General features: G+C 42.8%; 2 protein-coding genes and 1 long non-coding RNA gene across 7 annotated transcripts; all 3 read right to left on the bottom strand.

The window, feature by feature from the left end:
* Positions 1-151: 151 nt before the first annotated feature.
* Positions 152-15,443, bottom strand: LOC311300022 (uncharacterized protein). Of its 4 annotated transcripts, XM_084424086.1 has the most exons (11): positions 15,357-15,411; positions 14,572-14,631; positions 12,818-12,882; positions 12,581-12,613; positions 3,904-4,055; positions 3,516-3,792; positions 2,843-2,979; positions 2,728-2,760; positions 1,567-1,846; positions 548-684; positions 152-447 (listed from the first exon to the last, which is right to left on the bottom strand). In XM_084424086.1, exons 5-11 carry the CDS (start codon positions 3,974-3,976, stop codon positions 443-445), a joined length of 942 nt encoding a protein of 313 aa, XP_084280212.1. In that variant the 5' UTR covers positions 3,977-4,055; positions 12,581-12,613; positions 12,818-12,882; positions 14,572-14,631; positions 15,357-15,411; the 3' UTR covers positions 152-442. The 4 variants fall into 4 exon arrangements, with proteins under 4 accessions (XP_084280212.1, XP_084280210.1, XP_084280211.1 ...); XM_084424084.1 differs by lacking the exon at positions 3,904-4,055 and having other exon boundaries at positions 14,572-14,634; positions 15,357-15,443; XM_084424085.1 differs by lacking the exon at positions 3,904-4,055 and having other exon boundaries at positions 15,357-15,438.
* A 13,707-nt stretch (positions 15,444-29,150) lies between these two features.
* On the bottom strand, positions 29,151-30,944 carry LOC311300043. The gene is made up of 3 exons (XR_014629223.1): positions 30,849-30,944; positions 29,426-29,528; positions 29,151-29,268 (listed from the first exon to the last, which is right to left on the bottom strand). It is a non-coding gene; the product is annotated as an uncharacterized lncRNA (long non-coding RNA).
* Positions 30,945-32,064: 1,120 nt separating this feature from the next.
* Positions 32,065-48,086, bottom strand: LOC311300026 (uncharacterized protein). 2 transcript variants are annotated; one of them, XM_084424093.1, is made up of 9 exons: positions 47,992-48,086; positions 45,383-45,445; positions 34,869-34,933; positions 34,316-34,592; positions 34,004-34,140; positions 33,885-33,917; positions 32,729-33,008; positions 32,457-32,593; positions 32,065-32,358 (listed from the first exon to the last, which is right to left on the bottom strand). In XM_084424093.1, exons 2-9 carry the CDS (start codon positions 45,391-45,393, stop codon positions 32,345-32,347), a joined length of 954 nt encoding a protein of 317 aa, XP_084280219.1. In that variant the 5' UTR covers positions 45,394-45,445; positions 47,992-48,086; the 3' UTR covers positions 32,065-32,344. The 2 variants fall into 2 exon arrangements, with proteins under 2 accessions (XP_084280219.1, XP_084280220.1); XM_084424094.1 differs by having other exon boundaries at positions 45,383-45,442; positions 47,992-48,064.
* Between the last annotated feature and the right edge of the window lie 24,003 nt (positions 48,087-72,089).

Here is a 72,089-nt window from a genome sequence, read left to right as displayed (position 1 = left end):
TTCTTTCTCTTTTTTGTAAAATGTAATTCTTTACTTTGTCACCAGCTCCTCAACACTAGATGGGTAGCTATGCAACACTATACCTCCTCCTCATTGTAAATATCCAAATAAGCCTCTTTTTTTTTTTGACCCAGAAACATACAATACAACATGCAATGCTGTAGTATTTTATTGATGTAGAAAGCAGAAAGATAAGGAAAGATGGGTAAATACACAAACCCCTGGATCAAACTGGGGTTAAGAATCAGGTGCATTTTAAAAACCATTTCAAACCTTTACTGAATGTGCACTGAGACTTATCATTTATCTTAAGGATAAAATGTGTATACAGGTAAAATGAAAACAATGAAAAAAGTGCAATATTAGTATTGCTCAGAAAACAGTAGTTTGGTATTTTGCTTGTAGGATCAGTGGACTGTGGCGTAACATCCTCTCATTCCACTTAATCTGGCAATGAAATCATAAAACCATTATTAAGGCAAAATACACATATAGAACGTATAGTACAAATGTCTACACACTATCTCTCTCTCCATGTATTGCTCACCTGCAAACACCTCAACCTCACACAGAGTGAGATATTCATTGCGCCCAGGTATAAAAATGTTGACATATCGCCCCTTAATAGGGTTAAACTGAAATGTTTTTGTGACTCCAGCTGGGATGGACTCAACAGTTGCAGCCCTGTGAAGACACAGAGTAACCGCTGAATATTAAATGTACTTCTGTCAAATTAAAAGGATTTATTCTAAGTAATATTATCTTCAGGGTTCGAATTATGATTTCATCTTTGTGGGGGTCACTAAAAAAAAAAAAAAAAAAAAGAGTAGTCTATGAGCAGGCTTAGCTTAGCTTAATAATGTAATATAAAAATATAAAAATTTGTAAATATAATACAAATTTAATTTTTAAAAAAAGCGTTGGTAACACAATTCAATTTAAATAGTACATTTGGTTTAATTTGTTGTTTAATGGTCCAGTGGTAGAACTTTTGCCAAGCGTGTCAGAGGTTCTGGGTTCGAATCCGTACTCATATAGTTTTTTTTTATTTTTTTTTATCAAATCCGATTATGTTTATCAGTGGTTGTATATCAGGCAGAGACACGTTTGTGTGCATTTTGTTTTGTAATTTCACTGGAACGAATAGAGAGTCTCCACAACGGATTGAAGCGAGTGAAGACTGTGTGCGAGCCACAAACAAACACAGTATCCGCGCTACTGATCGCAGCGGAAACGAGCACTTTGATCACTTGATTTAAGCATAAGGATGTAGTGTGATGACGATCCGAGATCCCGTGAGATCCATGTGTTTGGCATCTTGTCCTATCTTTTAAGTCACGCTACTGTAGTCCGAAGGAAAAAGTGCTTTATTTGTAATTTAAAATAATGGTGCTGATGATTTTTAGAGACCCCCACAGGTGTATAATTTTACTGCTTTCATGGGAGCTCATCCTCTCTCTATGGGAGCTCAGCTCCCACTGGCTCCCACGTAATTCGAACCCTGATTATCTTATTTACTTGTTTTTCAACCACTTGTGTAAGTATTAAGAGAGAGACAATACTTACAGCTCATTATTGTTGCCATTATTTTCCAGGCTGTTGCCGATACGGATCTGAGCTCCATTTATCCTCCATTCACAACAATCTCCACGATTAGTGATGCTAACCCTGGTTACCTTGTAGGCTTTCCCCAAGTCAACTCTCCACCAGGGGTTCCTGTCCGCATTAGTGTGAGTGCATGACCCACCACTCAAAATTGAATTCCTGTTGCCATCGACAGCCCTTTGAGCTTCTTCTTGACCGTATGTGGAAGACTGGACAGCTTTGGCTCCAAGAGCAAGATTCCCTGTATAACATAAAATAAACAATAGCTTTTCTTGTTTTCACTTTAATGTGCTAAAGTATAATCCCAATATAATGGGCAAAATAATTCTAAAATATGTAATCCAAATAATTATTACTCGGCTGTCTGGAATACTTGAATCTGATTGGTCAGTCGCCATATTCCGAGGTCTGATATTCCCAGATAATGACGTCATCAACAGCAACGCTGGATAACACACAGCTCATCCGGGTTTCTGGAGCCGGCCTTTCTTTAATGTTTCTTGTATCACACTGTGGACCCGCTCTCTCTCGTTTCATACAAACACAACTGGTGCCAGTTTGCGTCTCTGTTATAGTTATTGATTGTATTCAAACATTTAGATTATATTGAAGTATAATAGTATTAAGAGTACAGTAGTGTTCGTCTTATTGCTTAAATGATTGTTTTTGTACACCATAATGGATTCTAAGATAATAAACGGCCAAGAATTTAAAACAGTTTAATCTCAAATCAATATGTTCATGTAATTATTAATTTGGTGTACATGACTGTACATTATCCCTTAAATATTTGTCTTGTTTGAACTTGTTCGCTTGTCTTGCTAGGGATATTCTTTCTTCACAGAAGCTTTACATTTATTACAAGTGAGCTAATATAATATTTCAACTCTTTTTCAAATACTTTGTGTCCAAAAAAAAATATTTGTGGTTAGTAGCAGTTTAATAAGACGAGGTCCTGATCAGCCTTTCAGGGTTTACTTTACAATAACAACTGTGTTGATTCACATTATCCCTTATTGGTTATCACATTTTCAGTAAGAATATTATATGTAAGAATGTAGTAACAATATTATGTTTTATTATGTGTTACTGACAACATTCAAAGTAATGAAGAACACTCACTTGGAACACACGTGTGCATTGATGTGTACTTTTCTGTTAATAAAATAATAACAGTTATACACACATTAATAAGAACATAAATTATATCACAGAGTCTTCTCTCACTGTCCCTTACCTTCAAACACCTCAACCTCACACAGAGTGAAAGATTCAATGCGCCCAGGTACAATAATGTTGACATATCGCCCATTAATAGGCTTAAACTCAAATGTTTTTGTCTCTCCACCTGGGATGGCCTCAACAGTCGCAGCCCTGTGAAGACACAGAGTAACAGAGTAGTAGAGAGGGGCGAATCAAAACGGCAAGAAGCATATTAAATATACTTCTGTCAAAGGCAAGTTTGTATATTAAAATGATTTTTTAAAATTAATGTTATTTAATGTAGTAAATGTCTAAGGGTATTACGTAAGGGATAATGTATAGCGAGGCGGTTGTTATAGCGAATAAGCCTGAAGGGGTTGTTATTCGCTATAACAACCGCCTCGCTCTACATTATCCCGCTTATTACATGGCTACCTACAAAATAAAAAAATAATTTGACACAAAACATTGATTTAAAAAGGAGTTTATTGATTTAAAAACGATTGTATTGCTTCCACTAAAGAAAATAGTCCGTTCCGCGTCCATAGCAACGCTCTGTTTTTCATGGCAACGGTGTGTTATACTTCGCAGCAGTCTGATATCAAGAAATAACAGTCCGCATTCAAATAATTAAATAAATTCTGTTATGAAATAACAGACCATTGGAATTCAACCAAGCCATGTATTAAGAGAGAGATAATACTTACAGCTCATTATTGTTGCCATTATTTTCCAGGCTGTTGCCGATACGGATCTGAGCACCATTTACACTCAATGAATTATCTCCACTATTAGTGATGATAACCCTGGCTACCTCGTAGACTTTTCCCAAGTCAACTCTCCACCAGGGGTCTTTGTTCGTATCAGTCAAAGTGCATGACCCACGAGGGAAATATGGATTCCTGTTGCCATCGACAGCATTTTGAGCTACGTTTTCTCTGTATGTGGAAGACTGGACAGCTGTGGCTCCAAGAGCAAGATTCCCTGTTTAACACAAAATAATAAATAACTTTTCTTTTTTACTTTAATGTGTTTTTCCCAATAAAATGGGCATAATAATGCTAAACTATGTAATCCAAATGATTATTACGCAACTCTCTGGAATACTTGAATCTGATTGGTCAATCGCGACATTCCCAGGTCTGATATTCCCAGATAATGACGTCATCAACGCTGGATAACACACAGCTCATCCGGGTTTCTGGAGCCGGCCTTTCCTTAATAGGCTTGTTTGAGATGAGCAAAATCTGCACAGAATCGATCACCAGTGATCAGCGCAAGAAGCATGCCGGTTAGAAATGTGTCCGAGTGCGGTCCGCCTTGCTCTGATATCATGCCCACGTATGTCAAAAAACGTACTCGTTACTAAACGTAACCTCTGTTCTCTCTAGAGAGGGAACGAGTATTGCGTAAGTAGCTTACGCTGCGGGAAAGTCTCCTTTCTCGAGATACTGAAGCCAAAAAATTATCCTTAATTTTTAATAATCTTGTCAACGCAGTGCGGCAGCCTGCAGACCTAGGGCAGGCTACTAGCGTGCCCATTGGCTGCCCTGCGGCAACTGCAGCAGCCTATCGCTGAGCCCTTGGCGTGACGTCACGACCAATGAGCGCGCTTGGCACGCTTAATGCGTCACAGCCCGTCATTAGGGGTGTGGCCTAGCGTATATAAGCAGGGCTCAGAGGCTGCTTCACTGGTTTCTGTCGCATGAAGCGAAATGAGCTCGTGGCGCGAGCACGGCGGGTTACGCAATACTCGTTCCCTCTCTAGAGAGAACAGAGGTTACGTTTAGTAACCGAGTACGTTCTCTTACGAGAGGTTCTCTCGTATTGCGTAAGTAGCTTACGCTGCGGGAACTCCCTTGTCAACGCCGTGTGCGTGCCCAGCATCCACTGAATGAGTCCCAGGGAAAGCCCGGGGAACGTGATAGCGGAGCCGGGCGGCCAACAGAAGGCCTGCGCAGTACACAAGCACATACTATGGGGGCACGGAGCGGCACAGCCGGTCCGAACTAACACTTCCCTACGTAGTGCAGCTCAACCAGTAGAGCTAAATCACACAATGTAGCCCGCGCACAGACAGTGGGCTGGCTACGCGAGACTTAGACTGATAACACTTTCGCCTGCAAGGCGGGAACTTCCAGGTTGTAAAACCTAACAAATGTGGAGGGGGAGGCCCAGCCTGCCGCTGCACAAATGTCATGAATGGAAATCCCGCTGGACCACGCCCACGATGAGGCCATGCCTCTGGTGGAGTGCGCTCGAATGCCCAGTGGGCACTGCAGGTCTTTAGACGCATAAGCAGCAGCAATAGCGTCCACTATCCATCTGGACAGGGTGTGTTTCGAGGCGGCGAGACCTTTGGTGCGCCCACCAAATGAAACAAACAGCTGCTCTGAGCGCCTGAAGGCGGCAGAGCGCGAAATATAGTTTCTCAACGCCCTGACTGGGCAAAGGAGATTACTGTCTGCCTCGCTGCCAGAAATCGGCAGGGCTGAGAGAGAAATGACCTGCGCTCTGAAGGGAGTGCCCAAAATTTTGGGAACATACCCATGCCTTGGTCGGAGAATAACTTTAGAGTCATTGGGTCCGAACTCGAGGCACGCGGCGTTAGTAGATAACGCGTGAAGGTCTCCCACTCGTTTGACTGAAGACAGCGCTATCAGAAAAACGGTTTTGAGCGTGAGGTATTTCATATCCACAGTTTCCACGGGTTCAAAGGGATGTGCTTTCAGGGCTTCCAAGACCAGTGAAAGATCCCACATAGGAACTGAGGGGGGTCGCGGGGGGTTCATCCTCCTAGCTCCTCTAAGGAAGCGGATGACGAACTCGTTCCTTCCTAATGCGCGGCCCAGCTCTGAGACAGAGAACGCTGAAATGGCCGCGACATAAACTTTGAGCGTGGAGGGGGACCTGCCCGCGTCCAGTAGCTCTTGAAGGAAGCACAATACTTGCGATACCCCACATGTCTGTGGATTGAGCCCCTTGGCAGTGCACCATCTGTTAAACACCGACCATTTAGACGTGTAGAGCCGCCTCGTAGAGGGAGCTCTGGATTGTATGATCGTGTTCATGAGCCCTTCTGGCAGATCAGCATGTAATCGTTGAGGCTCCATGCATGCAGAGACCAGCGCTCTGGATGGGGATGCCAGATCGAGCCGCGGGCTTGAGAGAGAAGGTCTCTCCGCACCGGAATCGGCCAGGGGGCTGAATCTGCCAATTATATCAGTTCCGGGAACCAAGCTTGGTTCTCCCAGTACGGGGCTATGAGGAGCACTGTGTGGCACGCTTCCCTGACTCTCTTGATGACCTGAGGCAGCAGAGAGATCGGGGGGAAAGCATATAGCGGGCCGCTGGGCCAGGTCTGGGCCAGCGCGTCCTCGTTCTTCGAGAAGAACTCTGGGCAGTGAGCGTTGTCTTTTGACGCAAAAAGTTCGACCTTCGCTTTGCCGAAACTGCGCCATAGTGACTTGACTGTTTGGGGGTGTAGAGACCACTCCCCAGGGGGAACGTTGTCCCTGGACAGTCTGTCGGGGCCCTCGTTCAGGTGGCCGGGCACATGCGCTGCTCTCAGTGAGCGCAGAGAGTGCTGAGCCCACACGAGGAGGCGTTCCGCCAGGGCGCAGAGCGTCTTTGATCTGACACTGCCCTGGCGATTCACATAGGCCACCACCGATGTATTGTCCGTGCGGACTAGAACATGGTGACCATGGAGGAATGGGAGGAAGTGTTTGAGCGCTTTCTCGACCGCGAGCATCTCTAGACAGTTTATGTGTAGGAGATTCTCCTGGTCTGACCAGCGGCCACAGACCGGTCTGCCTTCGAAGAGCGCTCCCCAACCTAGGTTGGAAGCGTCTGTTGAGACAACTTTCCGGTGTGAGATCACCCCCATAATCACTCCTGTGTGATACCATTCGGCTGCTAGCCAGGGCTGCAGGGCTGAAACGCAGCCCTGAGTCACTCTGATCAGCGAGCCGCCGGCCGCCCAGGCTCGATGGGGCACGCGCGCTCTCAGCCAGCGTTGAAGCGGGCGCATGCGCAGTAAGCCCAGCTGAAGCACTGCCGCAGCTGAGGCCATATGCCCCAGGATACGCTGGAAAGCTTTCAGCGGAACCCGGCTGCCGTTTTTGAAGGATGCGGCGAGGAGACGGATGCGGCGCGCGCGCTGCTCCGACAATCTGGCCGTCATAGCCACCGAGTCCAGTTCTATTCCAAGAAAGGAAATTGACTGACGGAGCGAGAGCGAGCTCTTGGTCCAGTTGACCGAGAGCCCCAGACCCTCCAGATGGCTGAGAAGCGCTGTTCTGTGAGACACAAGCTCTGTCTCCGACTGCTCTAGAACAAGCCAATCGTCCAGATAGTTCAGTATTCGCATTCCCTGTCTTCTCAGGGGAGCGAGAGCCGTGCTAAAGACAGGCCAAACGGCAGGACTGTGTATTGATATACTCGACCGTCGAAGGCGAATCTCAAGAATGGCCTGTGACGGGGAGTTATCTGGATCTGGAAATACGCGTCTTTCAGATCGAGAGAGATAAACCAGTCTCCTGGGCGGATCTGCGCAAGGATCTGTCTGGTTGTAATCATCTTGAACGGCCGTCTCATGAGGGCCTTGTTCAGATGTCTCAGATCTAAAATAGGTCTTAACGCTCCGTCCTTCTTGGGAACGAGGAAGTAACGGCTGTAAAAGCCTGACTCGCTCAGGGAAGGATGAGCCTGTTCTATGGCCCCTTTGCGCAGCAGCTTCGCTATTTCTGCTCGAAGCAGGTGCGCTGCTTCTAAACCCACTTTCGTCTCCGTCTGCGCTAGAAAGCGCGGGGGGCGACGAGCGAATTGAAGCGAATAGCCGTGTTTTATAGTGTTCAACACCCATTCTGACGCGGCCTGAATAGCTTCCCATGCTTTTGCACGCATAGCTAGGGGTCGAATGGTCTCTGGGTTCAGATCGCCGCGCTGCGCGGGATGGGGAACCTGTATCAGAGAGGATGGGGCGGCGCGCGCGCCGCCGGTGCTCGAACACGGGGGCTGATAAACAGTATTGGCCGGCTGTACAGCGTTCAGTAGCTCGGTCCTGAAGGATGGAGCGCGTTTTGCTGTCAAACACCCCTGGCGCGAGAGCGGCGTGGGGGTTATAGTGTCTGAAAGTGAGTGCGCGTGCTCGTGAGCGGGCGCAGGGTTTACACTTATAACACGGCCAGTGTTTGGGAGCTTTAGAGGGTCTGTAACCCGGGGTAACCGTATGGCAGAGCGGGCAGCGGGTAGGTGTGAGCACAGAGTTGTGGGCACATTTACTACACTTAATACTCGAGCGGCGTGTTTCCGCTTTATGAGAGAGCGCTCTGAGCGCGTTACCATGGGAACCATGTTTGTGTGAAGCAGTGAACACATGGGAGTGGGCACATTTTCTACACTTAATATCCCCTCGGCCTGAGCCGTTGCAACTCGAGGTAACTGAATGGCAGAGCGAGCAGCTGGTAGGTGTGAGCACAGAGTTGTGGGCACATTTACTACACTTAATACTCGAGCGGCGTGTGTCCGCCTTATGAGAGAGCGCTCTGAGCGCGTTACCATGGGGACCGTGTTTGTGCGAAGCAGTGAGCACATGGGAGTGGGCACATTTTCTACACTTATGACACCTTCGGCCGGAGCCGGAGTGTTTCGGGGCTTTAGAGGGTCTGTAACCCGAGGTAACTGAATGGCAGAGCGAGCAGCGGGTATGTGTGAGCACAGAGTTGTGGGCACATTTACTACACTTAGTACTCGAGCGGCGTGTGTCCGCTTTATGAGAGAGCGCTCTGAGCGCGTTACCATGGGGACCGTGTTTGTGTGAAGCAGTGAGCACATGAGAGTGGGCACATTTTCTACACTTATGACACCTTCGGCTAGAGCCGGAATGTTTGTGAGCTTTAGAGGATCTGCAACCCGAGGTAACTGAATGGCAGAGCGAGCAGCAGGTATGTGTGAGCACAGAGTTGTGGGCACATTTACTACACTTAGTACTCGAGCGGCGTGTGTCCGCTTTATGAGAGAGCGCTCTGAGCGCGTTACCATGGGGACCGTGTTTGTGCGAAGCAGTGAGCACATGGGAGTGGGCACATTTTCTACACTTATGACACCTTCGGCTAGAGCCGGAATGTTTGTGAGCTTTAGAGGATCTGCAACCCGGGGTAACTGAGTGGCAGAGCGAGCAGCGGGTAGGTGTGAGCACAGAGTTGTGGGCACATTTCCCACACTTAGTACTCAAGCGGCGTGTGTCCGCTTTAAGAGAGTGCGCTCTGTGAGCGTTACCGGGGAGACCGTGTTTGTGTGTAGCAGTGAGCACGTGGGAGTGGGCACATTTTCTACACTTATAACACCATCGGCGTTATAGGAAACTGATAGAGCGAGATGCTTTGATGGCTCATATGTTTAGACGCTCATAAATACTCAAGCACCATCCTGAGAGCGGGAGGGCGCAAGATGCGGGTTCGCTTTCTGTATGTAAGAAAGCTGGCCGCGAGCTCGGAGAAGCAAGCAGAAAAAAATATTTATCTGCCGCCAGAGCCGGATTCGAACACAGGTCTCCTGCGCAGAAGCCTAATGTTCTGCCACTGAGCCACAGGAGCACATATAAGCTTTTTGTTAGTGCGAGCATATGACCGAGCGTCGTGTTTCGTTTCGGCGTTTGTTTGCAGGCGCGCGCATGTATTAAAACAGGCTTGTACTGCAGTATTAGTATTTCCAGCCGCTTGAACTTAGAGGGGACTGAGAAATATGCAAGGATTGGAGGTAGTCCGGCCTAGGCGGGACGAAACACTCTTGGTGCCTTCACGTGCTATGGTAATTATGGTAAATACCAAAAGCCGACATGGAAAATGCACATGAACGCCCCCTCATGTGGTATTTTCAACTGGGCAACTCGTAGAATATTTTGATGCACGAGTTGCCGAGATGAGATAACCTTTGACCTTTTCAAAATGGCGGAGAGCAACGCAAGAGTTGTGAATACTGTTAGCGGATAGTTTTTGTAGCCTATACAATGTTGTGTCATTAACGATTGTAATATCACTCAATTTTCAACTTCGCCGCAATTTCCTTGGTTCATATTTAATCATTTTATGTCATGGTTTATTTATTTTTAATTATTAATTACGTTTTAATCATCAGAAAGCACCACACTTAGGTTTTTTTTTTTTTTTTTTTGTAAAGATAAAAAAGATACTCTACTGACACAGACCTTGCGGGTACTACATTACGACAACAAAAGCACTTGAACACAACACACTGGTAAATACCAGTTCACAAGTGGAAAATATCATCTTTTCCATAGCACGTGAAGGCAGCATACCTCTTCCCCTTTTCGCCGGTGCTCGTGACGTCCGCTCTGATATCCCTTGAGAACGGCTCAGTTGCGCGGCTCGAACAAAGGGAGAGAGAGCGGGAAGATGTCATCATGTGCTGTGACATCGTATGTTTGCAGGCGTGCGTGTATTAAACAGGCTCGTTTACTGCAATATTGATATTTCTAGTCGCCTCAGGGGACTGAGAAATATGTGAGAAACGGAGGTGGCCGGTGAGTGACGCGCGCGACCGAGACGCGGGGTAGCTTTCTTATAACGTAAAGGAAGCCAGCCCGTGATCGTCTACTTCTGACATCCCTTGTGAGCGGCGCGTTTGCGCGGCTCGAACAGAGGGGGAGAGCGCAGGAAGGGGCGTGCATCGTCCGGGGGGTAGCTTTCTTGTAACGTAAAGGAAGCTATAGCCCGAGACCGTCCGTTTCTGACATCCCTTGTGAGCGGCGCCGTTTGCGTGGCTTGACAGAGGGGAGTAAGCAGCTGTCTAAGAAAGCAGCACTGTCTGCTTCATCCCCTGAGGCGACGGCAGTGCGGGCGAAGCCGGCCGCTGCACGTCAGGAGGTGGGGGGGAGAAGGATATAGCGAGGCTCGCGGGAGGGGCTCCGGCGAGCGCTCAGCTGTCATCGAAGCCCAGGCAGAGAGCGCAGATCACATGGCGGTCTCCGTCGCTGAGCGTGGCTCTGCACGAGCCACAGGATGAGCGAGGCATTTGAAACAACGCCTCGCGCTCTTTTAGATGCAAAGTGTGTCGCGGGGCGAACACACAAACACACACAACACAGAGCAAGAAAGGATATATTCGCCGGATAGCGAAGCAGGCAGGGAAAGCTGAAGGCGGCGAAGGCGGCCTGCTTCCTCAGTCTGAGATCCTCGGCGTCCTGGTCGCTTGATTCGACGGCGGCTTCCTCAGAGTCCAGCGATGCGGAGAGCTTCGCTGAAGAGACAGAAATCAGTGAAGCAACCTCTGAGCCCTGCTTATATACGCTAGGCCACACCCCAAATGACGGGCTGTGACGCATTAAGCGCGCCAAGCGTGCTCATTGGTCGTGACGTCACGCCAAGGGCTCAGCGATAGGCTGCTGCAGTTGCCGCAGAGCAGCCAATGGGCACGCGAGTCGCCTGCCCTAGGTCTGCGTTGACAAGATTATTAAAAATGAAGGATAATTTTTTGGCTTCAGTATCTCGAGAAAGGAGACTTTCCCGCAGCGTAAGCTACTTACGCAATACGAGAGAACCTCTCGTAAGAGAACTCTCGCGACCGCAAGGCGCACGTGTCGGATTCTGCAGTCGAGCGCAGTTGCTCTCCACCGACTGCGCTGATCAAAAGCACGATGGGAAACGACTTACTGACGACACAGCTTAATGTTCATTTGTTTAAACAACCGTGATGTATTGTTCTCTTTTAAAATGTTTGATTTTAAAACTCTAATATCATGTTTTATGTGTATATGTTATGTGTGAATATTCTCAAACTATCTGACAGTGCGATCTCTTTGGGTTATGCAATTTAATTTTTATAAAAATAAATAAATTAATAAAAACACATATGTCTGTATTAAAAAAAAAAAAAGATCTTTGGAATGGAATTAAATAATAAGTACTTTGGGTCTCTTGTTCATTTTATTTATTTTAAAAGCAACAGAACTTGAATTACATCCAGTTTATTAGCAGCACTGTGCACGAGCGTGAATCCCGCGATATCCATCTTTGATCTCACAGGTGTCAGATCCACTACGAGAAGAGAGAACTGTCCGGCTTGCCTGCACTTTTTTCACTCCTCTTCTCACTGCAGCCGCCTACTTTTCAGGCGAGGCAAGGCGCATCTCAAACAAGCCTAATGTTTCTTTTATCACACTGTGGACCCGCTCTCTCTCGTTGCATACAAACACTACTGGTGCCAGTTGCGTCTCTGTTATAGTTATTGATTGTATTGAAATATTCCGATTGCATTGAAGTATTTTTAGTATTAAGAGTACAGTAGTGTTCGTCTTGTTGCCCGAATGATTGCGTTTTACACCGTAATGGTCGGTGTTTCCTGAAACCATATTTCCAATGAACATTCGCTACAGCATCGCAGAGTTGAGGTTAGAAGCAGTTTCTTGTTTGCATGACATATGGACTCAATAAATACTTTTGAGACAAATAAGTGTAAAAATTGTGTAAATGACTGTTCATTATCCCTTAAATGTTTGCCTTGCTAGGAATATTTTTTCATCAAAGAAGATTTGCATTTTTTACAAGTGAGCTAATATATGTTAAATATAATACTTAAATACTTATAATAATAATAATACTTATAATACTTAATAATTTATTTCTGGCTAGTAGCCATGGGTTATTTTGCGATAACTGTCTTGATGATGGACATTATCCCTTACCAAATATTCAGTAAGAATATTATATATGTGTTACTGACAACATTCAAATTAATGAAGAACACTCACTTGAATCACAAGAGCACGATGGTGTGTCCTTTACTGTTAATACAATAATAACAGTTATAAACACATTACCAAGTACAAAAAAACAATTATACCATAGAGTCTTTATAAATAAATAAATAACACATTTTCAATAACCATTTTTCATCCTATAATTTTAATAAATTAATCTGATTATGATACACAATAATTACAGATTTTCAAATCCAGGCATTTTTACTTGTATTAATCTAAACGTACCTGTGGAATCAGCGACACACATCCCAGTAAAAAGTGTTAGAAACAAAACCACACGCATGTCCATCCTGATATAAGACATAACAACACATCTCATATCAGCATATGAAGAAATCATTTTCAATTTCTCATCCTCATTTAAACAAACAAACATATATTGGTATTGTAATGATAAAATGGTATATGCTCAGAGAGGATGGCATGGCAGCCAAACTGCAAAATATGAATAGCCTATACCTTACACACCATACTAATATTGGTTTGCAATACTTCACATATTCTTTATTGTAAATAATTGTAATTAATATAAGGAAAGTGATATTATCGGCTGTTCCTCTTCTGTTTGTTTGTTTGTTTGTTTGTTTGAATGTTTATTTGTTTGTTTTTCTATGGTGGTGTAATTCTATTCTGTATTTAAATCTAATTAAAATGCTTTGACAATAGGCTACTATATTCCACATATCAGGCCAATAAAGCAACAAACCTATCAGTAGACAAGCTGAACAGAATATCTGACACACTCGGTCTCTCTTAGTGTATTTATTAGTTGGCGTATCAACACTATATAGAGAAAAAATTGCAAAAGTAAATTTCTTACTTAGCCTATGTTAATTTTTCATCTCTGTTTTTTGTGTTTATTTAAAATTAGACAAATCTGATATTATTTTAATCTTATATCTGTTAATTAACAGTTGAGATAGTTCTTTAATGCTGATTTAACCAGCAGAAACACTCGTCATGTTTAAACCCCAGTTGCTCAGGCGGGGCATGTTGTCACACTGTGTTACAATGAGCCTCTATTAGAACTATGATATTCTATTCTATACTTTTATGTATTCTATTGAGAAACCATGAGAAAAAGGAGAATAAAGACTGAGAGTCAATGTTCATAAATGATTCATTATTATTTTGTTTTGAACTATGCTGTATAGCTGTGTTTGTTGTCAAACTCAAAAATATTTTATTTTTAATTATTTAAAAAATGCCATTATTTTATATGAAAAAGTTAATAATTGTATTTTATTGAGAAAATATTTGTGTTTGTCTTATATCTATATCAGATAACATTTGAATCTGTCATATGGTCACGTTATAATGAACCCCACCTATGGGGCATGTTGTCACATTTCACTTCCATTCTTTCGGGGTAAATCAAGATAAAAATACACTGTGAAACAAAACACATTATTGTACTAGACAAGTGTGCTCCCCTAATCATTATTTTGCTGTTTAGCTTCGTTTTACATTCACAAACCCTGAACAAATGTACCAATGCTGTCTGTCTGTTTGCTGTATGTTTCTTTCTTTTAGATTTGTATTGATATGTTGTTGTGCTTAAGTAATTGCACATAATTAACTTCCTACTTTCAGATTCCTTAGATTAGTTTTGTTTGGAGAAACCGAGGTATTGTAAGGAAATCAGACAATCATAAGATCAATTTAAGAGTGTTGCAAAGTATTAAATGTTCAGTGTTATTTAATGCTATTTAGAATAATTAGCAAAAAACAGTATTTTCTAGCCATATTTCTACTTTTTTTAAAATCTTAATTAGCGATAAATTGTCAATATAACTGGTTCTTGTTGAATGTTCTTTTGTCATTATTGTATTGCTCTGAGTGCAACAAGACGCTTCTAGACTACTATATATTATATCTTTACACACTGACTTGAATTGTCCAAACAAAAGTTTAGTTTTATTAGTAAAACCTCCAATTTATATCATGCTCTATAGAAAGTGCATAAACATTCAACTCACCTGAATTTCATCAATGCATCACCCTAAGTCACAGAAGACCTTCACAATTCAGCAATAGATCTGCTTTTAAACAAAATACATTTTTATATAATAGGCTTCATAAATGAAATTAATAATATTTTTTATAAACAATTACTATACTTATTATTTATCCAATATATTATTCATATGAGGAATATTATGACCAATCATTCGAATAATATTCAATTTCACATTTATATCACACAAACACGCCAAAAAGAGACAAATATCAAATTAAAGTTTTCTTAAGAGTATCACTGTGTTATTTCACTGATCTAACACATTACAGTAACATAATTATCAAAAGAATCACGAAGATGGAAATGACTCCTACGTCACACTCCAGCTCTGATCACTACTAGCCTCAAACGCTACTCCAGCTCTGATCACTACTAGCCTCAAACGCTACTCCAGCTCTGATCGCTACTAGCCTCAAACGCTACTCCAGCTCTGATCACTACTAGCCTCAAACGCTACTCCTGCTCTGATCACTACTAGCCTCAAACGCTACTCCAGCTCTGATCACTACTAGCCTCAAACGCTACTCCAGCTCTGATCGCTACTAGCCTCAAACGCTACTCCAGCTCTGATCACTACTAGCCTCAAACGCTACTCCAGCTCTGATCACTTCTAGCCTCAAACGCTACTCCAGCTCTTTCTTCAGGTTTTTTGCTTCAGAACGAGACCCTTTTCACTGGTCTGTGTGTGTCTACGTCTCAGATGCGCAGATCAAAACATGCGATGGAGCCAAAAACCTTTGTTACCTGTAGTTGGTGATGAGCGATTTCGAAACACTGATTCTTCAGATTCTTCAAATCTTCGGTTTCGAATCAGTGGTTCAGAGCATTTATAAAACTGCCAAAGTCACGTGATCTCAGTAATCTAGGCTTCGTTACATCATAACTGTTTCGAAATGTCCGTTTCTCAATACCAAACTAGTTCGGTCTTGACCACTCTGCCTCTAATATAATACATACTAAATATAAGATAATGTATTAATATTATACTATTATGCTAAATATAATACACAAATCTGCCTCTTTTCATGTAGCCTACATAATATATTAAATTATGTTAATATGTTGTTCTGGCAATATGTGGAAATGTAGGCTACTCTGATTTTTTCACTGTAATAAAATGAAATTATGACATAAAACACAATCTTGTCTCTCTTTGTTAAATGTCAGTTTTAATGATCAATAACTATAGCTATACAATAAGAAATAAAGCAATTCAAATGTACCACGTCAGCTCTACAACGGCAAAGTTAAATAGCCTAAATATAAAGTTATGAAACTTCACTTTGCCCTCAGCAAAAACTATTTGCCAGGGAATAAACGATAGATTCACGAGACCAAAGATTGTGTATCATACATGTAATCATGTTTAACCACAGAGACATCAGAGCCGGCGGCAAGCGTCAGAAGATCTAGCCGAGGAAAGGCTGTTCTCGGCGGGGTTAATGAGCGCTGAGCACCCGGTGACCGACTGGATCTCACAACTTCGAAAACGTCATATAAAAAATTTGAAATTAAGCGGGTTTACTCCTACTACCCAATAGGGTTTATGTCGAACGTCGCATGACCAAACCGGAACACTGGCTCATCGCATCCGCTTGTCAGAGAAAGTGTTAAAAGCAGTATGAACTGACGCCGATATCTATGGAATTTTAAGGTAATCAACTAACCTACCTAGTTCACTTTGTTATTGGCGTTTTATTCTATATAAATTTGTAAACGTTAAGTGTGAAGAAGACATTTTTTAAAACTTTTAAATATCAGTCTGCACATGCGAGGGACATTGGTTATGCTCATCTTTGCTCGCTCCTTTTAAGTTATATTGAGTAAAACAGCATTTTTTTTCATGAAGCACATACAAAAGACCTGAACCGGAAGCGATGCGATCTGTTTTACAGAATACGGAAGTTAAGGTGCACATAACCCCTATTGACGCCTGCTGGTTGGTGTGAGATGCATTCTGGGATACCTGGCTCTTGATGCATTCGCGATAAAAGGGGCGGATCAAGAACACATCCGGGGTTTTGAACTGAATGTCATGTTTCAGTGTGTTTTCATTAGTTATTGTATTTCAATTTATCATCGTCATGGAAATTGTTGTGTTTGTGGAGGTTGCACTGTAAACTCCAGCCTGTCAGGACACAGGTTTCCAAACAAGAAAAAGGAGGGTGCTATCTTCCGTGCCTGGGTGCGTTTTGTGCAGGTGAAGAGAAAGGACTTCACTTCTGCATCTGCTTCAAAAAACGCGATAGTATGTAGCGTTCACTTTAGACCAGATGATTATAATCCTGGCGATACGATGGAGTTCAGCATGGGTGAGACTCCTGGCTGGTGCGGTTCCTTCAGTGCACACTGTCACAGCACCTTCATCGGTCCGTCGTCAGCATGTGGTTCGGCCGCCAGTGAACATCTGTTTTGCCTTGTCTTAATTTAAAGGGATAGTTCACTCAAAAAGGAAAATAAGTCCTCAGCCGCAAGCCATCCTAGGTGTATATGACATTCTTCTTTCAGACGAATACAATCGGAGTTATATAAAAAAATGTCCTCGCTCTTCCAAGCTTTATAATGGCAGTGAATGGCTGTATATTTTTTGAAGTCCATCAAAGTGCATCTATCCATCATAAAAGTGCTCCACACGGCTCTGGCATGTTAATAAAGGCCTTTAAAGAGTAACACTTGACGATAGGAGCAGCAAAGCTTAGACGCCTCTCGCGGTTCAAACAAACAGGGCTGGGCAACAAACTCAAGCTCCACCAATATTTCTCTTTAAAATTTTCGTTTTAGATTTCTAATTCGTGACTGGTGTTTTGTTTTGCTCTATCATCTGCACTCCCGCGTTCGTCATCACGTCATGCGTCGGGTCAAGGGTCACTCTTTCCCCGTAAATCAATGCGTACAGTACGGCTGTCTGCCAGAAGCTAGATATTTTAGTCGATTAAGTTCTAAATATTAATATTTTTATTGCACGAACGCATGGCTTCACTTCAGAAGGCCTTTATTAACACGCTAGAGCCGTGTGGAGCACTTTTATGATGGATAGATGCACTTTGATGGACTTCAAAAAGTATACAGCCATTCACTGCCATTATAAAGCTTGGAAGGGCCAGGACATGTTTTTATATAACTCCGATTGTGTTGGTCTAAAAGAAGAATGTCATATACACCTAGGATGGCTTGAGGGTGAGTAAATCATGGGCTAATTTTCATTTTTGGGTAAACTATCCCTTTAATTCATGAATATATCCTACATAAACATTCAATGTAATGCATTTATGTGTTTGTTATTAGTCTGTAGCGGAAACTTATTATTATCAAAATAGTTCTATAATTAATTTTCAATCTGTACAAAACCACTTTAACATTTTTGTGTTGGCTGTTTCTACATTTAAAGTTTTTATACAGTATGTCATACGAGATGACACATTAATGTGTACTTCCATTTCCACAACAAGAGTGATTGAATAAATGATTGTTGAGACTTATAAAACAGTCAATTGGGGAAAAACATATTGAGTTGTTGGAAATATAAAGTGGACAAACTGGCAGAGGGTGTAACACTTCAGTTAAAGTTTGACAACGCCTGTTGAGTATGTTTCTGCTAAGTCATGAAGTAATTGTGATGTTTAACTCAGATAGGTATGAATAGGAATAGGGCAACATCTTTTACATATATCCTGTTGCTTAAGAGAGATAAAGCTTGCAAAACTGCCATTTTTGCATGTCAGTCAAGGTGCATATTGAGCAAACGAGACACGTATAACTTCTGCTTTGCTATGATGTACTGAAGTGTGAAGGTAAAAACTGTTGCTGTAGCATTCCCGGCTGAACAGATGCAATTCACTCTCAGGAACTGATGTTTATAAAGGATTTCATTTCCAAAATCACCGTAAGAGCTGAATAAAAGCAAACAAACAAATAAACATTAGACATCTGACTGCAAATTGTACATAAATGTCCATAACAAACGTATAAACTAATGAATACACATTTGCAATCTAATTGGCTACATCATGTGACAATAAATAAAGTTTTAAGTATGCAGGCTAATGTAATAACCTTGCCTTACTGTACTGTAGTAAACCTGAATAATATGAATTACTTTTGGTACAGCTGACGATCTCAGATTAGAGAGAATAACATAAAATATATAAAATGACCAAATAAAGACAGCAATTTACTGTAAACAATCTATCAGAAGTGCAAATCAACAGAAACTAAGCAATAATACACTGTGTTCTGCATGTGACAGTAACAATGAATCACACACACACACTCTCTACATAACATCATAAGCAAATGAAATGGTCATCACTGATTTCTAAACCTGCATATATGCTAACGACCCACAAAACGTTAGCTAACAGGAGATTGATAAAATAGTCAAGTAAAGTCTCCATTTATATAGCGCTTTTAACAAAATCAATTGTTTCAAAGCAGCTTTACAGTGATAATAGGAAATTACAGTAACAGAGATAGTTTTGCCTTTACAGCAACTCTAGGATAAAGTTATTGTCCAGATAAAGTCAGTTTTGATTGATTGATTCACTTTCGTTGCGAAGATCATTAGTTATTAACTTCGGGGCCGTTAACACAACACCGTTCTAACAGAAAACCCTTAATGCGTTCCTGCCGCCTATCCATTGGATATACCGGACTGTATATGTCGTTGGCCTCTCGATCTTGCTCGGAGAAAGTGTAGGAGGAAACGTGAGAAACGGGCTGGGATCTCCATCCGATGGAAAGTACACCTGCGGGCTAGTTTTGAATCTAGCCTTGCGTCTTCGACATGGAAGTCGGTCCATGATGATTATGCTGTCTGCCATTCGTTGGATCTCTCCTCGCGCTGGCTTCGCCCCATCCTCCCTGCCTGCTCGTCTTCTGGCCCACATCAGCATTCATACACGTCAAGAAGGGGTGAATCATGCAAACCTTCGTTCGCTGACCAGAGCTCAGCTCACTCTCAACGTCATCACTCCACCAAAAATGGCTTTGATAAACGCTCGTTCCCTGGTAAATAAGACGTTCTTGCTGAATGATTTTTTTCTCCTAGCACAAGCTGGACTTTACAGTATGTTTATCACGGAATCTTGGACACAGGTGGGAGATTTAAGTCACTTTTCTGAACTGGTTCCAAATGACTGCTCGTTTTTTAATTCTCCCCGTCATAACGGTCGTGGGAGTGGCTTAAGCCCTATTCGCACGGGATTAGTATTATCCATAGACAGTCAAATAAATGGACACAGCGACCCCATTGGATTCAACGGAGAAAAGTGAAGTCAGTTAGAAGCACTCACTTCCTGATGGCCGAGCGACTGCGCAGACTCAAACTGAGCTCGACGACGTAGATGTGACGTGAGCAACCCGTCTGTCTTCTAGTAGCTGTGCCGAGAGAAATCTGAATCATTCCCTTCCGAAACTTGCAGAGACGGAGAGTGTGAGTAGGAGCTGTCCATGAGTTAGGAGCAGGAGACACTTTTGCTAAGTATTCTGATTAATTATTTTGTCATTTTGCCTCCACGTCCCCCGACTGCCCGCGAGCTTCTCCTCCCGTCCATACGGTAATCTCTCTACTGTGCGACAGAGAGTCGCGTGGCTATGACGCAATCGTTAGCCTATTTTTACAAAAACTGCTTCTACGGGGCCATAGCGTAAGATACAAGGTAATGAAGCCTTTTATACATTTCCGTGTTTCTTTAGAAATAAATAATGGAAAAATTGAGTCTTTAAACGCCTCAGATGTAAAGTTATTCGCTGTCAAAGTGACGCCAAAATGAATGGGAGTCAATGAAATGCTAACAGCAGGTGATGGTCTGCTAATCAATGGCGGCGCCTGGGGAAGCTTCAATTTTTTCCGAATGATGGCCCCCCTGGTATTATCTGGGGACCAAGTGTGATTTAGAAGTTACCCACCCACATTTGAATTTCGTGTGGCGCATTCGTACGGGATAACCGAAGCCTGTGATTTTACTCAAATTTACTGACTTATCTCCCGGATATGACATCAATAGGCTATTGCTTGGAAATGTCTTGCCGTTATTATAGGTCTAGCTGTTTTAAGGTTTGAGTGGAATGGCCCTGTGCTGTTAGCAGTGTTGTATTGCCCCCCACATCTTGTAAAGGACTTTATTCTTGAATTTACAGAATAATTGGGGGATATCAGTACAAAATTTGGTTAGCTTTTTATCAGTTGGTGATTTTAATATTCATGTTTGCTGCCCGTCAAATACTCTCTCGAAGGAATTATTGTCTCATTGAGTCTTTTAACCTAGTACAGTGGATAAATGATTCTATTCATATTCACGGCGACACTTTGGATTTAGTGCTTACCTATGGTTTTTCCATCTCAGAGATTGAAATATCGGATACACTGATCTCAGACCATAAGCCTATTGTATATGTCCCTTCCAAAGTTCTATCCATCTGCAAATGCTCAAACACATGCTCGGCACTTTTCACCTCAGTTTCATGTGAATTTTAATTTGCTCTTTTATGAACTGAATTCACAACTGTCGCTGGATTCGGCTCTTCCTGATCTAGATGTCGACCAACATCTGGAGCTGCTTAAGGATGCATGGCTGAATGTTTTAAATGAACCTGCCCCTTGAAAGTTTTTAAACCAAAAACTAGGACTGATCGGTGGCAAACCTCTGAGACCCGCACATTAAGACAAGCGTGTAGGAAAGCAGAGCGGAAATGGAAAAAGGACAGACTTCAAACATCACCTAAGTCGCTCAAGGATTGCCTAGTGGCATACGAGTCAGCTGCAAAGGCCGCAAAAGCTGCTTATTTTTCCAACATAACCATCACAGACCTAAGATCTTGTTCTCCGTTATACATGTTACCTTAAATCCACCTGTCAATACTTTTCCAAATCCCTCAAATGCACTTTGTGAAAGCTTCTTGAGTTTCTTTATTGATAAAATAGCTAGGTTAAGGTCTCAGGCAATAGTGTCATATAATGATCATTATGCTTCGACTATGTCGCTAACCTCGTCTGAGGTTTTTAAACCCATTATTTCACAATCCCTTGCTGAAACTATTGCCACCCTCAAACCTTCTTTCTGTCCTTCTGATGAAATACATCATCGTTTTTTTTTAAATGTTAACAGAGTCTATTGGCCCTAGCCTGTTATCTTTTGTGAACAAATGTTTAGTTCAAGTTCAAGTTCAAGTTCAAGACCTTTATTTGTCCCCAAGGGGCAATTAATTTTACTGCAGTAGCAAAGCAGTTAACATACAATACATGACAACAAAGATGACAACATTGATTAAAAATAAAATACAAGATCAGACAAATTGATGAATGAATACCACAACATTTAAAGTTTAAGTTCAAGTATGCCTTATATGCAGACGTTACCCTTTTTCTTACAGAGTTAAGCAGAGAGATAGCAGAGGGTACAAAGGAGAATTTATATCCATTTGTTTTGGTGGATGGCTGACTGAAGTGGGAACCAGAAGGCAGCATCTTAAATTCTGCATGCAGAGGGTGAGAACCATAGATATCATATAAAGGCTAGATGTCTCGTCCGCGCTGCTGGCCAATGGAGCTCGACATCCGCACACGGCGGCCATCTTAAGACAGGGTGCTCGCTCACTCATAACATGGTGCATGTACTTTTAAATAACCATAACTTGCTCAATTTTCTACCGATTTTCAAACGGTTTGGTTTGTTATAAACGTCAGAGATGTAGCTATTATACTGCATACATATGAATAATTATGTTCAAAATGTTTAAGCATTCAGAATTATAGCCACGTTAATAACGTTTGTAAGAAACCAAACCGTTTGTAAATCCGTCCAGATTTCAGCGAGATAAGAGGATTTGTGTGCGTGCTGCTCACTCACCTTAATTCACAGAGCCCTGTCCTAAGATGGCCGCCGGTGATGCCGGAAGTGACTCCGCCTTAAGACATCTAGCCTTTATATGATATCTATGGTGAGAACTATCAGACATAATGGATTCAGCCTAAGTACATGTCTATTGTACAGTTCAGTTAGTTTTATCTGCTGAATCCCTATGATTTTGCTGCTAACTTTATTTACCATTGCTAATTTGTTTTTCCGTTTTAAACTAAGAGAAGCATACCAGCAAATACATGAAAAAGTAAAAACGGACTCAGTAAAAGATTTATAAAACAATGTCATCAGGGATCTGTCCACTTGAAAATTAGCTAGCTTTCCCAGACAGAAGAGACGTTGCTGACTTTTCTTACTCAGCATGTCTGTATTTAGTTCAAAGGTCAACTTGTTATCAATGATGATTCCCAGATACTTGTACGACTCAACAATTTCAACCTCTTTTCCATCTATAATCGTCTTTTCAGGAGTTGGATGGTAACGTCTAAAATCAATGCACATGTGCTTTGTCTTTGTAACATTTAAGTCTAAAAAAGCTTCTTTGCACCAGTTTAGAAAATATGGTAGTACCGGGCCGTGAGACGTTTCAGTGGTGTCCATTAAACTTACTATGACTGTGTCATCTGCAAACTTTACAATATAGCTATTGGTCAGTTCAATACGGCAGTCATTAGTGTACATAATGTATAGAAGAAGAGAGAGAACACAGCCTTGAGGGGAGCCGGTTGATGTCACTGATATTCCAGAAAGATGTCCATTTACTCTCACTCTCTGTGTCCTGTTAGTGAGAAAGTCCAAAATCCAGCCCACCAAGTTGCAGTCCAACCCGAAGTTTTCTATGAGCTTCTGCACCAATAAATGGGGCTGGATGGTGTTGAAGGCAGACGAGAAATCCACAAACAGCAGTCTGATAGGTTTTTGTTACCCTCTAAGTGCTTGTATATGAGGTTGAGCAGAGTTATGGTAGCGTCCTACACCCCCCTGTTGGCTCTGTACACAAACTGCAGGGGGTCGAGGAGGTGTTCAATCCTACCCAGCAGTTCTATCTTTAGAATTTTTTCAAAGGACTTCATAACTAATGAAGTTAAAGCCACTGGTCTGTAGTCATTCAGAATTTTTGGGTGGTTGCTTTTTGCGATGGGAACAATTATAGATTGTTTCCATAAGTTTGGGACTCTATGTTGGCACAAAGACAAGTTAAAAATATGATAAAAAAATATGATAAAAAATGAAGCCTAATTGATCCACACAAAGGGTCAGCATGCGGCTACTAATGTTGTCGGGGCCAGGGCTTGTACAAGCCTTGCTATGTTTAAAAATGTTCACAACATTGCGTAAAAAAAAAAAGTAGTAAGACCAGAGTTAATTAAACTGTCCCTTAATGCACCCGTTTCTTTACTATAATCGTGAACATCGAACCTAGAATAAAACTCGTTATTATTATTATTATAATTATCGACCTATTTCTGTGATTACGTTTATTTCAAAGGTACTGGAAAAGACTGTGTTGTGCAAACTTCAGTCATTTCTAAATACGGCTCAAATTTTGAAAATTTTTTAGTCTGGTTTTAAGTCTTTTCACAGCACTGAATCGGCTTTGCTGAGAGTGCTAAATGACATTTAAGGGTGCTTTCACATCTGTAGTTCGGTACATTTGGTCCGGACCAAGGGAGAAAAATGATACTTTGTAGCATTTTTCAGGCGTTTTGGTTTCTTTTCACACCACACTTATCGCTCTGGTCCGGATCAGTTTATGAAACGAACCAAAATGCAGTCATGTGACAACATCCACATCACTCGTTGGCCAGATGGGTCTTGAACGTATTTTCATAACTGCACTTCGATTGTCAGAATTAACGTGCGGGAAAATTCTAACAGAACTCCCGGAATTAAGCAAAGAGGAGGAACATCCGGCAGACAACACACCACTTTTTACTATGGAGAGACGACTGCGTGGGCTGATTGTATCCCTAGTCATAGTTTATTATATAGTTTGTCCAAAGCGAGGATGCGGCTTAAAAAAAAAATTTATTCAATGCACGCGTCGAGTCACTTCAGGAGGAGGCGACGCGTGCATAACACGCCACCGTGGCGTTTACTATGGAGAGACGACTGCGTGGGCTGATTGTATCCTTGGTCATAGGTTATTATAGTTTACACCACTTTAGACAAACAATAATATTTGAGAATGAAGCGAGGATGCGGCTGTTAATAATTTCTATCAGGCTCCGCACCTCCTCACAACTCCAAGTTTGTCCGCGAGTGCAAACTGTCAACAAACATTTCTCCTCATCCCATAATCACAGCGCAGTTGACTACGGCAACTGGTTTAGTCCAAAAATGCGCATTTCTTTGGCAGTTGGTTCTGTTCGAGGTCGGATCACGTTCTCACCACAAACGAACCGCTCCAGAGTTCGTTTCAGGGTGCTTTCACACTAGCACTTTTGGTGCGCACCCGGGTTCGAATGACGTCAGAGTTCGGTTCGTTTGGATGATGTGAACGCTGTTTTCCGAACTCGGGTGCGCACCCGCGAACCGTACTCGAGTCCGCTTAAAAAGGTGGTCTGGGGTACGGTTCATATGAACTCGGGTACGGTTCGCTGCTGATATGAACGCAATCGTACCAAATCGCGGAAGTGAACCGCTATTGATGACATATAATGTGGTGCGTGCCTGCGTGCGTGAGTGTTTAACAACTGTAAAAGGGTCTATTACCTTGACGAAAAGCGGGATTGACGCACTGCAAGCAGAGAGATGATTTCTGCTTGCCTCCACAAAAATTGTCTTCGGCAGGCGGGCAGACATCCCGCTGTCTTTGGAACTGTTTTAATACTTTTGCGGCAGACAGACGCAAGTGTGTTTCTGTATCTTTTCTTTGAAAACAAAACCAAAGGTTCAAAAAAAAGAAGAACAAATGTGAAACGAGCAATTCTATCCATTTTGACGCCTTTTCATAGCGGTTACCAAGCAACACGAGTACGCGCCAGCTGCAGCTTGATGACGCAAGCGTACTGCGGTTCGGATACAAATAATATAATGTGAACACAGTCCATCGGAGGCAGGGGGAGGGGGGAGCAATCGAACTCGGGTTCGGAACAGGCAATCGAACCAAGTGTGAAAGCACCCTAATAGTTGCTACCGATGCTGGAGACCCTGTGGTTTTAGTTCTCTTAGACTTGACTGCAGCTTTTGATACTGTCAGTCATTTGTTGCTCTTATCTAGATTAAAAGATGTGGGGCTGAAAGGTTCAGACTTAAATTGGTTTAAATCCTACTTATCTTACAGATCATTTTCAGTCAGTATTGGCAGTTTTACCTCCTCTGCTGCTCTCCTTAAAACTGGACTTCCCCAGGGCTCTAACTTAGCTCCCTCGCTTTTCTCCCTGTTCATGCTTCCTTCTGATTCTAAGAAGACATGGTGTCTCTTTCCATTTTTATGCGGACGATACACAGATTTATTTGCCGATAAAAAGAAATGACCCTTCTGCATTTAAATCTTTATTAGATTGTCGCGATGAGGTAAAGCTTTTGCTGGCAAGTAATTTTTTTAAATTGAACGATTCAAAGACTCAAATTTGTCAGATGACAAATTTGAGTTTGACAACAACACTCTAGGTAATTTGTCTGTTTTTAAAACCAGATGTGTACGGAACCTGGGTATTTTCCTAGATAGTAGATTAACTTTAGAGAAACAGGTGTCCTCTGTTGTCGCTTCTAGCTTTTTTTCAACTCTGCCTTCTTGCTAAAATTAAACATTTTGTGCCCAAAAAATCCCTTGAGACAGCTATTCATGTTTTTATAACATCTCGCTTGAATTACTGTAATTCTCTGTACTGCGGCATTTCAAAGTCCCAGCTCGTTCTCCTATTTGTGTAGCCTACTGTCCGTGTGTTGAAAAAAACTTACATTAAACACACTAGCAACAGACACACCCCAAAGCGGAGGCGTTACAGCGTTGCCAGCGGCACTGAGCGGAGTTTTGCCGGTGTAGTGGAAACGCACCGTAACTGTGCGTTCACACCGGCGGCGGCGAGAGCGTCAAAGTGGCCGGAAGCCATTAATTTTCAATGAGAGCCGGCGGCGAGCTCCGGCGAGGGCGGCGCGGCGCGTCTTGGACGGCGAGAGCGGCGAGAAGAGTTGAAATCAAGTCAACTTTATGGTAATGAGCTATGACGCGGTTCGGCGGCAACCAGCGGCAACCAATCGGAATATAGAAGTCCTCCGCCTGAGAGGATACAAGAGAACACATTCCTGTAAACATTGGTTCCGACCACATTAGTTCCTAAGCAAAATGGAGGAAAAATTAATAATTTCTGTTGCGGGTTTCCCGTTATTGTACGACTTGTCATCCATAGTGTTGTCAGTTTGATTAGAAAAAGCCGCGCAACACTAATAGGCAACATTTTCACGCTAGAACTTCTTTTTTTTTTATTTTTTTTTTTTATTATAGGCCTGCTACACACTTATTTACAAAACACAATTTACAAAATCTCTCGTTGGGAGACATAAGTGCAGAACATAGTTAAACACAATTAGATGGAACAAAATTCCGATAAAGAAAATAAATACAAATAAATGTAAAATAAAATAAATTAAGCAAAGGCTCTTCAGTCCATAAGGCATGTCAAAGCTGTTCACATACATATATTGTCCTCAATCTTCATATATTCTTAAAATAAAGTTACATGGAAGCTTTACAAGTTATAATGACAAATATTTTGAGACATCTTCACATAGAGAGTAACGCTGTTGTTGAAATAGTTTGTTTAAAATAATAATGATTTTGACCAATTGCAGCTACGGTTTTTGCGGCCCTTTTAAATAAAGTAAAAAAAAAAAAAAAAAACACGCATTCTAATCTACGTCAGAGCGTCAGAGAGTCCCCGAATCTTTCTCCGGCGTCGGTGGCAGGGCGGCGAGAGCGAATTTTGCCGCTCTCGCCGGCGGCGGTGTGAACGTACAGTTAGCATTCTGTTATCACTCCGCTCCTGACTCACTCCGGGTTTTCCAGTCCCGCTCACGGAAAAACTGCTCCGTGTTCACTCATTTTTAAGAAAGTTACAGAAAACAACTTCTACAAACAATTTTAATTTGCCAACAGTTAATAATAATAAATAAAAGTGCATGACGTGCAAATCAGATAACAATCAAGTGCAATATAAACATGTTTTGTCAGGGCATCACTCCCGAACCGGCATCAACACTCCATTTTCAACATCTGCTTCCTCCTTCACACCACAGACACGTCTTTTTGCCGTCTGTGTCTGGCGTGATTTAACTTCTCCCCAGTTGTTCCATGAAAACCTGCAAAGCACGGCCTGCGGTGTAAGATATCTACGACCGGACTCTCGAAGACTCGTAAGTTACACGGACTTCATCCTCCGTGAAGTGCTTAACACACAAAAAAGTGCCCCTCTTCTCTCGGTATAGCCCAAATCCAGCGCTTTTTCAACATTTCGTCACAAGGAAAGCTGTGCAATTATAAATAGGGTTGTTTCTTCTATGAGTGCAAACATAAAAAGGTACGCAACAGGACTGTTCTCTATTCCCTTAAAAAAAAAACAAGAGACAAAAGTTGTTTTTATTTTTTACTTTTGTATAAAAAAAAATTACAAAACAAAATGATGCTTCTTCACCCAGAAGGCAGATATCAGGAGTGTAATGCAGAGCTCAGGAAAACACACACACACACACACACACTACCTGAGGGGCAAGAGTGTGACACACATCACTGAAAACACCAGTTTAAGCATTATTATTTACCTCGTGCAAACATCATCAGCATGGCTTTGACATTACTTACTCAAACTGATGCTAATTCAGTGCTTTGCTAAAGCTGTTATTAATCCGAGCATTGGGATTTAACACCGTAAATGAGTCTGATCTCCTCTGTCCAGATGAACGAGCCGTGAACGAAACACAGTCTTGACTGAAGATGGTCAGGTGTTTAATAGGAAGCGTGGTCATTTCCTCATGGTGAGCATGGCATTGACGTCCCACAGGAGGTTCCTCATCTGGTCCATCAGCACCTTCATCTCCTGGTTCTTCTGCCTCACTTTCTGTTTAAAATAAATGAATACTTTTATTCAGCAAGGATGCATTAAATTGATCAAAAGTGACAGTAAACATGTATAATGTTACAAAAGTATAATTCCTGGAGCTCATGGATTTAATCCACAGCTGGTTCACCCATGGTTATATGCACGTTTAAAGCCAAAACAAAGGAAAAGTGTGATGTATTGCAGTGCACTAGTGTGTTCAGAGATGGTAATGAATAGGGGCTTTCGCACAGGGTAGTTCTAGGAACTCAGTTATAGGAACTGGCCATCAGGACGGTTCCCCGAGAACTAATGGTTCCCTTAGGAACGTTTTCCTGGGTCCATTCGCACCGGCAGTAGGAACTCTGGAGTGAACCTGCTAATTTAGTCATAAATCGAGATTTTGAAAGATTCACAACATTAAATCATTACGAGAGTCAAAATAATGAGATCAAGTCGAATTTATAACATACTTAGTCGAAATTCTGACATATTAAGTGATAATTACGACCTCAGTCGTTAGAAAATGCTGATCAGTATTATTCACTGTTACAGGTGTAGCTTCATACTGAAGGTGAGTAACTGGTGGATGAAAGGCACCTTCTGGCAGAATGGGCATACCAACCCCAGTCACAGCAGCAGGCAGAGTAAGCAAAGTGGACGGACCGGCCCGGGTCACAGCAGCAGGCAGCTCAATTTTGTTGTGTGTCTTGGGCCTCACAGCAGCATAACTTGAAAGCAAAGCTTCACCTCCAGCCTCTGCAGCCGATGGTTGAGTGTTGAACTCAGGCACAAATGTTGCAGTGTCATGGCTTAACTGTGTTCTTTTCCCTCTCTTCAAATAAGAGTTCATCCCATCTGATTTCACAGAAACGTGAGACACACGAGATCCTTCTGAAGCCTTGAACACACTCACTTTAGCCATAGATGCTGCCAGCTCCATGTCCAGGTCCAGCTCCTCCTTCTTTCTCCTCAACAGTTCCTGCTGTTCCTCCAGGACATGCTTCTGACTCAGCAGCCTTTGAAGAGCCATAAGAGCAGCTGTGTCAGCCTCAGCCCTTAATCTGGCTGATGATGTAGTGGACATAGATTTACTCACACATTAGAAACACTATCACTTGGACTAATGTCATCTTCTACTGCATTTTCCATCATTTTAAATATACGTACCTCATCATTGGAAACAGTAGATCCTACACATGGGGCAACAACGCCCTCTGCTGGTTATCTGGCGCCTCCAGCAGCCATTTATTTGTCTCCTCCACAAAGGCAGTTTAATGTTCTTCAACACTGTCAAACCAAGCATTTTGTTTTTCTTGTTTTTCTTGTTCTTCAGGTGGGAGCATAGGAACCACAACACCATGAAGATGACTTGCTTCTCTAAACAAGCTCGATATATTTTCAAGACATATTTTTTCAGCATTATCAGCACTTTGCATTAGGTCTTTAATTTCTTTTATTGCACCTTTAATCTTTTTTATTTTTGCTTGGCGTTCTTCTTGGAGCTTTTCCAATTTATATTCAAAAGCCCTGGGTGTAAGTGTTATTTGTCTTTTCTCATTAGACCTGGTACCATTCAACTCCATTTTTCATTTACAAAATAATCCAATAATCACAAAAAAATATCTGCTAATGACACTAACCCTAACCCTAACCCTAACCCTAACAGCCCTGGCCTGATGGACCTATAGCAGCGCCATGCACTCTCTCACTCACTCACTCACTCACTCACTCACTCACTCTCTCTCTCTCTCTCTCTTTCTCACACACACTGTCTCATTCTCTCTCACTCACTCACACACACTCATATGGATATACGTGGATTTGCTTAGAGACAAATGCAACCTCACCTCTCCCCAGTTCGCCCCTCTTACCCCCTCTCACTCACTCTCTCATTCATTCACTCAGACACACACACAAACACTTACCCTGTCATACCCTGTATCCTGTATATGGGGCCCTAACTACTTGTCTACTATATGACCCTAACTACTTGTCTTGCTGGTTATATTGATATTGATTTGATCTAAAATAAAAAAGAATAAACAGTGCTGGTTTGACTGGCATTTTGGCAAAGACAGGTGTTATCTGAAACCTTATTCTCTGTTGGATTCCATCGTGACTATTAGTTTGTGTAGTGCTACACTTTGTGTGTTCTCTGCATTCCATCTTCATTTTGGAGTAAGGAAGTGTATGAAGGGTTTAAAGGGGAAGTTTTTTTTCTCCTCTCCAACCTTTACTTCCCCATGGATTAGCTTTACCTACCTATCCACCATTCAGTCTGTACATTTTTTTTTTCGTTCTCTTTTAAAGATCGGATGGGGGGGCCCCTTACATACCTTCGCCCTTGGGCCCCCAATTTCCTAAATCCGCCACTGATATGGACTGGCCCTGGGGGAAGTGCTTCTTATGGAAGATCCCTGCGGTAGGTCCTGCCAAGACAGGGATGGAACCATTACCAATGCAGAGACGGGACAGACTGGAATCTGCCCAAGGAAAGACACAGGTTTACCAACAGGGAAACCGTACAGTGGAAGAATACACATATGGGATTACCAAGAGGGAATCACAGCATATGGGGCATATAGGCCGTACTGACTGACTGGGCATGCACACTAGTACTACGCCTGGTGTCGGATGCCCCACCACGTCTAACTCCCCAAAGGATGCTTGGAGGATGCTTCGAACTCCATCCAGGGTCCGCCAGGCGGGGAACTCACCAGTAGAGTAAATTAGACTCCTGTATCCCCCATGAGAGGGGAATGGCGCTGCAGGCAGGACACCAATCCAGGCTTTCCACATATAACCTGTTTGTACCTCACACATGGGAAGAAACCGGCTCCACCATGAGATTGTAGAATTTTGAGTATGTGTTGGGCGTTGGCCAGCGCGCAGCTCTGCAGATGTTTCTGACAGAGAAACACCACACAGCAAAAAAAGTGCTGAAGTCATCAAAAAATGAATTGTGAAAAAAATGAATGTGGTTTCATTTTACATTCTTTTTTCTGAATGTTTACCTCAGCTGTTAGACACCAGGATGACTAGAAACACATTTTATATTATATTGCTGCTAGGCCTACTTAAATTTTTTTTTTTATATATTATTTTATTAATATCTTGTCTTTTGTTGTTATTTGATTAGTTTGTCTCAAAACACTGATTGATGACTTTAAACAATGCTTCATAAGAAGTTATTATTTGCTTCATGCCATTGTTTCGATGTAGCCTTGTGTTTATAAAACGTTGTATCTAAATTTATATAAAGTAAGCAAAAGCAATATTTATATTGTTTTTGCTGATGTCCAATAAAAACCTTTATCTGCATTTATTTATTGGTTGAATTGGTGGTTGTGTTGTTGATTCTGGGACAGAAGGTTGGAAATCTTCGTTCTCTCCATGGTTTTCTTTTTCTTTCTCTTTTTTGTAAAATGTAATTCTTTACTTTGTCACCAGCTCCTCAACACTAGATGGGTAGCTATGCAACACTATACCTCCTCCTCATTGTAAATATCCAAATAAGCCTCTTTTTGACCCAGAAACATACAATACAACATGCAATGCTGTAGTAATTTATTGATGTAGAAAGCAGAAAGATAAGGAAAGATGGGTAAATACACAATCTCCTGGATCAAACTGGGGTTAAGAATCAGGTGCATTTTAAAAACCATTTCAAACCTTTACTGAATGTGCACTTGAACTTATCATTTATCTTAAGGATAAAAGGTGCATACAGGTAAAATGAAAACAATGAAAAAAGTGCAATATTAGTATTGCTCAGAAAACAGAAGTTTGGTATTTTGCTTGTAGGATCAGTGGACTGTGGCGTAACATCCTCTCATTCCACTTTATCTGGCAATGAAATCAGAAAACCATTATTAAGGCAACATACACATAGTATAAATAGAAAAAATGTCTACACACCATCTCTCTCTCCATTTATTGCTCACCTGCAAACACCTCAACTTCACACAGAGTGAGATATTCATTGCGCCCAGGTATAAAAATGCTGACATATCGGCCATTAATGGGCTTAAACTGAAATGTTTTTGTGACTCCAGGTGGGATGGACTCAACAGTTGCAGCCCTGTGAAGACACAGAGTAACCGATAAATATTAAATGTACTTCTGTCAAATTAAAAGGATTTATTCGAAGTAATGTTATCTTATTTACTCGTTTTTCAACCACTTGTGTAAGTATTAAGAGAGAGACAATGCTTACAGCTCATTATTGTTGCCATTATTTTCCAGGCTGTTGCCGATACGGATCTGAGCTCCATTTATCCTCCATTCACAACAATCTCCACGATTAGTGATGCTAACCCTGGTTACCTCGTAGGCTTCCCCCAAGTCAACTCTCCACCAGGGGTCTCTGTCTGCATTAGTGTGAGTGCATGATCCACCACTCAGAATTGAATTCCTGTTGCCATCGACAGCCCTTTGAGCTTCTTCTTGATCATATGTGGAAGACTGGACAGCTGTGGCTCCATCAGCAAGATTCACTGTATAACATAAAATAATAAACAATAGCTTTTCTTGTTTTCACTTTAATGTGCTAAAGTATAATCCCAATATAATGGGCAAAATAATTCTAAAATATTTAATCCAAATGATTATTACACGGCTCTCTGGAATACTTGAATCTGATTGGTCACTCGTGACAGATATCTCCAGATAATGACCGTCATCAACAGTAACGCTGGATAACACACAGCTCATCCGGGTTTCTGGAGCCGGCCTTTCTTTAATGTTTCTTATATCACACTGTGGACCCGCTCTCTCTCGTTTCATACAAACACAACTGGTGCCAGTTGAGTCTCTGTTATAGTTATTGGTTGTGTTCAAATATTAAGATTGTATTGAAGTATAATAGTATTAAGAGTTTTGTAGTGTTCGTCTTATTGCTTAAATGATTGTTTTTATACACCATAATGGATTCTAAGATAATAAACGGCCAAGAATTTAAAACAGTTTCATCTCAAATCAATATGTTCATGTAATTATTAATTTGTTGTACATGACTGTACATTATCCCTTAAATATTTGTCTTGTTTGAACTTGTAGGTTTGTCTTGCTAGGGATATTCTTTCTTCACAGAAGCTTTACGTTTGTTACAAGTGAGCTAATATAATATTTCAACTCTTTTTCAAATACTTTGTGTCCAAAAAAATGTATTTGTGAATAGTAGCGATTTAATAAGACGGGTCCTGATCAGCCTTTCAGGGTTTACTTTGCAATAACAACTGTGTTGATTCACATTATCCCTTATTGGTTATCACATTTTCAGTAAGAATATTATATGTAAGAATATATTAAGTAACAATATTATATTATATTATGTGTTACTGACAACATTGAAAGTAATGAAGAACACTCACTTGGAACACAAGTGTATGTTGATGTGTACTTTTCTGTTAATAAAATAATAACAGTTATACACACATTAATAAGAACATAAACTAATTATATCACAGAGTCTTCTCTCTCTGTCCCTTACCTGCAAACACCTCGACTTCACACAGAATGAGATATAGACTGTCATTGGGTAATACAATATTGACATATCGCCCATTAATAGGCTTAAACTCAAACGTTGTTGTTTTTCCAGCTGGGATGGACCCAACATTGGCAGCCCTGTGAAGACACAGAGAAATAGAGAGGGGCGAATCAAAACTGCAAGAAGCATATTAAATATACTTTATAAGTATATATAAGTAATATATAAGTTTTTATATTAAAATAATTTTTTAAAGAAATGTTATTTAATTTAGTAAATGTCTAAGGATATTAAGAGAGAGACAATACTTACAGCTCATTATTGTTGCCATTATTTTCCAGGCTGTTGCCGATACGGATCTGAGCTCCATTTATATACGATGAATATCCTACACTACCAGTGATGATAACCCTGGTTACCTTGTAGACTTTCCCCAGGTCAACTCTCCACCAGGGGGCTTTTTCCGCATTAGTACAAGTGCATGACCCCAGATTGTAATTTGAATCCCTGTTGCCATCGACAGCCCTTTGAGCTACGTTTGCACCGAATGTGGAAGACTGGACAGCTGTGGCTCCAAGAGCAAGATTCCCTGTTTAACACAAAATAATAAATAACTTTTCTTTTTTTACTTTAATGTGTTTTTCCCAATAAAATGGGCATAATAATGCTAAGCTATAAAGTTATAAACACATTACCAAGTACAAAAAAACAATTATACCATAGAGTGTTTATAAATAAATAAATAACACATTTTCAATAACCATTTTTCATCCTATAATTTTAATAAATTAATCTGATTGTGATACACAATAATCAGACAATAATTCAAATCGAGGCATTTTTACTTGTATTATTCTAAACGTACCTGTGGAATCAGCGACACACATCCCAGTAAAAAGTGTTAGAAACAAAACCACACGCATGTCCATCCTGATATAAGACACAACAACACATCTCATATCAGCATATGAAGGAATCATTTTCAATTTTTCCTCCTCATTTAAACAAAGAAACATAGGTTTATATATTGATATTGTAATGATAAAATGGTTTATTGTAAATAATTATAATTAATATAAGGAAAGTGATATTATCGGCTGTTTTTTGTATTATCAACTGTTTCTCTTCGGTTTGTTTGTTTGAATGTTTGTTTGTTTTTCTATGGTGGTGTAATTCCATTCTGTATTTAAATATAATTAATTTATGCTTTGGCAATAGGTTACTATATTCCACATATCAGGCCAATAAAGCAACAAACCTATCAGTGGACAAGCTGAACAGAATATCTGACACACTCGGTCTCTCTTAGTGTATTTATTAGTTGCCGTATCAACACTATATAGAGAAAAAATTGCAATTGCAAAGGTGAATTTCTTACTTAGCCTATGTTAATTTTTCATCTCTGTTTTTTTGTGTTTATTTAAAATTAGACAAATCGGTAACGCTTTAGATTACAGCCCGGAAAGTACTGCGTAATTAAAATGAAAGTACAGTGTAACGTTCGGTAATTACAGTGTACCTATAAAGTACGTACGTGTAAGTATAGGGGAATAATATGTAAAGTTTTGGGAATAAAGGGTTAACAACCAGGAAAATAACAAATTATTTAGGCAAATTATTTAGACTGTAAGTATGTAGTTACGGGGTAAGTATGACATTGCGGGCTGTAAATTAAAGTGGTGTTTCTTACCCTCTTGTGTCATGTAGTTACGGGGTAAGTATGACATTGCGGGCTGTAAATTAAAGTGGTGTTTCTTACCCTCTTGTGTCATGTAGTTACGGGGTAAGTATGACATTGCGGGCTGTAAATTAAAGTGGTGTTTCTTACCCTCTTGTGTCATGTAGTTGCAGGGTAAGTATGACATTGCGGGCTGTAAATTAAAGTGGTGTTTCTTACCCTCTTGTGTCATGTAGTTACGGGGTAAGTATGACATTGCGGGCTGTAAATTAAAGTGGTGTTTCTTACCCTCTTGTGTCATGTAGTTACGGGGTAAGTATGACATTGCGGGCTGTAAATTAAAGTGGTGTTTCTTACCCTCTTGTGTCATGTAGTTACGGGGTAAGTATGACATTGCGGGCTGTAAATTAAAGTGGTGTTTCTTACCCTCTTGTGTCATGTAGTTGCAGGGTAAGTATGACATTGCGGGCTGTAAATTAAAGTGGTGTTTCTTACCCTCTTGTGTCATGTAGTTGCAGGGTAAGTATGACATTGCGGGCTGTAAATTAAAGTGGTGTTTCTTACCCTCTTGTTTCATGTAGTTGCAGGGTAAGTATGACATTGCGGGCTGTAAATTAAAGTGGTGTTTCTTACCCTCTTGTGTCATGTAGTTGCAGGGTAAGTATGACATTGAGGGCTGTAAATTAGTGGTGCTTCTTACCCTCTTGTGTCATGTAGTTACGGGGTAAGTATGACATTGCGGGCTGTAAATTAGTGGTGCTTCTTACCCTCTTGTTTCATGTAGTTACAGGGTAAGTATGACATTGCGGGCTGTAAATTAAAGTGGTGTTTCTTACCCTCTTGTTTCATGTAGTTGCAGGGTAAGTATGACATTGCGGGCTGTAAATTAAAGTGGTGTTTCTTACCCTCTTGTTTCATGTAGTTGCAGGGTAAGTATGACATTGCGGGCTGTAAATTAAAGTGGTGTTTCTTACCCTCTTGTTTCATGTAGTTAAAGGGTAAGTATGACATTGCGGGCTGTAAATTAAAGTGGTGTTTCTTACCCTCTTGTTTCATGTAGTTACAGGGTAAGTATGACATTGCGGGCTGTAAATTAAAGTGGTGTTTCTTACCCTCTTGTTTCATGTAGTTACAGGGTAAGTATGACATTGCGGGCTGTAAATTAAAGTGGTGCTTCTTACCTTCTTGTTTCATGTAGTTACAGGGTAAGTATGACATTGCGGGCTGTAAATTAAAGTGGTGCTTCTTACCCTCTTGTTTCATGTAGTTACAGGGTAAGTATGACATTGCGGGCTGTAAATTAAAGTGGTGTTTCTTACCCTCTTGTTTCATGTAGTTACAGGGTAAGTATGACATTGCGGGCTGTAAATTAAAGTGGTGTTTCTTACCCTCTTGTTTCATGTAGTTTCAGGGTAAGTATGACATTGCGGGCTGTAAATTAAAGTGGTGTTTCTTACCCTCTTGTTTCATGTAGTTACAGGGTAAGTATGACATTGCGGGCTGTAAATTAAAGTGGTGTTTCTTACCCTCTTGTTTCATGTAGTTACAGGGTAAGTATGACATTGCGGGCTGTAAATTAAAGTGGTGCTTCTTACCCTCTTGTTTCATGTAGTTACAGGGTAAGTATGACATTGCGGGCTGTAAATTAAAGTGGTGCTTCTTACCCTCTTGTTTCATGTAGTTACAGGGTAAGTATGACATTGCGGGCTGTAAATTAAAGTGGTGTTTCTTACCCTCTTGTTTCATGTAGTTACAGGGTAAGTATGACATTGCGGGCTGTAAATTAAAGTGGTGTTTCTTACCCTCTTGTGTCATGTAGTTGCAGGGTAAGTATGACATTGCGGGCTGTAAATTAAAGTGGTGTTTCTTACCCTCTTGTTTCATGTAGTTACAGGGTAAGTATGACATTGCGGGCTGTAAATTAAAGTGGTGTTTCTTACCCTCTTGTTTCATGTAGTTACAGGGTAAGTATGACATTGCGGGCTGTAAATTAAAGTGGTGTTTCTTACCCTCTTGTTTCATGTAGTTACAGGGTAAGTATGACATTGCGGGCTGTAAATTAAAGTGGTGTTTCTTACCCTCTTGTTTCATGTAGTTACAGGGTAAGTATGACATTGCGGGCTGTAAATTTAAGTGGTGTTTCTTACCCTCTTGTTTCATGTAGTTACAGGGTAAGTATGACATTGCGGGCTGTAAATTAAAGTGGTGTTTCTTACCCTCTTGTTTCATGTAGTTACAGGGTAAGTATGACATTGCGGGCTGTAAATTAAAGTGGTGTTTCTTACCCTCTTGTGTCATGTAGTTGCAGGGTAAGTATGACATTGCGGGCTGTAAATTAAAGTGGTGTTTCTTACCCTCTTGTTTCATGTAGTTACAGGGTAAGTATGACATTGCGGGCTGTAAATTAAAGTGGTGTTTCTTACCCTCTTGTTTCATGTAGTTACAGGGTAAGTATGACATTGCGGGCTGTAAATTAAAGTGGTGTTTCTTACCCTCTTGTTTCATGTAGTTACAGGGTAAGTATGACATTGCGGGCTGTAAATTAAAGTGGTGTTTCTTACCCTCTTGTTTCATGTAGTTACAGGGTAAGTATGACATTGCGGGCTGTAAATTAAAGTGGTGTTTCTTACCCTCTTGTTTCATGTAGTTACAGGGTAAGTATGACATTGCGGGCTGTAAATTAAAGTGGTGTTTCTTACCCTCTTGTTTCATGTAGTTACAGGGTAAGTATGACATTGCGGGCTGTAAATTAAAGTGGTGTTTCTTACCCTCTTGTTTCATGTAGTTACAGGGTAAGTATGACATTGCGGGCTGTAAATTAAAGTGGTGTTTCTTACCCTCTTGTTTCATGTAGTTACAGGGTAAGTATGACATTGCGGGCTGTAAATTAAAGTGGTGCTTCTTACCCTCTTGTTTCATGTAGTTACGGGATAAGTATGACATTGCGGGCTGTAAATTAAAGTGGTGCTTCTTACCCTCTTGTTTCATGTAGTTACGGGGTAAGTACAATAAAAACACATGTACACACACACAATCTGACATCACTTGGAAAACCTTTATTTGAAAAACAACTTATTTCAAAACAGATTTACAACATATTACACTTCTTATTCTTTATTATTTTTTTTAAATCAACTTTTCATTTCAAATACTAAAGTCCTGACAGAAAGTAGCATGTTTTGTCCTTTTTTGTTTCTCTTGCATGGCTTCCTCCTCCTCTTGGTCCACCTCTTATTTTTTTATCGTTCCACTGATTAGCCTAATCTTAAGAAGGAGTCTTTTTCTATTCTGTATTATGTATTAAAAGAAAATACAGTACACCCAGAAATGTTCTCATAATTTACTCATCTTTTCGCTACCGACCAACTGTCACCAGCGAGTGCATGATACGTTCGCACTGCAGGGCTCAATGCTCAATTCCGATTTTTTGAAAAAATCCGATTTTTTTGCAAGGCCGTTCACATTTCCAATTAAATGCGACCTTTTGTGATCTCCTGTGTGAACGTGAAATGACCCAGAAGTGACCGGCATGCGCAGAAGAGTACTCAACGGTCAACGACATCACTTGTTGTTTGTGGAAGTAGCTAAACTTCAACTAGCTGTGATTCACTCACACACACACACACACACACACACACACACAAAACACACGAGCGCGCGCAGCGACCGTTACACAAGAGCCAGACAGCAGCCGCTGACCTATCTAATATCAGCACAAACAAGTTAACATAACGTTAGTCATTGGATATATAATGATGGTGGTTTTTTTATTTTTTATTAACGGGCTCGTCGAGGTCGACCCGTTCGGCAGATTTACCTCGAATATGCAGTCCGTTTTCAAACCGACGACTACTTCAAAGCAGAATTATGCCGTTTGTCGCGTATCAATGATGTGCGGGTCGGATACATGCGACCTGGCCGTTCAGACTGAAGTCGCATTTCAAAAGATCGGATACGTATCGGATTTGGGACCACATACCCAAGTGGCCTGGGTCGCATTTGAAAAGATCAGATCTGTGTCATTCAGACTGTCATGAAAAGATCAGATACAGGTCGCATAGGGGCAAAAAAATCGGAAATGGAAGCGTCAGCGTAAGTTCTACCAGAAAGACTCTATTGCCACGTCACTAATATGTAATTTCGCACCACCAATCACAGTTCAACATCAGATATAAAAGACTGACCTTACCTCCCCCTTTCGTTGCTGTAGGCAGGGCTTGACATTAACTTTTTTGCTCACTAGCCAATGTGGCTAGTGGTTTTCCAAAGTTACTAGCCACACAGCATTTTTACTAGCCACATTTTTGTTGTTGTGAAATTACCTGATAAAAGTTGACTATGGCGTGCTAAAATTTGCTTGAACTAGATTTACAACCCTTTTAAATGTAAAACCACTGTACACACCCAAATCAAGACTACATAAATATATAACAATACAGGTCATTATCATTAGCTCTGATAAGGTTGTGTGTAAAGCTCCTTTTTTAAAATAAAACCATGTATTATGTATTATATGTCGCCACTCCACCGGCATACTACATAACTCCAGCAGCTAGGGCAGCTAGCTGTCTCTTCGATTCTTTGTTGTCGGTCACTAGCGACAATACTCATTAGGGCTGTCAAAATTGCTCAAAAATGACCTTCGAATATTCCCTCTAAAAAAAAACACATAGCTTATCTTCGAACTATTCGAACATCTGGTTGCGCATTTTGTCAATGACGCGCCTTACGTCAATAACAGGACAAATTAATACAAAGAGACATAACTACTTGTATAGGTAGTTTATTTAAGTTTAAACATATTTGACAACGTATTACTACACGAAAACAAGTAAATCAACTAATGGCCAAGACCGCAGACCTCACTCACTCTGGCTCGCTCACTCGCAGGCACTCTTTCTCTCTCTCGCCCTCACCCTCAGCACCAAACGCGAATAGAGCGTCTGGCGCGAGTGTAAAGACGCGTTTACGCGCGTCTGGAGGTCTTGCGGCGCGAATGAGGCGTCACGCGCTCTGTGCATAACAGTTTAAATGTACAACAACAATAAGCAAATGTTGAGTGCTGATCAAGAGTTTTGTGCAAGCAATTTAAGGTCGCGACTCTTATATAGCAGGCTTCATTCAGTGATTGAAACAAATATTAATAACATTAACTGAAGGTTTACAGTATATAGAACCGACATTGAACGCTCCGAGCGAGCTGTGCTGTGGTAAACATGGAACTTTTCCTTGACGTGAAACGGTAAATAATCAAACCAGTGGAAGCCTACAGTGCATGAAACTGCTGTATCTAACCTACCTTATTCATGCGATATCTATTCAGTCAGTACAGTAGCCTACACTTTAGTAATGTTTCTGTTTAAACGTTAACGCTTCTTCCTGTTACCTGTCCCTGATCCCTCAGGCAGCGCGCCATCTCGCAAAGCAGACAGCCGTGCCTCTACCGCGGGCGTTTTTTTTTTCCACATTCGAATATTCATTTTCACCTTCGAAATTCTCTTTTTTAAAACTATTCGAATATATATTCGAATTTAGAATATTCGTTGACAGCCCTATGGGAGTTTTAGTGTCGTGGTGTCACACTTATTTCAGATGCCTTTTGAAAAGACTACAATTATTCAACCCGCCAAAGTGGCTAGTTGGAGTGATTGTGTTACCCGCCACGAGCAAAATCCACCCGCATTTGGCGGGTTGGCGGGTGTTAATGTCAAGCCCTGGCTGTAGGTGTCGTAGAAAAGTTTTCCCCCATCCTCCCCACCACCACCAGGTATAGGCTCCTGTCCAACCGTGGGGGGGTTTAGGCTCTGCTCCTGTCCAGACCATCAGGCAGGACCTACCGGCTAACTCACCGACCCAGACGGAGGACAGAGCCCACGCCAAAGAACTGAGACGGAGCTTGTCGAGCATCAATTTTATTCCGTCTGTAACCTCTCACAAATAAATCTATTGCATTCAATAATTCTCTCCTGAGTCTTTTTGGTAGAATTGGGTCGTTTCAGCCTGCAGTGTGAACGTAGCCGGCTTGAATGGCTTCGCGTTTGGTGAAGCTTTAAGCGTTCATTGTATTCTCGCGGGAGTTTTATGTGAAACTTGCACGAGAACTGGTGTCTCTGTTCTTCTGCATGGTTTGTTTTCCATTTGTGAGCAATAATAAAAACATAAAAAAATAATAATAATTCGACATTCGGTTTTTCGGTGCGCTTACGTCACGCTTACTCAACCCTCTCATGAACGCGCAGGTGACAGTTGGCCGGAAGCGATAGTCTACAGTTAAAAAATGTAATATATTTGGTATTTTTCTTACAAACGCTTATCGTTTCACTTCAGAAGACATTGATTCATCCACTGGGGTCGTATGGATTACTGTAGTTATTGTTGTATGTGCTGTTGTCAACTTTTAGGAACACATGAGCTTATACATAATTATGCAAATTATATGCATTCACAGAGATTATTTATTTTTCTAAAAACTTTTGTTTGTGTTAATCTGAAGAAGGAAATTCGTATACATCTCGGATGACATGAGGGTAAAAGATGAGTAAATAGTGAGGACATTTCTGTACTGTATTTTCTTTTAACACATAATACAGAATAGCAAGAGACATGTCATGGGATTCCTTCTTAAGATTCATCAGTGGAAAGAAAGAAAAAGAAGAAGAGGAACAAGAGGAGGAGGAAACCAAGCAAGAGAAACAAAGTGCTGTAAATCCGTTTTGAAATAAGTTGTTTTTCAAATAAAGTTTTCGAGTGATATCAGATTGTGTGTGTACATGTGTTTTTATTGTACTTACCCTGTAACTACATGAAACAAGAGGGTAAGAAACACCACTTTAATTTACAGCCCGCAATGTCATACTTACCCTGTAACTACACGGAACAAGAGTATATTTTCCCAGCATTTAAAAAAAAAAAAGTTGCAATAGTTTTACTTGCCTTGAAACTTAATCAGTGCACCTTTGCAATAATAACAAATTAGCCTACTTTATAAATGCACTGATATGTACCCCGTAATTAAAAAAAAAGCCTTTATGTATTTTTATACACTATTATTACAAAAAGGTGCAGTGTATGTACTCGCTAAATTGCTCACAAAAGTAAGATTCTTAAATACTTAGTATAAATAATTTGCCTAAATAATTTGTTATTTTCCTGGTTGTTACCCCTTTATTCCCAAAACTTTACATATTATTCCCCTATACTTACACGTACGTACTTTATAGGTACACTGTAATTACTGAAAGTTACACTGTAATTTCGTTTTAATTACGCAGTATTTTCCTGGTTGTTACACCTTTATTCCCAAGACTTTACATATTGTTCCCCTATACTTACACGTACGTACTTTATAGGTAAACTGTAATTACCGAAAGTTATACTGTACTTTCATTTTAATTACGCAGTACTTTCCGGGCTGTAATCTAAAGCGTTACCGACAAATCTGATATTATTTTAATCTTATATCTGTTAATTAACAGTTGAGATAGTTCATTAATGCTGATTTAACAGCAGAAACACTCGTCATGTTTAAACCCCAGTTGCTCAGGCGGGGCATGTTGTCACACTGCATTACAATGAGCCGCTATTAGAACTATGATATTCTATTCTATACTTTTATGCATTCTGTTGAGAAACCATGAGAAAAAGGAGAATAAAGACTGAGAGTCAATGTTCATAAATGATTCATTATTATTTTGTTTTGAACTATGCTGTAGGCTATAGCTGTGTTTGTTGTCAAACTCAAAAAATATTTTATTTTTAATTATTTAAAAACTGACATTATTTTATATGAAAAAGTTAATTGTATTTTATTGAGAAAATATTTGCGTTTGTCTTATACAGAGGTGGACAGTAACAAAGAACATTTACTTGAGTACTGTACTTAAGTACACTTTTTGAATATCTGTACTTTACTTGAGTATTATTTTTTCTGGAAACTTTTTACTTTAACTTCACTACATTTGAAAGACAAATATCGTACTTTTTACTCCACTACAATTCTGTCAAGGTCCTTGAGTAGAAAGTAACATCAGTCAGTGGATGATTTTGGTTGCAGGGGTTGCATTTTGGTTGGAAAAATGAAAGTCGGGTTGACGTCAGACGTCAGAATAAACCTGATTTTCATTTTCAACGTTGGGTTTGGTCTTCTAAATGTTGACTTTTGTCACTTTTTGGAGCACACTAGCTTATAGATAACAGTTAGGCTAACATATTCATACTAAAAGCCAAAAAACTTTAAATAGGGCACTATTTGAGGGAACAGCCATTTGGGTGTCCGAAACCATTGTGGACGTTATTGAGTGCACTTATTCAATCTCACATTCAATCCCACTACTGGAACTGTTCTAGAAATAAATTTGATATTAATATGAGGGTATGCAGGCATAGATTCAGAGGCATACGGTACATTTTAAGTATTACATACAACAATGCAACAATAATAAACCGATGCATTGACATTTATTTTTTACTTTTGATACTTAAGTATTTACTTAAGTAAAAATAGGTCTTTACAACTTTTACTTGTAATATTTGACCAGTAGTATCTGTACTTTTACTCAAGTAAGGAAGTTGTGTACTTCGTCCACCTCTTATATCTATATCAGATAACATTTGAATCTGTCATATGGTCATGTTATAATGATCCCCACTTATGGGGCATGTTGTCACATTTCACTTCCATTATTTCGGGGTAAATCAAGAAAAAAGTACACTGTGAAACAAAACCACATTATTGTACTAGACAATTGCACTCCCCTAATCATTATTTTGCTGTTATTTTACATTCACAAACCCTGAACAAATGTACCAATGCTGTCTGTCTGTTTGCTGTATGTTTCTTTCTTTTATATTTGTATTGATATGTTGTTGTGCTTAAGTAATTGCAAATAATCAAAGGAGAACTCCGGTCAATTTTAACATTGTTTAGTACCTATGATCACGCGCGTGAACTCGACAATCGATTACTATGGACTTCGACCGAAAAGAGGATGTAAATACAGGTATGAGCGCTGGCTTAAATAACATCATTTTTATCCATATCTTTCACATCTACTGCAGTCAGATTGACCCGTGTTCACGCTGAAGGAATCATTCACATTGGCTGGGCACTTGTAATGACACATCAAGGATGTTAAGAGGCTAAAAGCAGGTTTAAAACTTGCCCTATTGAAGTCAACAGGGTGCAGATTTTAAAAAGAGAATAACACGGTGTAGGCAACACCGATTTTTGTCGTTGTTCTCTGTATTGGCAGCACTCCACATTTACAAAAAAAATGAGCTCAATGTTAAAATTGGCCGCAGTTCTCCTTTAACTTCCTACTTTCAGATTCCTTAGATTAGTTTTGTTTTGAGAAACCGAGGTATTGTAAGGAAATCAGACAATCATAAGATCAATTTAAGAGTGTTGCAAAGTATTAAATGTTCAGTGTTATTTAATGCTATTTAGAATAATTGACAATAAACAGTATTTTCAGTAATTTAAAAAAAATCTTAATTAGCGATAAATTGTCAATATAACTGGTTCTTGTTGAATGTTCTTTTGTCATTATTGTATTGCTCTGAGTCCAACAAGACGCTTCTAGACTACTATATATTATATCTTTACACACTGACTTGAATTGTCCAAACAAAAGTTTAGTTTTATTAGTAAAACCTCCAATTTATATCATGCTCTATAGAAAGTGCATAAACATTCAACTCACCTGAATTTCATCAATGCATCAACTTCAGTCACAGAAGACCTTCACAATTCAGCAATAGATCTGCTTTTAAACAAAATACATTTTTATATAATAGGCTTCATAAATGGAATTAATTATATTTTTATAAACAATTACTATACTTATTATTTATCCAATATATTATTCATATGAGGAATATTATGACCAATCATACGAATAATATTCAATTTCACATTTATATCACACAAACACTAGCCTGACGTCGTCATACTCAATTCTAGTCAGAATGTGAGTCTGATACTTCTCCATTGAGCTTTGATTATGGGGCGTGTTTCAACCGAACCAGGAAAAAAAATTCCTCTGCACTCAATTGGATAGACCTACAACCAATCAGAGCAACGGAGTAAGTGACGTATGTTTTTCATTCATGTTTCCGATCGCGGTTCTCTGTTCCTCTTTTAAAATTAATGCGCTGTCGATATCTTCTATAACAGACGCGATGGCGGAATCTACACATGATGTTTTATAAACAAATTTCAGGAGGAGCACATTCAAATAATCAATCCAATCAACCGTCTATCAGCATGAGAGGAAAGCATATATTTATTCACTCGGTCAACTCACCTAACATGACAGTTTTCAGCATCCCTGCACTCACTCTTGGCTTGTTCTTCCACAGCCAGGAATACGGGGGGAGTACTTTGGGTTCGGGCCGAATACCGAGCCCGAAGCCTCTCCTCAGACAGCACGCCAAATATGCATTTATTCTATCTGACTTATTTGTAAGCGTGAACTCGTGAAATCTCAATTCTTCAGCGGCAGTCATTTGAATTCAACCCAAGCGCTCGTTGATGACGTGGATGATGACGTTACCGTTGCTTATCTGTCCATCATCGTATAAAGCCCGCCCTGACAATTTGATTGGTCCGAACAATTTTTGTTCGGGCATAATAGCTCCTCAACGGAGCGAGTCCAGACCGAACTTCCCGACCAAAAAATATTGTGGGCGGGGTTCGGGCTGGCACCCAGGCTACACAAAGACGCCAAAAAGAGACAAATATCAAATTAAAGCTTTCTTAAGAGTATCACTGTGTTATTTCACTGATCTATGGAAGCTTGTTTCCGCCACAGAATAAAACATTTAAAAAGATAATTGCAACTTTTTATCTCACAATTGTGAGTTTGCATCTCGTAATTCTGACTTTATTTCTCAGAATTGCGAGATATAAAGTCAGAATTGCGTGAAATAAAGTCACAATTGTATCTTATAAAGTCAGAATTCTCGCAATTGCGACTTTATATCACGCAATTCTGACTTTATAACACGCAATTGGGAGATATAAAGTAAAAATTGCATGATATAAAGTCGCAATTGCGTGTTATAAAGTCAGAATTGTGAGATATAATCTATTCTGAGGTAAAAAAAAAAGTCTGTCTTTTTTTCCCCTTAGAATTGGACTTTATATCTCACAATTGTGAGTTTATATCTCACAATTCTGAGAAAAGATGTCAGAATTGCGAGATATAAACTCACAATTATGTGTTATAAAGTCAGAATTGCGTGATATAAAGTTGCAATTGTGAGAAAAAAAGTCAGAATTCTGACTTTATATCACGCAATTCTGACTTTATAACACGCAATTCTGACTTTATAACACGCAATTCTGACTTTATAACACGCAATTCTGACTTTATATCTTGCAATTCTGACTTTATATCTCGCAATTCTGACTTTATAACACACAATTGCGACTTTATATCTCGCAATTCTGACTTTATATCTCGCAATTCTGACTTTATATCTTGCAATTCTGACTTTATATCTCGCAATTCTGACTTTATAACACGCAATTCTGACTTTATATCTTGCAATTCTGACTTTATATCTCGCAATTCTGACTTTATATCTCGCAATTCTGACTTTATAACACGCAATTCTGACTTTATATCTTGCAATTCTGACTTTATATCTCGCAATTCTGACTTTATAACACGCAATTCTGACTTTATATCTCGCAATTCTGACTTTATATCTCGCAATTCTGACTTTATAACACGCAATTCTGACTTCATATCTCGCAATTCTGACTTTATAACACGCAATTGTGAGATAAAAAGTCGCAATTATCTTTTAAAATGTTTTATTCTGTGGTGGAAAAAAGCTTCCATACCGATCTAACACATTACAGTAACATAATTATCAAAAGAATCACGAAGATGGAAATGACTCCTACGTCACACTCCAGCTCTGATCACTACTAGCCTCAAACGCTACTCCAGCTCTGATCACTACTAGCCTCAAACGCTACTCCAGCTCTGATCACTACTAGCCTCAAACGCTACTCCAGCTCTGATCACTACTAGCCTCAAACGCTACTCCAGCTCTGATCACTACTAGCCTCAAACGCTACTCCAGCTCTGATCACTACTAGCCTCAAACGCTACTCCAGCTCTGATCACTACTAGCCTCAAACGCTACTCCAGCTCTGATCACTACTAGCCTCAAACGCTACTCCAGCTCTTTCTTCAGGTTTTTTGCTTCAAAACTAGACCCTTTTCACTGGTCTGTGTGTGTCTACGTCTCAGATGTGCAGATAAAAACATGCGATGGAGCCAAAAACCTTTGTTACCTGTAGTTGGTGATGAGCGATTTCGAAACACTGATTCTTCAGATTCTTCAAATCTTCGGTTTCGAATCAGTGGATCAGAGCGTTTATAAAACTGCCAAAGTCACGTGATTTCAGTAATCTAGGCTTCGTTACATCATAACTGTGTCGAAATGTTTCAAATGTCCGTTTCTCAATACCAAACTAGTTCAGTCTTGACCACTCTGCCTCTAATATAATACATACTAAATATAATATTAACACATAAAACACAATCTTGTCTCTCTTTGTTAAATGTCAGTTTTAATGATCACTAATAGTCATTATAAAAGTATAAGTAAAAGGTATCAGAAGCTAGAAATAATAATAATAATTTGTTACATTTATATTGCCCTTTTCTGGGTATTAAAAGCGCTTCACATATGAAGAGGGAATCTCCTCAACCACCACCAATGTGCAGCTTCCACCTGGACACCAGAACACACACACACACACACACACACACACACACACACACACACACACACACACACACACACACACACACACACAAGCTTACTGGTGGAGAGGAGACAGTGAATGAAGCCAATTAGTTTATGGGGATGATTAGGAGGCCGTAATGGATCAATCATATGCATCTATTCATGGATAGATGCACTTTTATCTTAAATAGATGCACTTCTATGATGGATAGATGCACTTTTATGATGGATAAATGCACTTATGATGGATAGATGCACTTATGATGGATAGATGAACTTTTATGATGGATAGATGCACTTTAATGATGGATAGATGCACTTTAATGATGGATAGATGCACTTATGATGGATAGATGCACTTTAATGATGGATAGATGCACTTATGATGGATAGATGCACTTATGATGGATAGATGCACTTTTATGATGGATAGATGCACTTTAATGATGGATAGATGCACTTTAATGATGGATAGATGCACTTTAATGATGGATAGATGCACTTATGATGGATAGATGCACTTTAATGATGGATAGATGCACTTATGATGGATAGATGCACTTTTATGATGGATAGAAGAACTTTAATGATGGATAGATGCACTTTAATGATGGATAGATGCACTTTAATGATGGATAGATGCACTTATGATGGATAGATGCACTTCTATGATGGATAGATGCACTTTAATGATGGATAGATGCACTTATGATGGATAGATGAACTTTTATGATGGATAGATGCACTTTAATGATGGATAGATGCACTTTAATGATGGATAGATGCACTTATGATGGATAGATGCACTTTAATGATGGATAGATGCACTTATGATGGATAGATGCACTTATGATGGATAGATGCACTTTTATGATGGATAGAAGAACTTTAATGATGGATAGATGCACTTTAATGATGGATAGATACACTTTAATGATGGATAGATGCACTTATGATGGATAGATGCACTTTAATGATGGATAGATGCACTTTAATGATGGATAGATGAACTTTAATGATGGATAGATGAATAGATGCACTTTAATGATGGATAGATGAACTTTAATGATGGATAGATTAACTTTAATGATGGATAGATGAACTTTAATGATGGATAGATTAACTTTAATGATGGATAGATGTACCTTTATCATGGATAGATGCACTTTTATGATGGATAGATTCACTTTTATCATGATAGATGCACTTTTATGATGGATAGATGCACTTATGATGAATATATGCACTTTTATGATGGATAGATGTACCTTTATCATGGATAGATGCACTTTTATGATGGACAGATGCACTTTGATGGACTTCAAAAAATATACAGCCATTCACTACTATTATAAAGCTCGGAAGAGCCAGGATATTTTTTAATATATCTGTTAAAATAACTATTTGTTTATATATATATTCGTCTGAAAAGAAGAATGTTATATACACCTAGGATGATTTGAGGCTGAGTAAATCATGAGCTAATTTTCATTTTTGGGTAAACTATCCCTTTAATTCATGAACATATCCTACATATAAATTCAATGTAATGCATTAATGTGTTTGTTATTAGTCTGCAGCCGAAACTTAAATAGATCTATCATTTATTTGCAATCTGTACAAAACCACTTTAACCTTTACACTTTTGTGTTGGCTGTTTCTACATTTAACATTTTTATACAGTATGTCTTACAAGATGACACATTAATGTGTTCTTCCATTTTAAATTCCCTGGGCGAAGAGCAACAACCAAAAACATTGTAACAAATGTAACAAAAAAGCTTGAGATTAACATGGATGATATGCTTGTAGACAGTATTTTAAAGAAACAAAACAAAGAAGAGAAAAGAAGAAAGAAGCCAAGGAAAGGAGAAGACAGAAGAAGGGAAAGGTCCTCATCAGGAATCAACCGTCTCCAAAGCAAGAGAGATTATGTGAATCATTAGACAACAAGAGTGATTGAATAAATGATTGTTGAGACTTATAAAACAGTAAATTGGGGAAAAACATATTGAGTTGTTGGAAATATAAAGTGGAAAAACTGGCAGAGGGTGTAACTTCAGTTGAAGTTTGACAACGCCTGTTGTTTCTGCTAAGTCATGAAGTAAGTGTGATGTTTAACTCAGATAGGTATGAATAGGAATAGAGCAACATCTTTTACATATATCCTGTTGCTTAAGCGAGATAAAGCTTGCAAAACTGCCGCTTTTGCATGTCAGTCAATGTGCATATTGAGCAAACGAGACACGTATAACTTCTGCTTTGCTACGTGAGGTAAGTGGTATGAAGTGTGAAGGTAAAAACTGTTGCTGTAGCATTCCCGGCTGAACAGATGCAATTCACTCTCAAGAACTGATGTTTATAAAGGATTTAATTTCCAAAAACATGGTACAGCTGATGATTTCAGTTTAGAGAGAATAAAATAAAATCAGAAGTGCAAATCAAGAGAAACGAAGCAATAATACACTGTGTTCTGCATGTGACAGTAACAATGAATCACACACACTCTCTACATAACATCATAAGCAAATGAAATGGTCATCACTAGCCATCACATACTATGGTTCTCTTATGAGAGTACTCTCGTGTTGCGCAAGTTTAGCTTACTCTACGGGAAAACTCCTTTTCTCGAGAATACTGAAGCCAGAAAATTATCCTTAATTTTCCAAAATGTAAAACGCATTTGCTGCAGCAGGCAGACATAGGTGAGACAGCTTGTGTGCCTATTGGCTGCTCTGCAGCAACTGCTGCAACCTATCAGCGCGTCTTGGAATGACTCTAGCGCCAATGGGAAGCCTTTCAGCGCTACGTCATGAAGCGTCAAAATAGGCGTCAATAGGCATCAAAAAAGCCTTCAGCGGGACGAGCTTGAGTTCGAGGACGCCGGCCGGATTGCCGCCTTCACTCGCCGTATCTGCTGCGCTATCCGGCACCTATATCCTTTTCCGCTGCGACACACGCATTTTTCAGTAAAAGAGCAAAGGCTTTTTTAAATGCCATCCATGTCCTGCAGCGACGGCGACCACCATTTGCTTTGCGCTCTCTGCCTGGGGAAGGACCACGCGGACCACCCGCTCGCTGATGGCGGCTGCCAGGAATGCATGTCTCTGCCTCTCTCGACCCTGCAGGCTCGACAGGCTTTGTTTCGCGTGAAGTCCGCCTCTCCTATGCCTTCTGTTGGGCCGCGCCGGAAAAAGCGCCGCTCTCAGAGGCCACCAGAACCTTCAGTGAAGGAGAACTTGCCGGCGATGTCCCCGCGAGCCTCCTTCTCGGAGTCCCCCGTCTCTTTCCTCTTCCTGCGGTCGAGACGACAGAGCGGGATGGTATGGAGGAAGACAGCTGCTCTCTCCTGGTGTGCGGGAGCGAAGAATGGTCGGGCTCTATCCCTGATCCCGCCCCGTCGACACAGGATTCCAGCGTAAGGGTGTCGGTCGACGCTGAACTTCTCTGCCTTCTCTCGAAGGCTTGGCGGGCCAAGTCTACCCTGCCCACCAAAGCCTGCCGGACCACCTCAGCTTTGATCAGCCGCGCTTATTCTGCCGGCGGTTAAGCTGCATCTGCACTACACGCCATGGCTGTTCTGCAGATCCACCAGGCCAACCTCCTGCGCTCTCTGGACGAGGCTGGGCCAACTAAGGAGTGTGTGACGGATCTAAGGAGCACGACGGACTTGGTTCTCAGAGCTACTAAAGCCGCCGCCCAGGCCATTGGCCGCACCATGGCCTCTATTACCGTCACGGAGCATCACTTGTGGCTTAACTTGTCCGACATGTCTGAGTCCGACCGCGCTACCTTCCTGGACGCTCCTATTTCTCCGACTGGTCTCTTCGGTCCCTCTGTGAAAGGCTTCGCAGAGCATTATTCGGAGGTTCAGAAAACGTCTCAGGCTGAGAAATTTTCTGCCGCGGCGTTCCAGTTCTGCAGCAGCCCGTGCTAAGAAGCAGCCGCCCACTAGGAGATCAGCCCCTCCACCGCCTCCGCCCCCCGCTCAGCAACAACATCAGGCCCGGGATGCACGCCAGCGCTCGCGCTCGTCGAGTCGTCGCAGACCACCGCCTACCCGGGGACCAAGACCCAGGCTCGCGCCCAGCTTTGAGCCTCCTAAGTCTTCCTAGCTCTCCTCGGAAGGCAACGACGGTCAAGTCTCACTGTGGCCGGACCGCCGTCGAAATCAGCACGAACCACTCTCGCAGTTCCTTCAGCAGAGGTGACTCGAAGAGTGTACTTGGCAGTCAACGAGCCGGTTCCAAAACTCGCTCGCCTGTACTAACACAAACGCTGTTTTTACGGCGACCCACATAAATCTCAAAAAGAGCATTATGTCTGGTCATATTCCGGCTCAGGCTGAAGGTGTTTTGAATGTAGCATGGGTGCCCGCTGCCCAGTGTCCACCCACGCACATAAACACTACCCTCTCTATGTGTCACACTCATCCAGAGTCGAATGCAATAAGGCGAGCTCAGGCCGCTCGACCACTAAGTGTAGGAAAAGTGCCCACTACTCAGTGTTCACCCCTACACACAAGCACTAACCATGCAGTGTCTCACACCACCACAGGGTTCATATCGTTCAAACCGGCTCACACCGTTCATGTTTTAGGTATAGGGAAAGTGACCGCTATACAGCGTCCACTCCTGCCTATGACAATGACTGTATCTTCGTTATGCACACACATACCAGCACGACCTGGCCATGTTTCGAGTGCAGCTCACGTGTCGGTCTCTCGATGCACACACTTTGTGAAAAACTCTCAGCGTCCCGCGCCGCGAGCTCACATTGCTGTGTCTGTGATGCAGCATCTCCCTGTTCATACGACCGGAGGGCTAGCTACAGAGACACCACACATAACACGGTCTGTCCCATCCCATATGAACATGACGAACGAACTGTCTCATCATGGTCTGATCCCCGGGTCCTCGAACGTGAGCAACCGGAAACCAGACTTCATTCTGCCCCTGTCAATTCAGGCCGGGGGACTGGTTTATATCAGTGGATCTGAAAGACGCTTTCTTTCAGATTCAAATAGCAACCCGTCACAGGCAGACGGGCTTGAGATTCGTCTTCGAGAGCCAGGCATATCAGTACACCGTCCTTCCCTTCGGCCTGTCTTTAGCATCTCGTGCATTTGTGAAATGCATGGACACAGCGCTCGCGCCCCTCAGAAGACGGGGCGTGAGAGTCTTGAATTATCTGGACGACTGGCTTATATTAGCCCAGTCAAAAGAGGGACTGGTGGCACAGTCATTACTGTTGACCCATCTGGATCAGCTGGGCCTCAGAGTCAACTGGACCAAGAGCATTCTGTTCCCCAAATAGGAAATTTCCTTTCTGGGGATAGATCTGGACTCCAGGTCGATGACAGTGCGCCTAACAAAACTTGGGCGCCGCCTCCCGAATCAAAGTCATCTTGACAGATGCCTCCAACATGGGTTGGGGCGCCCTTTACGAAGGGAGACCTTCCATGGGCCTGTGGTCAGATGCAGAAAAGCATCTACACATAAACTGCCTCCAAGGGCCTGGATTGTCCCTTGGGGGTTAGGGCCCACTCGACTAGAGGTATGGCCTCGTATGGCCACTTGACAAGTGGGGTGTCACTTCATGATATTTGTATGGCAGCAGGCTGGGCCTTGCTATCTACATTTATAAGGCACCCTAGAAGTGCCTGCCTTACAGGCCAGACTGTTCTCAGTCTGAGCATACCATATTAACACTGTCTACCCAAACTCGGTTGATTAGACTGTTGATATGCTGCAACGGCCTGTGGGCTTATGCAGTTAAAGTTGAGGTACTGCACAGCTGAGGTATTGCACAGACTTTGTTGAGGTACTGCACAGACTGAAATTTGAGGTACTGCACAGACTGAAAGTTGAGGTACTGCACAGACTGTATGTGCGCGCACCTATCACATTCACCGAGTCGTCCCTCCCCGTCTGTCGCTCTGTGTGTATCCCACTGATATGAGCCCCGGGCACACTGTCCTTGGGACATTAGTGTTGGACATTCGCACGCACAGCGTTTTACATGGGGTTCCCGTCACGAGAGTACTCTCGTAAGAGAACAACACTCGGTTACTAACGTAACCTCGGTTCTCTCTAGAGAGAACAAGTGTTGCGTACGCTGCCTTGCTTGTGCTCAGTTGTTTTCGCCTCAGTCGATTGAAATCATTGAGCAACCTGCGCGCCGCATATTTATAGGCGCTTGGCCACGCCTATTTTGGCGCTTCATGGCGTTGCGCGGGAAGGCTTCCCATTGGCGCTGGAGTCATGCCAAAACGCGCTGATAGGTTGCAGCAGTTGCTGCAGAGCAGCCAATAGGCATGCGAGCTGTCTCACTTATGTCTGCCTGCTGCAGCAAATGCGTTTTACATTTTGGAAAATTAAGGTTAATTTTCTGGCTTCAGTATTCTCGAGAAAAGGAGATTCCCATAGCATAAGCTAAACTTACGCAACACTCGTTCCCTCTCTAGAGAGAACCGAGGTTACGTTAGTAACCGAGTGTCTTTATTCCATTACCCTTCAAATGCGCAAATCGAAATTGCAAATTGAAAATACGCCCAATGGAAACACGTCAATTTTGCAAAAAACTCCCATATATCGCAAAAAAGTTTTTATGCTCGCATGAGGTGGTTTTTCAGGCAATTCGTAAAAAGGAATATTTTGCAAAACTGCAATGTATATGTTTTTTTTGTATAGGTGGGTTAACAGGTAATTACGTAATTACTGGAATATTAGATTCCAAGCAACAGAGAAATGCCATAATTTATCAAGACTTGGAAGCAGACATAAATGACAAGGCCTTTGACAAGCCATGCCAAATCTTACGGTCCAAATGGAAAACTCTAAAACAAAAATATCTTTCAGAGAAGAGAAATCTTTGCAAAAGAGGTGCTGGTGGGAAAGGGAAAGTAAAATTCAAGTATTTCGACTTAATGGACTAAATACTTGGCCAGAGACCTATTGTGACGTCGATGAACACAGTTCTAGGTAAGCATAGGTAAGGCAAACATTCTTTTCTTTCTTGTTTTGGCATGAACTGATATAATATGAATTAGCCTGGTGTATTTTTGTTTTACAAGAATGGCTGTTATCCTCGGCTTTGTTTACGTAAAACTTTGATTGTTCCAATCATAATTCTTAAGCTAAAAAGGTTATTGCTTATCATGTCAATTTATGCGACCTTAAAGCTATACATGTGTTTGATGATATACTCTTGTTAATAATATAGGTTCTTAGTTCTTACATGTAAACAAATTAACATTAGATGACGAAAATGAAGATTCAGAGATGGCTGCCTGTTCCATGGATCCATCATCGGATTCATCAGGTAAGTCACCGCATGTTTCAGTCATGTACACTCACACGCATATGTGTAGGCCTATGTATCTAAAATACTCAAAACACATATCCAATCTTTTGTATAAAAATTTTATGTTTTCATTATTTCATTTTTCATACATCAGGTTTTTATGGCTCATATATGCAATACAACTGATTGAAAGACAAATAAACCTTTCATATTTAACATTTCCTTTTTAACATGAGAAAAATTAAGAATGACTCATTTTCTATATTAAAAAAGAACTATCAATCAGAAGGGAACAGACAAAGATGATCATGTTCATATTTCAGTCTGAAGATAATTTATTAGCGGTAGAAATTTGAGTATAAAATGATACATTAGGCTAATACATACATCCATTACATTCACAACTCATAAGAAATATGCCTTTCTGTTCAAATCACTCAATCTCTCTCACACACACACACACACACACACACACACACACACACACACTAGAAAAATGTGTTTCCTTTTCCATTGTTCCCTATAATTATGTTTAATGGCAAGTTACGGTTGATTTTTATTTATTAATTTTTATTTATTTATTTACTGTTTTTGTATTCTGAGTGTTGTAAACAGGCTTACAGCAAACCACAAGTTTATAGATGCTATGTACAAAAACATACTATTTGGTCATTGTTCTTATGTTCATTTTAATGGCAAATGTACAAGTCATTTAAAGCCATGCCATGTTCTGGTAAGATACAGAAATGTAACATCTGTACTGTTTTTTGTTTTTCATTTGGCACAGTGGCAAATGACTTAAGGCCATTTATTGTTATAAATCAAAATAACTGACAATTCGTAAACTTTGTATTCTAGAACTTTTAAATAAAGGAGTTATTTGAAAGAACATAAATCTCTTACTGTACTCCCCAAATTGCAACAACAGAAATAAATGTAAAGACAGGTGTTTTAAGCATGTTTTTACACAGGTGGGTAACCTAATGTTGCCTGAGCAGGTGATTCACCAGAGCCTGCCTGATTTCAAGAGCCGGAGCATCAGGTTCACCCTGGGTGTGTTCCTGAGGCTGTTGAGGAGCTGGATGTACCTGTAATGCTGCAGGTGGTAGCTGCTGTTTTTCCCCTTCACATATATTCTGGAGAATGCAGCTATACTGTAGGCATGAAATCATGGTCTATGTCACACATTTTGGCCAGGACACGTCATCTGGTTTTTAGGTGTCCAAATGTATGTTCACCTTCACACGGATAGTGCTGAGCTGCTCAATGAAAAATGTTTGTGCTTCTGTCAAATTCTGATATATTTTTAAGATGGAAAAATGCGGTTTTACAGATACTAGACACGTGACTTTCAAATGAAAGATTGGTATCAAAGAGCACACCCAGGTTCCTAACCGACGACGAAGACTTGACAGAGCAGCCATCAAGTGTTAGACAGTTGTAATAAGGTTCGTAGTTTCGTTTGTGTAGGAAGGAAGAAGACAGGGGTCGGCTGACTGGGACACTCACTTTTATTATCTCTTTTCACAATAAAACAAAAGGTGCGCACAAAGCGCCTTCACCGTGATAAACACAGCTTCTCACAAAACAATAATCTCAGCGTTCAGCTTGCTCTCTTTCCACGTCAGCGTCCTCGTGAGGTCCCAGTCCAAAACTCTCTTCCCATATCTCTCGCTCTCCCAGGTTATATGCAGTCTCTCCACGCCAATTACTGCAATCAGACACAGGTGTTCATCATCTGCACTTGACCTACTTACTCACCGCTCGGCCCCCTCCTTTCTCTCCCGCTACAGACTTCGCTAAACCACGCCCCCCTCGCCACATACCCCCACCGCCCGACTCAGGCCGGGGAGCCATCCGGCCTGCATCCCTCTGTCCGATGCGTCGGTCTGCAGAATAAAAGGGAGAGAAAAGTCAGGGGCATGTAAGAGTGGGCCGCCACACAAAGCAGCCTTTATCTGAGTAAAAGCCTGCTGACACTGCTCCGTCCACTGAACCGTATCTGGTACCTCCTTTTTAGTCAGATCAGTCAGCGGGCTGGCGAGGTCCGAATAATTAGGTACAAACCTTCTATAATATCCCGCCAGCCCCAAGAACTGTCTAACCTCCTTTTTGGTCTTGGGTCTTGGACAAGTTGCAACTGCTGCTGTCTTATCAATTTGGGGACGCACCTGTCCATGACCCAAGTGGAAGCCCAGATATCTAACTTCCACCCGCCCAACCGCACACTTCTTCGGGTTGGCCGTGAGTCCAGCCCTTCTCAGCGTCTTCAGGACAGCCCGCAACTGCTGCATATGCCGCTGCCAATCACCACTATAGATGATGATATCATCCAAGTAGGCAGCAGCATATGCAGAATGCGGCCGGAGAATCCTGTCCATCAGACGCTGAAACGTTGCTGGAGCCCCGAACAAACCGAAAGGAAGGGTGACAAATTGGTGTAATCCGAACGGCGTGGTGAAAGCGGTCTTTTCTTTGGACATGGGTGATAAGGGGATCTGCCAATATCCCTTCGTTAAGTCCAGTGTCGAATAAAAACGAGCAGTACCCAGCCGATCAAGCAATTCGTCAATCCTAGGCATTGGATAAGCGTCGAATTTCGACACAGCATTCACCTTCCTGTAATCCACACAGAATCTGACCGAGCCGTCCGTTTTAGGAACTAAAACTATCGGGCTCGCCCAGTCACTGTTGGATTCTTCTATTACTCCCATTTCCATCATTGACTCTAATTCACTCTGCACTACTTTTTTTTTGTGTTCTGGCAGGCGGTACGGCCGGCTGCGAACTACCACACCCGGCTCGGTCTCAACGTGGTGCTGAATGAGATCTGTCCGACCAGGCAGAGGCGAAAACACATCGGCAAATTCTGCCTGCAAATTCTTTATGTCAGTGAGTTGGGATGGTGAGAGGTGGTCTCCCCCAGGGTCCAGAGCGAGGGATTGAGTTTTTATAATCGCTTCCGGACCGAGATCCTCCTCTCCGCTCACCACCATCGCCAGCATCACTGACTCCACCTCAGACCATTTTTTCAGGAGGTTGAGGTGGTATATTTGATGTGTCCCGCCTCTATCTGTTCGTACTACCTCATAATTGAGATCCCCAACTCGCCGTGTGACCTCGAAGGGTCCTTGCCACTTTGCGAGTAATTTCGAACTAGAAGTGGGAAGTAATACAAGCACTTTTCCTCCCGGTGCAAATTGACGCAGTCTAGCCCCCCTGTTGTACAACCGAGCCTGTCCTGAGCCTGTAACAAATTCTCCATGGATAGCCGCCCCAAAGTGTGGAGTTTTGTTCTCAGGTCCATGACATACTGAATTTCATTTTTGCTATTTGAAGGTCCGTCCTCCCAAGTCTCTCTAAGGACATCCAACACCCCGCGAGGCTGACGTCCATAGAGAAGCTCGAAGGGGGAAAACCCCGTGGAGGCTTGGGGGACCTCCCGTACAGCGAACAAGAGGGGTTCTAACCATTTATCCCAATTTTTGGCGTCTTCCTGTACGAACTTTCGAATCATGGTTTTCAACGTGCGATTAAACCGTTCTACCAGCCCGTCTGTCTGTGGGTGATAGACACTGGTACGAATCGCTTTAATGCCCAATAACTCGTAAAGTTCGCGTATCGTTCGTGACATAAACGCCGTGCCTTGATCGGTGAGAATCTCTTTCGGGATTCCCACCCGGGAGATCAATTGAAACAGTGCACTCGCCACACTTTTAGCGGAAATAGTGCGGAGTGGAACTGCTTCGGGATACCGCGTTGCATAGTCCACCAGGACCAATGCAAAGCGGTGTCCCCGTGCTGACCGTTCTAATGGCCCGATGAGGTCCATACCAATTCGCTCGAAGGGGGCCTGCATTAAGGGAAGTGGGCACAAAGGTGCTTTTGGGTTAGCCGGTGGGTTTACCAACTGACATTCACGACAAGACGCACACCACTTGCGCACATTCTCGTGAATGCCCGGTGTAGCGCGTGGCTCGTTTTCTAGATCTTATAAATTCCGATTATGGACCAGATTCAGAAGATTTTCGGGTCGACTCACTGAAGCAAAACTAGCAAAATATATATTAATAACAAATTCAAATGAACAAAATCACTCAAGACTACTGGACTGCAATTAATTATATAAAAGGTAAGTATATTTTTTCTCTTTGTTGATTGTCGGAATGATTATAGAAATGAAATAAAGATAAAACAATTAAATGACGGAAATATAAAGTATTTCAATTAAATGACATATACCAGAGAAACACAATCAGAATTTCCCAATGTCACTCTTCTAAATCTCAACCTCAATATTTCACTTTCAGATTCAACAGTTGTTGTCTCAATTGCAAAAATAAGAAATTAGAATGTTCATCAAAATGGAAACAGTTCAGTCCATGAAGAAGAAAAAAAAACTTGAATTCTTGTCTTCAGGAAAATCCAGGTAAATTGGAAAAATATACAATGTGTGTAGTTCTGTCCTACCCACTCAGAAACTTTGTTTCTCACAACACTTTTTACAGGTTTCCAGGGACGAAGTGATGGGATGGCTCGCCAGTCCAACCAAGGATAGGAAATCCACAGCAGGACAGAAATCACGGAATCGGAACCTCAGCAGCAATTCAGGAACTCTCAACAGAGAATTAGATCAAAGAAAAGAAAAAAATATACCAAAACAAAAAACCCGGCCTTGAAAAACAAAGCCAAACACAATTATTAGATCTCATTCAAATAAACCTTTTTAAACAATCAATATGACTCTCTTCAATCATTTAAATACATATGCATGCTAATCACCATGTGCTCGATTAACACATTAATCTATATACAGAGCTAGCAAGCTAGCACCGCATGGCACACACTTCCCAATAGAGAAAAATACACAATCTCAACAAATAATACGTCTCTGCATTATTTAACATAACTACATACAATCACATAGTATATTATAAAACATTTTTTCATATTATTACCCACTTTACCAATGCATTTTTCACATTACTATTAAAAACAATATTCTCATTAGTCAAACACACTTCTCATAAAGAAAACCGTACTCACCAAGGAGAAATATGGATCAAGGAACAAAAGAAAAGCAATTTTCCAAAGGAAAGAGTCGAAAATTTCTCCTATCTCTTCAGTAACTTATAGTTTCTGCACAGCGCGCTCAATTTTCACGAGGCACTTTACACACGCGAGCTCTCTACAGAATCAATAACTCATAAATCTGTTGTGCTTGTTAATAACTTATTGCTAAATTATCACAGTTTATTCTTTCTTAACTCACTCAATTGATTTAATATCACACGTATCGTTCACAATCTCTTATCTCCGGTCGCGTCTCAGCTTGATACCGATCTTTTTCTGGAAACTTTTTCTCAACTGAGGGCGGGGCTAACCTTTCACCTCACCAATCAAATTAATTCAGAAACATTTTTCTATTCTTTGAATTATTTATAATAAAATAAATACAATTTATTTCTTATTCTTCTCTTACTATTAGTTTCATAGCGATATGAATAAACTAATACTAATTATAATTACTAGTGACCCAAATTAATGTACTGGGTTACACCGGCCAAAAGAATCGGGCCATGAGACGGTTTAGTGTCGCTGTTTGTCCTAAATGCCCGACCATTGGATTACAGTGAGCCGCCTGGAAAAGCATTTCCCGGCGGCTTCGAGGTACTAATAACTGAGTTGTATCCTGTTTTGACTGGGCGTCTTGGGTCACCCGATACAACTTATCTTTTAAAATTGAAAAATAAGGATAGGAGAGCGGTTGGTCAGGGTGGAGAAGCTGGCCATCGATGGATCGAACCTGATCAAAAGCATGTTTTAGCGTATCGTCCTGGGACTGCTCCAGGGGAAAATCATCGCGCTCGGGAAAGTGGATTCTTTCCAAAGCGCTCTGTTCCCCTGAAACAGTACCCAGAGGTTCCAACTCAGCTTCACCCAGCTGAGCAATCGCCTCCTCTCCCTCAATTTTTTTTTCCCAAGAAGCATCCGTACACAAAACCCCTAATAATTTATTAAAGTCGGGCCAATCAGTCCCCAAAATTAACGGATGCCGGAGGTGCGGATTAATCGCTACCTCCACACTATGTTTTTGACCCCTAAATTTAATTTCCACGGGCAATATAGGATAATCCACCACATCCCCGTGTACACACCTTACCTTAACCATGCGGCCGTTATCCAATGCCTTAGGTTGAATCAGGCTTTGATGCATGGAGGTTTGGTTACAACCTGAATCCACCAAAGCCTGATAGGTACCCCCCTTGATACTCACAGGTATCTGGTACTGGCCAGCTTGATCGGGGGCAGCTCGTGGGGCGTCGGGGACCCGGATCAGCGTCCCCACCTCCATCACTGGACACCGATCGATAAAGTGACCCGGGTCCCCGCAGCGCCAACAAGCCGGCCCAGGCTTCCCCTCCGCTCTGTGGGCAGGAAGCGGGTCAAGGAATTGGCGTGGAGAGAATGCCGGCGCCGCTTGAGGGGGCCCCGACCCAGCAAACGAGCCCCCTCCCCGGGTAAAGGCTCTAGAAGGTGCCGCCGGCTCGCTCTGGCTCCCCGTCCTCCACCGCGGCAGGGGTTTCGGCGGCAGCCCCCCTCGGGTCCTGGGGAGGGGGACAGGTCTAGAGGGAGAGGGAGAGAGAGAGAGAGAGAGAGAGAGGAAGAGAGGCAGATGGTAGAGGTTCGCCGACCCCCAGACACGCCACCATTTGGTCCTCCGCCAGCTGGATGGCCTGATTCAGCGACGTCGGGCGGTGGCACTGGACCCACTCTGCAGTTCTCTTTGGCAGTCTTGAGATGAACTGCTCCAGTACCACTCGGTCGATGATTCCCTCGACGTCGCTTCCATCGGCCATCAGCCACTTGCGGCAGGAGTCCCGGAGCTGTTGTGCCATGATGAAGGGCCGGCCGGACTCTTCGAGGCTCAGGGTCCTGAACCTCTGTCGGTGTTGTTCTGGGGTCCGGCCGACCCGCTGTAGTATGGCACGTTTAAGATCTTTATAGACCAGGAGATTCTGGACTGGCAGTTGGTGTGCGGCTACTTGTGCTTCTCCGGAAAGCAACGGGATGAGCCGCATTGGCCAGTCCGTGGAGGGCCATCCCCTATCCTCCGCTGACCTTTCAAATAAGTCCAAGAAAGCCTCGGGGTCATCCTGTGGCCCCATCTTGTTCAGCGGCAGCGGTGAGGATATGTCTTTAAATGGTTGGGGGACAGCCCTAACCTCCCGGTCTATCCAGCTCCGGAACAGCTCGCGGTCTTCATGCTGGCCTCGGAGGAGCGCTTCAAAACGATGGTCTTGCTCCTCCTTTATGGCCAGCAGCTGTTGATGTTGTTCTTGGTGAAGACCGGCGAGCGTTTGTATGATGTCCGCAAATGGCGAGGCTGGCGGGTTTTGCATGGCGGCGATGATCTTCTTCCTTCCCGGGTTTCGGCACCACTGTAATAAGGTTCGTAGTTTCGTTTGTGTAGGAAGGAAGAAGACAGGGGTCGGCTGACTGGGACACTCACTTTTATTATCTCTTTTCACAATAAAACAAAAGGTGCGCACAAAGCGCCTTCACCGTGATAAACACAGCTTCTCACAAAACAATAATCTCAGCGTTCAGCTTGCTCTCTTTCCACGTCAGCGTCCTCGTGAGGTCCCAGTCCAAAACTCTCTTCCCATATCTCTCGCTCTCCCAGGTTATATGCAGTCTCTCCACGCCAATTACTGCAATCAGACACAGGTGTTCATCATCTGCACTTGACCTACTTACTCACCGCTCGGCCCCCTCCTTTCTCTCCCGCTACAGACTTCGCTAAACCACGCCCCCCTCGCCACAACAGTATTCTAGATTATTACGTGAGGAAGTTTTTTGTCCAATAATTACAATCTCTGTTTTTTCAGAATTAAGAAGTAGGAAATTGCTAGTCATCCAGTTTTTTATATCAGCTATGCATTCCGTTAATTTTGTGAATTGGTAAGTTTCGTCAGGGCGTGAATAAATATACAGCTGAGTATCGTCAGCATAACAGTGAAAACTAATGCCATGTTTCCTAATGATATCTCCTAATGGTAGCATGTACAGAGTGAACAGCAACGGTCATAGTACTGAGCCTTGTGGTACGCTATACTGAACTTGTGATCGATGAGACATCTCTTCATTTACTGCTACAAACTGATAACGGTCAGATAAGTATGATTTAAACCATGCTAGTGCAATTCCACTAATGCCAACATAATGTTTGAGTCTATTTAAAAGAATGTTGTGGTCAATAGTATTAAATGCAGCACTAAGATCGAGTAACACTAATAGAGAGATAAAACGTCCTAGGTTACTAAACGTAACCTCTGTTCTCTCTAGAGAGGGAACGAGTATTGCGTAAGTAGCTTACGCTGCGGGAAAGTCTCCTTTCTCGAGATACTGAAGCCAAAAAATTATCCTTAATTTTTAATAATCTTGTCAACGCAGTGCGGCAGCCTGCAGACCTAGGGCAGGCTACTAGCGTGCCCATTGGCTGCCCTGCGGCAACTGCAGCAGCCTATCGCTGAGCCCTTGGCGTGACGTCACGACCAATGAGCGCGCTTGGCGTGCTTAATGCGTCACAGCCCGTCATTAGGGGTGTGGCTTAGCGTATATAAGCAGGGCTCAGAGGTTGCTTCACTGGTTTCTGTCGCATGAAGCGAATGAGCTCGTGGCGCGAGCACAGCGGGTTACGCAATACTCGTTCCCTCTCTAGAGAGAACAGAGGTTACGTTTAGTAACCGAGTACGTTCTCTTACGAGAGGTTCTCTCGTATTGCGTAAGTAGCTTACGCTGCGGAAACTCCCTTGTCAACGCCGTGCGCGTGCCCAGCATCCACTGAATGAATCCCAGGGAGAGCCCGGGGAACGTGATAGCGGAGCCGGGCGGCCAACAGAGGGCTAGCGCAGTACACAAGCACATACTATGGGGGCATGGAGCGGCACAGCCGGTCCGAACTGACACTTCCCACGTAGTGCAGCTCAACCAGTAGAGCTAAATCACACAACGTAGCCCGCGCACAGACAGTGGGCTGGCTACGCGAGACTTAGACTGATAACACTTTTGCCTGCAAGGCGGGAACTTCCAGGTTGTAAAACCTAACAAATGTAGAGGGGGAGGCCCAGCCTGCCGCTGCACAAATGTCATGAATGGGAATCCCGCTGGACCACGCCCACGATGAGGCCATGCCTCTGGTGGAGTGCGCTCGAATGCCCAGTGGGCACTGCAGGTTTTTAGACGCATAAGCAGCCGCAATAGCGTCCACTATCCATCTGGACAGGGTGTGTTTCGAGGCGGCGAGACCCTTGGTGCGCCCACCAAATGAAACAAAAAGCTGCTCTGAGCGCCTGAAGGCGGCGGAGCGTGAAATATAGTTTCTCAACGCCCTAACCGGGCAGAGGAGATTACTATCTGCCTCGCTGCCAGAATTCGGCAGGGCTGAGAGAGAAATGACCTGCGCTCTGAAGGGAGTGCCCAATATTTTGGGAACATACCCATGCCTCGGTCTGAGAATAACTATAGAGTCATTGGGTCTGAACTCGAGGCACGCGGCGTTAATAGATAACGCGTGAAGGTCTCCCACTCGTTTGACTGAAGACAGCGCTATCAGAAAAACGGTTTTGAGCGTGAGGTATTTCATATCCACAGTTTCCACGGGTTCAAAGGGATGCGCTTTCAGGGCTTCCAAGACCAGTGAAAGATCCCACATAGGAACCGAGGGGGGTCGCGGGGTGTTCATCCTCCTAGCTCCTCTAAGGAAGCGGATGACGAACTCGTTCCTTCCTAATGCGCGGCCCAGCTCTGAGACAGAGAACGCTGAAATGGCCGCGACATAAACTTTGAGCGTGGAGGGGGACCTGCCCGCGTCCAGTAGCTCTTGAAGGAAGCACAATACTTGCGATACCCCACATGTCTGTGGATCGAGCCCCTTGGCAGTGCACCATCTGTTAAACACCGACCATTTAGACGTGTAGAGCCGCCTCGTAGAGGGAGCTCTGGATTGTATGATCGTGTTCATGACCCCTTCTGGCAGATCAGCATGTAATCGTTGAGGCTCCATGCATGCAGAGACCAGCACTCTGGATGGGGATGCCAGATCGAGCCGCGGGCTTGAGAGAGAAGGTCTCTCCGCACCGGAATCGGCCAAGGGGCTGAATCTGCCAATTGTATGAGTTCCGGGAACCAAGCTTGGTTCTCCCAGTACGGGGCTATGAGGAGCACTGTGTGGCGCGCTTCCCTGACTCTCTTGATGACCTGAGGCAGCAGAGAGACCTGGGGAAAAGCATATAGCGGGCCGCTGGGCCAGGTCTGGGCCAGCGCGTCCTCGTTCTTCGAGAAGAACTCTGGGCAGTGAGCGTTGTCTTTTGACGCAAAGAGGTCGACCTTCGCTTTGCCGAAGCGGCGACCACAGTGACTGAACTGTTTGGGGGTGTAGAGACCACTCCCCAGGGGGAACGTTGTCCCTGGACAGTCTGTCGGGGCCCTCGTTCAGGTGGCCAGGCACATGCGCTGCTCTCAGTGAGCGCAGAGAGTGCTGAGCCCACACGAGGAGGCGTTCCGCCAGGGCGCAGAGCGTCTTTGATCTGACACCGCCCTGGCGATTCACATAGGCCACCACCGATGTATTGTCCGTGCGGACTAGAACATGGTGACCATGGAGGAATGGGAGGAAGTGTTTGAGCGCTTTTTCGACCGCGAGCATCTCTAGACAGTTTATGTGTAGGAGATTCTCCTGGTCTGACCAGCGGCCACAGACCGGTCTGCCTTCGAAGAGCGCTCCCCAACCTAGGTTGGAAGCGTCTGTCGAGACAACTTTCCGGTGTGAGATCACCCCCATAATCACTCCTGTGTGATACCATTCGGCTGCTAGCCAGGGCTGCAGGGCTGAAACGCAGCCCTGAGTCACTCTGATTAGCGAGCCGCCGGCCGCCCAGGCTCGATGGGGCACGCGCGCTCTCAGCCAGCGTTGAAGCGGGCGCATGCGCAGTAAGCCCAGCTGAAGCACTGCCGCAGCTGAGGCCATATGCCCCAGGATACGCTGGAATGCTTTCAGCGGAACCCGGCTGCCTTTTTTGAAGGATACGGCGAGGAGACGGATGCGGCGCGCGCGCTGCTCCGACAATCTGGCCGTCATAGCCACCGAGTCTAGTTCTATTCCAAGAAAGGAAATTGACTGACGGGGCGAGAGCGAGCTCTTGGTCCAATTGACCGAGAGACCCAGACCTTCCAGATGGCTGAGAAGCGCTGTTCTGTGAGACACAAGTTCTGTCTCTGACTGCGCTAGGACAAGCCAGTCATCCAGATAGTTCAGTATTCGCATTCCCTGTCTTCTCAGGGGAGCGAGAGCCGTGTCCATGCATTTCGTAAATGTACGGGGTGCTAAAGACAGGCCGAACGGCAGGACTGTGTATTGATATACTCGACCGTCGAAGGCGAATCTCAAGAATGGCCTGTGACGGGGAGTTATCTGGATCTGGAAATACGCGTCTTTCAGATCGAGAGAGATAAACCAGTCTCCTGGGCGGATCTGCGCAAGGATCTGTCTGGTTGTAATCATCTTGAACGGCCGTCTCATGAGAGCCTTGTTCAGATGTCTCAGATCTAAAATAGGTCTTAACGCTCCGTCCTTCTTGGGAACGAGGAAGTAACGGCTGTAAAAGCCTGACTCGCTCAGGGAAGGATGAACCTGTTCTATGGCCCCTTTGCGCAGCAGCTTCGCTATTTCTGCTTGAAGCAGGTGCGCTGCTTCCAAACTCACTTTCGTCTCCGTCTGCGCTAGAAAGCGCGGGGGGCGACGAGCGAATTGAAGCGAATAGCCGTGTCTTATAGTGTTCAACACCCATTCTGACGTGCCCTGAATAGCTTCCCATGCTTTTGCACGCATAGCTAGGGGTCGAATGGTCTCTGGGTTCAGATCGCCGCACTGCGTGGGATGGGGAACCTGTGTCAGAGAGGATGGGGCGGCGCGCGCTCCATCAGCCCGGTGCTCGAACACGGGGGCTGATAAACAGTATTGGCCGGCTGTACAGCGTTCAGTAGCTCGGTCCCGGAGGATGGAGCGCGTTTTGCTGTCAAACACCCCTGGCGCGAGAGCGGCGTGGGGGTTATAGTGTCTGAAAGTGAGTGCGCGTGCTTGTGAGCGGGCGCAGGGTTTACACTTATAACACGGCCAGTGTTTGGGAGCTTTAGAGGGTCTGTAACCCGTATGGCAGAGCGGGCAGCGGGTAGGTGTGAGCACAGAGTTGTGGGCACATTTACTACACTTAATAATCGAGCGGTGTGTTTCCGCTCTATGAGATAGCGCTCTGAACGCGTTGCCATGGGAACCATGTCTGTGTGAAGCAGTGAACACACGGGAGTGGGCACTTTTTCTACACTTAATATCCCCTCGGCCTGAGCCGTTGCAACTCGAGGTAACTGAATGGCAGAGCGAGCAGCGGGTAGGTGTGAGCACAGAGTTGTGGGCACATTTACTACACTTAATACTCGAGCGGCGTGTGTCCGTTTTATGAGAGAGCGCTCTGAGCGCGTTATCATGGGGGCCGTGCTTGTGTGAAGCAGTGAGCACATGGGAGTGGGCACATTTTCTACACTTAAGGCACCTTCGGCCGGAGCCGGAAAACCCGAACTTATACTATTTTTGATATTTATTTGGGTCGCCGTGAAAACGGCGTTTGTGTGCAGGCGAGCGAGTGGTATTACTGGCTCATTGGCTGCGGTGTAAGCTGCTGCAGTAGCCTAAATCGAATGATGAGGGGTCGAATGATCCGAATGATGGTCGCTTTGATGGCGGTCCGGCCGTAGCGGGACTCAACCATCTCTTCCTCCTTGTCGATGCTAGGAGGACTTCGCGGGCTCAGACTTCAACGTAATCTTGGCGGTCTGTGACGGCTGGTCGAGCGCGATCTAGGGCTGACGTCGCTGCGAAGTGTTGGGTGGCCGAGACGAGCGCTGTGTGAAGCTGCGCACAGGAGGCTGAGCTTGAGAGCGGCCTGTGGCTGGGCTCGAGCGGCGGGGCAGGAAGAGGTGCATAGCCTGCGACGCCTTCTGCACTTCGGAGAAGCGATCCACTATCCCGCTGACCGCAGGGCCGAAGAGGCCGGTGGGCGAGAGTGTACATTTACATTTACATTTATTCATTTAGCTGACGCTTTTATCCAAAGCGACTTACAATTGCTATATATGTCAGAGGTCGCACGCCTCTGGAGCAACTAGGGGTTAAGTGTCTTGCTCAGGGACACATTGGTGTCTCACAGTGGATTCGAACCCGGGTCTCTCACACCAAAGGCATGTGTCTTATCCATTGCGCCACCACCACCCCCACATTTAGAAACACAGAGCGCTCTGACTCACTCATATCCGCAAGCGTCAACCAAAGGTACCTGTCGATGACGGTGAGCGTGGCCATAGATCTGCCGATGGCTTGTGCAGCGGTCTTAGTAGCACGTAGCGCAAGGTCCGTAGCGCTGCGCAGATCCGTTAAGGCTGAGTGATCCGAGCCCTTCTCGTCCAATTCACGGAGGAGGTCGGCTTGTAGGATCTGAAGTATAGCCATCGAGTGCAGGGCGGAAGCAGCCTGGCCGGAGGCGGCGAAAGCGCGGCCGGCGAGAGCTGAGGTGGTCCTGCAGGCTTTGGACGGCAGGGCAGACTTTGAGCGCCATCTAGCAGACGGCGGGCAAAGGTGCGTTGCCACCGCCTCCTCAACGGAGGGGATGCCAGTATATCCATTTTCGGCGGCCCCGTCCATCTGGGAGAGAGCCGAGGAAACTGGCGAGCGGAGTCTGGCGGAGAAGGGCGCATTCCAGGATTTAGAAAGCTCCGCGTGGAGCTCAGGCAGGAAGGGTGCTGACCTAGAGGCAGGCGCTAGGCGGCGGCTAGGCAGAAAACACCCGTCGAGTCGATTGGGCGCCGGCTCCTTCGGTGGGGACCAATCCAGTCCCATCCTTTCGACCACTTGAGTGAGGAGGCGGAGAAGCTCCGCGTCGACACTGGCGCGGGATCTACCAGACTCTAAAGTCGAGGAGGCGGAGCGGTGAGAGCCTGACCATTCCTCGCTGTCAGACGCAAGCAGAGAGCAGCTGTCAGCGGCGTCATCTGCATCATCTCCCAGGACGACGGCATTGCGGGCAGAAGCCGGCCGCTGCGCGTCGGTGAAGGGCGGGGGAGAAGGAGAGAGCGAGGCTCGCGGGATAGGTTCCGGCGAGCACTCAGCTGTAGCGTCCGGTTCAGGCGGCTTTTGAGAGTGACGTTTCTTTTTACGTGGCCCGGAAGAGGCGGCCGGAGAAGGTGGAGGATCCTCAAACTTAGCGAGGTTGGGTCGACATCGGTAACTCCTCACACTGTTCGCAGCCGCCCTCAGAGAGAGCGCGGGCTGCGTGGTCGAAGCCCAGGCAGAGAGCGCACACCACGTGGCGGTCTCCGTCGCTGAGCGCGGCTCTGCACGAGCCACAGGATGAGCGAGGCATTTGCAACAACGCCCTCTTTTAGATGCAAGTGTGTCGCGGGGCGAACACACAAACACAGAGCGGTAAAGGATATAGTGCCGGATAGCACAGCAGGCAGGGAAAGCTGAAGGCGGCGAAGGCGGCCGGCGTCCTCAGGCTGAGATCCTCGGCGTGCTGGTCGCTTGCTTCGACGGCGGCTTCCTCAGAGTTCAGCGATGCGAAGAGCTTCGCTGAAGAGACAGAAATCAGTGAAGCAACCTCTGAGCCCTGCTTATATACGTTAAGCCACACCCCTAATGACGGGCTGTGACGCATTAAGCACGCCAAGCGCGCTCATTGGTCGTGACGTCACGCCAAGGGCTCAGCGATAGGCTGCTGCAGTTGCCGCAGGGCAGCCAATGGGCACGCTAGTAGCCTGCCCTAGGTCTGCAGGCTGCCGCACTGCGTTGACAAGATTATAAAAAATTAAGGATAATTTTTTGGCTTCAGTATCTCGAGAAAGGAGACTTTCCCGCAGCGTAACCTCTCGTAACCTCTCGTAAGAGAACCACGATTGGATGATAAGAGCAAATAATTTGTAACTCTAATGAGAGCAGTCTCAGTACTATGGTACGGTCTAAATCCTGACTGGAAATCCTCGCTGATATCATTTCTTTCTAAAAAGGAACACAGTTGTGAGGATACTGCCTTTTCTAGTATCTTTGACAGAAAGGCAGATTCGAGATCGGCCTGTAATTGACTAATTCTGTAGGATCAAGTTGCGTTTTTTTAACAAGTGGTTTAATCATAGCCAGCTTAAAACTTTTTGGTACGTATCCTAGAGACAAAGATGAATTAATATATTGAGAAGAGGATCTATGACCTCTGGAAGCATCTCTTTCAATACATGTTGTCGATTTAGATGATTTAACGAGTTTAGAAAATTCTTCGATTGTATCTATCCATCTATGATGGATAGATGAGCTTTTATGAGGGATAGATGCACTTGTATGATGGATAGATGCACTTGTATGATGGATAGATGCTCTTATATCATGGATAGATGCACTTTTATCATGGATAGATGCACTTTTATTATGGATAGATACACTTCCATCTACGACATATTTTAATATAACTCCTATTGTATTTGTCTGAAAGAAGAATGTCACTTACACCTATATGGCTTGATGGAAAAATTGGCAGAGGGTGTAACACTTCAGTTGAAGTTTGACAACGCCTGTTGAGTATGTTTCTGCTAAGTCATGAAGTAAGTGTGATGTGTAACTCAGTTAGGTATGAATAGGAATAGGGCAACATCTTTTACATATATCCTTTTGCTTAAGAGAGATAAAGCTTGCAAAACTGCCGTTTTTGCATGTCAGTCAAGCAAACGAGACACATATAACTCCAGCTTTGCTATGAAGTATAAGTGTGAAGGTAAAAACTGTTGCTGTAGCATTCCCGGCTGAACAGATGCAATTTACTCTCAGGAACTGATGTTTATAAAGGATTTCATTTCCAAAATCACCGTAAGAGCTGAATAAAAGCAAACAAACAAATAAACATTAGACATCTGACTGCAAATTGTATATAAATGTCCATAACAATAAACTAATGAATACACATTTGCAATCTAATTGGCTACACCATAAATAGTGTGACAGTAAATGAAGTGTTTAGTATGCAGGCTAATATAATAACTTTGAAGCTGTTTAGATTGAATGATATTAAGAAGAGGATCTATGACCTCTGGAAGCATCTCTTTCAGTAGTTTACTCGGTATAGGGTCTAACATACATGTTATCGATTTGATTTAAAGGGGACATATCATGCTAAATGCACTTTTTTAGCCCTTAAATGCATTTTGTTGTATATTTGGAGTGTTTAGAAGTACAGAAAA

Source organism: Rutilus rutilus (genome assembly GCF_951802725.1).
Source record: "Rutilus rutilus genome assembly, chromosome: 11".
Taxonomy (NCBI): domain Eukaryota; kingdom Metazoa; phylum Chordata; class Actinopteri; order Cypriniformes; family Leuciscidae; genus Rutilus; species Rutilus rutilus.
This window is presented reverse-complemented; position numbering and strand designations above follow the sequence as displayed.

What these genes read in the sequence shown, in the direction of transcription:
- LOC311300022 (XM_084424084.1), bottom strand. An exon ending in GTGTGTCGCTGATTCCACAG is followed by an intron (nt 12,614 to 12,817) that starts GTACGTTTAGAT and finishes TTGTATTAACAG; the next exon opens with TAAAGGACACACCATCGTGC. An exon ending in AATGGCAACAATAATGAGCT is followed by an intron (nt 2,980 to 3,515) that starts GTAAGTATTATC and finishes GTGTCTTCACAG; the next exon opens with GGCTGCGACTGTTGAGGCCA.
- LOC311300026 (XM_084424093.1), bottom strand. An exon ending in GTGTGTCGCTGATTCCACAG is followed by an intron (nt 34,593 to 34,868) that starts GTACGTTTAGAA and finishes TGTGTTAAACAG; the next exon opens with GGAATCTTGCTCTTGGAGCC. An exon ending in TGAAGTCGAGGTGTTTGCAG is followed by an intron (nt 33,918 to 34,003) that starts GTAAGGGACAGA and finishes TTTTATTAACAG; the next exon opens with AAAAGTACACATCAACATAC.